The sequence below is a fragment of the Coccinella septempunctata genome, chromosome 7 (assembly GCF_907165205.1).
Source record: "Coccinella septempunctata chromosome 7, icCocSept1.1, whole genome shotgun sequence".
NCBI lineage: Eukaryota > Metazoa > Arthropoda > Insecta > Coleoptera > Coccinellidae > Coccinella > Coccinella septempunctata.
The window spans coordinates 32,502,645-32,574,733 of record NC_058195.1 but is presented as its reverse complement, the minus strand read 5'-3'; the positions used below and the strand labels follow the sequence as shown (position 1 = coordinate 32,574,733).

At 36.4% G+C, this 72,089-nt stretch overlaps 2 protein-coding genes across 2 annotated transcripts in view; one reads left to right on the top strand and one right to left on the bottom strand.

The window, feature by feature from the left end:
* LOC123317004 overlaps positions 1–28 on the bottom strand; it is a 1,950-nt gene extending 1,922 nt beyond the window's left edge. The window contains exon 1 of the mRNA XM_044903339.1: positions 1–28. This exon is cut by the window's left edge and continues 468 nt beyond it. The gene's annotated coding sequence lies outside the window, so the exon portion shown is untranslated.
* A 38,956-nt stretch (positions 29–38,984) lies between these two features.
* Positions 38,985–44,048, top strand: LOC123317838. The gene is made up of 2 exons (XM_044904450.1): positions 38,985–39,327; positions 40,330–44,048. The coding sequence occupies exons 1-2, from the start codon at positions 38,985–38,987 to the stop codon at positions 44,046–44,048; spliced, it is 4,062 nt and encodes a 1,353-aa protein (XP_044760385.1).
* The last annotated feature ends 28,041 nt before the right edge of the window (positions 44,049–72,089 follow it).

The following is a 72,089-nucleotide window of genomic DNA, read 5'->3' as shown; positions in this document are numbered from 1 at the left end:
TTCTGGCCAGAACTGTGGATTATATAGATCATCTTTCCATCAGAGAGTCCGATTGACGGAGTAGCGACCTCAACGACTTCAAGACTATCGGTGAGCATTTCCTATTCCTTCCCAGTTTCCCTTATCTGGTAAAAAAATTAGTGAACTTGTATAGTTTTTTCTAGGTTTCTTTAAAAAACCGATTTTCAAAAGTTTTTTCTAGGTTTCTTTGAAAAAACCGATCACTAAAGAGTTTTTCCTAGGTTTCTTTATTAAGAAAAAACCTATTACTATTTTAATATTGATAATTTATCTTGATACCGTAATTACTTTATAATATTTAATATTTTTATATTTCACGATTACGTCGATAAAACATTTTTCGGGTTGTAAAAAGAAAATAAATAAGATGGCACAAGAGAGAATAGATTTGTCACTAGCTGAAAAATTTGGTATGCTCTTGTCTAAATTTTCTGGTATTGAAAATGAACCTCATTCTTTTATTAAGAGTTCCGAACAATATCTATTGATGTTTGCGGATGAAAATCAAATAGTAAAGAATTATTGTTATGCTGTCGTTAAATCAAAACTGACTGATAGAGCCCTAGTTGAGGTTTCTACATCTGATGTTCCTGATAATTGGGGATTACTAAAGAACTTTTTATATAGCATATTCGGTGATAATATTAATTTAGACGTTTTTATTCATAACCTACAATTTTTGACCAAAAAACCTCATGAAGATTTATTAGCTTTCATTGATAAAATTATTGCAATGAAAATCAGAATAAATTACAGAATTGATGCCGATTTAATGCCTGATACAGAGAAACAAATTTATAAATCTAATATTCATAAAATTTGTAAAACCGTGCTTATTTCGAATGCCCCTATAGAATTGAGAACCTATTTAATTACCAATAATGCACTTTCTTTCGACGAAACGGTCAATGCCGTGAAGGATTATCTGTGCAATATGGCACAATATGAATTATTAGATAAGAGCCGTCGCACCAAGAATATGCAAAAGTCGAATAAAGCATTCAATAATCAGTCGACGTACCGAAATAATTATTCGTTCAATCATCAGCCGAGAAATAATTTTAATAGATTTTATAATAATCAGCATAATTTTCCGTCTCAGCCGATTCAGATTCAACAGCGGCCAGTGAAAACTCATTATCCTTCATATCGTGAAACTTTCGAAAGATCAAATCCACAACGAAATCAAAATATTAATGTTTTCAAGCCTAACCCTAATTATAGAAATAATAGTCCGCCTGAAAGAATGTCTATACAGACTAGAAACTACCCGCAAAAACGAGCAAATTATTCCACGCAATATAATGTTAATCCACAAAGAAACTTCTATAATAATCGTAATGAAAATTATCCAAATGTTAATAATCATCGTAATGAAAATATTCCGAATTTTACATTCGAAGAATTAACTCACGCTGAAGAAGAAAAGCGAAAAGAGAATTTTTATAGCCAATCGAAACCTTCTACGTCAAAGATGCAACCCAATCAAAATTCTCGTCAATCAGTCGAAAAACTCGCGTTGACTTAAACCAAACGTTAGAATATCATAATCAATTACCCTTTATAGAATTCGAATATCCGAAGTGTAAATTATTGATTGATAGTGGATGTTCAGTTTGTCTAATTGATCCAAAATTCGCTTATAATAATTTTAAAGAAAATATTTTTAGAGAAGATACCACCCTTACTGCATGTTTCAGATCCCAAACGTCAAATGAAAAAGTTTTATTGCCTTTATTTTCCGAATTGAAAATGAATGATTGTCATCCCTTTGTTCTTTACAAATTTCATAAAAATTATGATGGATTAATAGGAGCAGATTTTCTCAATAAATACGATTTGAGAATTGATTTCAAAAATATGGTTTTAGAAAATGATTTTTGTCAAATCCCTTTTAAATATCAACAAGTTTGTCAAAATCCAACAAGAATTCCAATAGATTTGAGTGATTTAGAACCCAAAATAAAAAGTCAACTCATTAAAATCTTTCAAACTAATGATAAAGTCCTCCAATTGCCGGGTCAACCATTGAATTTTTCAAGTAAAATAAAACACAGAATTAGAACGATTGATGAAAATCCAGTTCACTCTAAAATTTATCGTTATCCAGAGATTCATCGTGAAGAGGTGAAAAACCAAATTGAAGATTTATTAAAAAAGAAAATAATCAGACCGAGTATATCTCCTTGGTCATTTCCCGTAGTAATTGTTCCTAAGAAACAGGACTTATCCGGAAAAACTAAATGGCGTATGGCCATTGTTTAATTTTCATCAAAACAGCGTGCGTGTTCATGTCATATTAGTTACTAGGGTGATTCGTTAATATAAAAAGACAGTCGAAAATACATCAGTCAATTCATCAGAAGCTTTTCAATTTTCTATCCTAAAATAATCAATTCTAAAAAGAATATTCGTTGAGTGACCAGGACCGACCTACAGTATTGTTCAATTCTTCGTTCCCTAATAAAAACCAGCAACACAAATATTTATGTGTTCGTCTTATTGAATGGATACATAAATTTGGTCCTTCGGGCCGGATTTGAGAGTGAAGGTTGATTTCAATTCCTATCCCGAGGAGTAGTGAAGAGGTTTGCTGTTTCATGGCTGGATTTTAATCACCCCCAGAAGACAGAGGAATCGGGTGACAGCTGGTTGTTTAATACTTCTACTGAGCGAGTTCATCGCTGGATTTTCGATAAGTAGCACTATCATCGTGCAAATTTCGTCTCATTTTTATTGAGCTTTGTTTTCTACTGTGCTTATAACAATTACAATGTCTGAAGATAATTCAAAATCGAGTGAAGTCGATGATGAAGTAAGAACTCTGATTAAAAACAGAGGTATAGTTAAAGCCAAGATGACTAGAATGGAAAATTGGTTCAAACAAGATAAACCTCTTGATATTGTTCAATGTAAATTACGTTTGGAACAACTAATGCAAATTTTCAAAGACTATGACAATTTTCAAACTGAATTAGATGTTATGGATTATGAATCACATCATCAAGACAGAGAAATTATGGAAGATAAATATTTTGATTTGATTTCTTTTGTAACTAAAATTGTTAATCAGTCTGAGGACACTCAACAATCCAATTCTTCAACTGATAATCGGTCTACAATATCTCATTCAAGTATAAAGTTACCTGAAATTTCTATTCCAAATTTCTCGGGCGATATCAAACACTGGCCAAGTTTCTTCGAACTATTTACTGCACTGATAACAAATAATCAAAAATTATCTAATGTTCAAAAATTAATGTATCTGAAATCTGCTCTAACAGGGGAGCCATTACAACTCATAGAAAATTTGGAAGTGATCGGGTTGAACTTTCCCATAGCTATTAATACGTTGAGGGATAGATTCGATAATAAATACCTAATTGTTAACGCATATATAAGAAATTTACTGAATGTTCCATCCTTAACAAAAGGTAATGATAACAATCTGAGAAACTTTATTTCACAAATTAAAACAAGTTTGGCAGCTTTAAACACCTATAATTTATCAGAAAAACTTACTGACTTGATCCTTATTCAAATTTTCACACAGAAGCTAGATTTTGGTTTAAGAAAAGAATTTGAAGGGGAAAGAAATGTTCGCGATTTTCCAACGCTCCCAGAATTTATACAATTTTTAGAAAGAAAATATAAGGTTCTCGAAAATTTGAGTGAGTCAACTCAAAATTCAAAATTAAATTCTTCGCACAAAAATAATAATACTTCTCGTAGTTCTTATCATGTTGATACTTCAGATAAAACTAAATTCTTCAAATGTTTCATCTGTGGTACCGATGAGCACAGAATATATTCCTGTAAAAGGTTCCTGATTTTATCTCCAAACGATCGTCATGCTGCTGCTAAAGCAAAAAATGCCTGTTTGAATTGTCTTTCATTAGGCCATACTGTTCAGTCATGTTCTAGTCAACGCAAATGTTCCAATTGTCAAAGGTCTCATCATAGTTTATTGCATTTCAATAAGAATTCATCTCGAAATTCATTTTACCATTCCAGATCTCATGATGAACCATCCAGATCAACTAGTTCGACGCAAGCATCTTCTCATTTATCCACTAGTGCTCAACCATACATTCCAGTGCGAGAAGAGGTTGATTCTTCTGCTCAAAATTTGTCTTCTCTTTCAGTACAGTCCTCTAATAATGAAGTGCTTCTAGCTACGGCATGTGTCAAATTGTATAATTCTCACAACCAGACAATTATAGCTCGTTGTTTGACAGACTCAGCAAGTCAAACATCATTTGTAACTGAAGATTTAGTTAGAAAACTCAATCTCAAAACTTATGACCAGAAAATTCAAATTTCCGGTATCTCTCAAAGTTGTTCTATGTCAAATAGAATGATTGATCTAAAAATTCACTCATTAGTACACACCGACCGAAAATTTAGTGTTTCTTGTGCTGTTCTTAAAACTATAACTTGTAAACAACCACAGTTACCAATTAGTTTGAGTTCTATTCCTATTCCAATGAACATTCAATTAGCAGATATCCATTTCAACACTCCATCTAATGTTGATATACTTTTGGGTGCAGACATATACTTTGACATCATTACTGATGGTATAATTAAATTAGGTCCTGGATTGCCTGTTCTTCAAAATTCACATCTAGGATATTTAATTGCTGGAAATATTCCTCAGTCAGGATGCATGTCTCGTGCAACTCATTTAAATGCATCACAATATTTATTCGAATGTACAGAACCTACTGCCAATCCAGATGATATGTTGAATGATACTTTAACCAAATTTTGGGAAATTGAAGAAGTACAAATTCAATCTGAATCTATATTGACTCAAGCAGAGCAACAAGCTGAACAAATATTCAAAGACACAACCATTCGGTTGCCGTCTGGTAGATTTCAGGTTGACCTACCATTCAAAGGTCCAAATGAACCTTCCAAACTAGGTGATTCATTCTCTCAAGCAAAAAAGAGATTTTTAAATTTAGAAAAGAGACTTGAAAGTTTCCCTGAACGAAAGGCCCAATATTCAGAATTCATCAATGAATATTTATCCTTAGGACATGCAGCAATTGTACCTTTAACTCTAACCAATGAATTATCCCTTAACAAATATTTCGTACCTCATCATTGTGTCATTCGTGATCAAAGTATCACAACTAAGCTTCGTGTAGTATTTGATGGTTCTATGAAAACCTCAACTGGTTTTTCTCTTAATGATATTATGCTTAAAGGTTATACTGTACAACCAGACTTATTCGATATATTAATATGTTTTCGTACATTCAGGTACGTTCTTATTGCTGACATTGAAAAAATGTTTAGGCAAATTCAAATAAATCCTAATCACACATATTTATTGAACATCTTGTGGCGTGACAATCCTCAAGATAAACTGAAGTGTATAGAATTGAAAACAGTTACTTATGGCACAAATTCAGCCCCCTTCTTAAGTACAAGATGCTTAAAAGAACTAGCAATGCAAAATAGGGAGAAATTTCCTCTCGCAAGCGAAGCAATTCTGAACTCCTGTTATGTGGATGATTTTCTTTTTGGCTGTCATGATGTATCAACTTTGATTGAGGCTCACCATCAACTCACTAATTGCTTACAATCAGCTTGCATATCACTCCACAAGTGGGGTTCAAATTCTCAGGAATTCTTAAATTCTATTTCAAAAAATTCTCACAAGGAAAATTATACTTTAGATTCAGGAAAATCTTCAAACAAAATTTTAGGTATGCTATGGGATTCGCGTTCTGATAATTTTAGAATTGCATTGCCAAAATTTTCAATGAAAGAATCTTATAGTGAACGAGAAGTTCTCTCCACCATAGCATCCATTTATGATCCTCTAGGAATCATAAATCCTTTTGTTGTTAGTTTGAAAATTCTCTTGCAAAAAATTTGGATTTCAAAAATTGGATGGGATGAAAACATAAGTTCAGAACTTCTTTTTGATTGGAAGACTGCCTTAAAAGGTCTTTCAATGCTTTCCCAATTAAAAATTCCAAGAACTATTCTTCAATTTTAATCAAAAATTTTACGACATGAAATTCACGGATTTGCCGATGCCAGCTCTCAGGCATATGGAGCCTGTATATATTTAAGGACAGTCTATTTGAATAAATCTGTCTCTTCAAAGCTGATAACAGCTAAAAGTCGTGTTGCACCATTGAAAATCTTATCTATACCTAAACTAGAATTGATGGGAGTTGTACTCTTTTCAAAACTAATTTCAAAAATCTCTAATTCATTGTCATCCCACTTACAAAATATTGATTCCATTAATCTATGGTCTGATTCAGAAATAGTGTTAGCATGGATCCGATCTCATCCATCCCGTTGGTCTGTGTTTGTTTCTAATAGGGTAGTTCAAATCCAAGAAAATTCAAAAGGTGCCACATGGAGACATATAAGTTCCAAACTCAATCCTGCTGATTTACTCTCCATAGGTACATTGCCAGCACAATTGATAGTCTCAGATTTGTGGTGGCACGGTCCCAGTTTCTTTTTTCAACCAGACCTTGATTTAACCCTATTCAATGTCAAGGAATCCTTTGGTAATCTTCCAGAGCAAAAGAAACCTGTTCATTTCGTTCAAAACACTTTGGATATTTATGATGTTTTCACACAGTATTCTGATTTATTTCACTTAAAAGGGGTAATGGCCTATTGCCTCAGATTCGTTCATAATTGCAGAAGACCATTCAAAAAATTGATTGATTCGTTATCTGTTACTGAACTCAACTCAGCAGAGATCAAAATTGTTGAAGTTACTCAACGACGGTATTTTTCCTGTGAAATAGGAAATATAAAGAACGAAAAGATATTGAAAAACAAAGTTATTCAAAAACTCAATCCATTTATCGATTCCATAGGTATTCTGAGAGTTGGAGGTAGACTCTCAAATGCTATTCTTCCCTTCAATCAAAGATTTCCCATATTACTTCCTTCTAAAAATCATATTTCAACACTTTTGTTGAAATCAGAACATTTGAGACTATTGCATGCAGGCCCTCAAAACACGCTTTCGAGTATCAGACTTAAATATTGGCCACTAGATGGACTGAGAGAAATAAAGCGTATCATTAATAAATGTCATACTTGTTATAAATTCAAACCACAATTGTGTTCACAATTAATGGGAGATCTTCCGAAGGAAAGGCTTCAAGTATCACGCCCTTTCACAAACACCTCTGTTGACTTTGGTGGTCCTTATTTAATAAAATCTTCTCCGTTGAGAAGGTCTCCACTTATGAAATGCTATATGGCAGTGTTTGTTTGTATGACAACTCGTGCAGTTCACATCGAATTAGTTTCAGGGTTAATACAGAGTCATTTCTACTCACTCTAAAAAGATTCATAGCTAGACGTGGAAATCCTTCTATAATATTCTCTGACAATGCCACTAATTTCCTGGGCGCAAAAAACCAGTTGAAGGAATTAAATGAATTCTTCAAAAAACCTGGAACTTCTGAAATATTGCAAAGGTATGCTGTTCAAAACAATATTCAGTGGAAATTTATTCCCCCTCGTTCACCTCATCATGGTGGCCTGTGGGAGGCAGCCATTAAGAGCGCAAAATATCATCTCATAAGAATTATGAAAAATTATATTTTCACTTTCGAGGAATTTAGTACTGTACAAGCCCAAATTGAGACAGTACTCAATTCACGCCCCATCTGTGGCATTTCCAATGACCCTTCAGATTTTAACGTTTTAACACCAGGACATTTTTTGATAGGGACTAGTTTGACAACTTATCCAGAGAAAGATATCACTTGTTCTCCAATGAATAGATTATCGCTTTGGCAGAAATGCGGCCAAATTCAACAGCATTTCTGGGCACGTTGGAAAACCGACTACTTGAATAGATTACAAAATAGACCTAAATGGTTCATTCCTTATAATAATATTCATGTAAATGATATTGTATTATTGAAGGATGAAGCAACACCTCCACTCAAATGGCCACTAGCACGTGTTATTGAATTGATTAAGGGCAAAGACTCACGCGTTCGTATTGTCAAAGTTAAAACTCAAGGAGGAACATTCACTAGATCAATCACTAAAATATGCCCTCTTCCATATTGCGATAACAATATTGAATCTTAATATGAAGTGTTAAAATATATCGTAATTTTAGAACTCTTTATTTTCAATTCTTAACCTCAACGGTTCAGCCCGGGGAGTATGTTTAATTTTCATTAAAACAGCGTGCGTGTTCATGTCATATTAATTACTAGGGTGATTCGTTAATATAAAAAGACAGTCGAAAATACATCAGTCAATTCATCAGAAGCTTTTCAATTTTCTATCCTAAAATAATCAATTCTAAAAAGAATATTCGTTGAGTGACCAGGACCGACCTACAGTATTGTTCAATTCTTCGTTCCCTAATAAAAACCAGCAACACAAATATTTATGTGTTCATCTTATTGAATGGATACAGCCATAGATTATAGAAAGTTAAATGAAAAAACTATTGACGATAAGTATCCATTACCCCAAATTGACTCTATCTTAGACAAACTCGGTAACAAAAAATATTTCACAACCTTAGATTTAGCATCCGGATTTCATCAAATAGAGTTAGATGAAAATTCGATTGAAAAAACTGCTTTTACTGTCGAAAACGGACATTATGAGTTTTTAAGAATGCCTTTCGGTCTAAAGAATGCGCCAGCAACTTTTCAGAGATTAATGAACGAAGTTTTGAAAAATTTTATTGGAAAGATATGCTATATTTATATGGATGATATAATTATATTTTCATAAACTATTGAACAGCATTTAGCTGATATCCATAATATTCTAGAAACACTTGCATCAGAAAATCTGAAAATTCAGTTAGATAAATGTCATTTCTTTAAAACAGAAATTGAATTTTTTGGTCATGTGATTACTCCTGAAGGAATCAAACCAAATCCAAATAAATTAGAAGCTATTCAAAATTATCCTATTCCTAAAACACAGAAGGAAATTAAATCTTTCCTTGGTCTTATAGGATACTACAGAAAATTCATTCCCAATTTTGCAAAAATTACTAAACCATTGACAATGTGTTTGAAGAAGAATGCGAAGATTAATATTGATAATTCTGATTACATTGAATCCTTCGAATTATGCAAAAATAATTTATTAAATCACCCAATTCTCCGATATCCCGATTTTAATGCGCCCTTTGTTTTGACAACTGATGCGTCAGGTTTTGCGATAGGTTCAGTTTTATCTCAAGCAGAACCACCTGATGATCTTCCGATCGCCTACGCAAGTCGTACTCTAAATCCCGCTGAAACTCGATATAGCACAATTGAAAAAGAATTATTATCAATTGTTTGGTCATGTAAGCATTTTCGACCATACCTCTACGGAAGGAAATTCACGATCTATACAGATCATAAACCATTAATTTGGCTATTTTCGTTAAAAGAACCGAATTCAAGATTAATGCGCTGGAGAATCAAGTTAGAAGAACTTTTAACTCAGAGAATTAGAGAAAAAAGAGGATTGATTAATGTTGGAGGCAAAATATCAAAGATATTATTTGGAACATTAGATTCTGATGACGAAGAGCTTTACCAAAGTTATTTTGAGAGTACAAAGAAAAACGAAGAGACACTTATGAAGAATCAAAAACAAATTGCTACTATTGTAAATGACTTGAAAAATAAGTACATTAATAAATTTCAGAAACTAACTGAAAATTTCAAATTGCTTCGAACTGTACCTCAATTAGAACGTATTGAACAAATGCATCTCATGACTTTTGAAATTAAAGACATCAAAAATATTTTAGATGAGATTCAGACAGCAGTGAGTTTTGCAAGATTGCACATCCTGCATGAATCTGTATTCTCCCTTACACAAAATTTGCGGAAATTGTCAAAAACGATACTATTATTCCAATGCATCATTTAAAAGATTATTGTCAGATATGTCATACCAAAGTCATTTTTAAAGAAAAAACATTGTTATTTCTAATTTCAATTCCAACGGTTTATGAGGAAAAATATAATCTATACAAGTTTTACTATATCCCTCAACGGAATTTGTCCCTTCCTTTCACAAACCCCTATATGCTCACTCGAGACGAAGAACTAAGATGGTCCACGAAACAATGTCATCAAGTAGAAGAAGACTACCTCTGTGATCAAGATTTCCTCGACAGACCTCCAGAATGCATGAAAAATGTTTTGAAAACTCATTTAGAAAGCTGTCCCAGAAGAGAATCACCCTCAGCACCAAATTTAAAAACATTGGAAGATGGAAATATTTTATCGATCAATAATTTGGAAATTCAAGAAAAATGCCCAAAGCAGACAAAATATCATTTTACCCCGCCAATGGCTATTATCCAGTCCAAGTGTATCATTAGTAACAATCAAAAGGAAATTTACCCCATCCAAGTTAAAAACGAGGAAAAATACATCGTTCTACCAAAACCTACATTTTTTACTAATCACTCCAAGGAAGAAGAGAAAGAAGACTTCAACTTCAAGGATGAAGAGATTCCAGATATCCAGCTAGAAGAAATTGAAGACTGGAAATGGAATTCATCGTTATCAACATTTATGATTATTTTTATTCTTATAATAATTTGAACAATTATTTGGGTAATTTGTAAAGTTTTTCATAATTTTAAAGCGGTGATACCTTTATCCAAAGAGGGGAGGAATTATGTTATCGCACCCCATATTAATTCAATGTTACTTATCCAGATAAACCATAAGTATTGTATATGACTATGTTGCAGCCTGCAAAGTCAGCAGTGAACACCTGCAGTGCTGAGTCACATCCTATAGATAAGATATTTGTATAAAAGCATCTTCTTCCTTGCCTTCATCGAAGAGATAGATCTAGAGCCTTAGTCGATAGTCATAGTTTACACAGAATATTCAAATATTCTCTATTGTAAATAAAGTGTTTTTTAAAAACCAAGTCTTCATCCCAAAATTCATAATTATATATTATGATTTCTATGGTCTTGCCTGCAAAAAGAATGGCGGAGGGTGTGATTTTCTTGAATTTTCGAAAATCTCCAATATCTCAAAAATCAAGGGACTTTTACCAAACTTAAAATATATTTTTCTGAACCGTCATAAGGTCCTCTACCCGCAGGCACCATATTATCCATTCATTACGCCGCACCCTGTATACGTGGTGCCAGTGAGTTATATCTTCTTAACGTTTTGCCCTGAATGTTATCAATACTTCCCATCTTTTCCAGTTCTGCCACAATTTTATTACTCTTGTTCTGTAACGTCTGTGTTGGATCCCGTGTTATCTGTTTAAATCTGCTTGATGCTAATATATTATTCATCTTTTCCAAGTAGTATTCTTTTTCCATAATAACAGTCACTGAGCCTTTGTCACTGTTCAGCACTTTTAGATTGCTGTTTGTTTTTAGAAAATTTTTTGTTCTCTGAATTTCTGCAGATATTTGGTCACAATGCTAGTTGCCTTTACTCGTAGTAAGTCTTTTCTCTCTAAAGGTGTCCCATCCAATATATTCTCAATGTCAGCAACTAATCTATTTATGGAAATCTCCCTTGTGTTGGTGGAGATGTTGAATTTGGGACCCAACGATAACATGGTTTTGACTTCATCAGGAATGGTCATTGGTGTAAGGTTCTTGAACCATTTTTTCTGCGTTACATATTTATCCCTCTTTTGTGTTCTCAATCTGCTTATTTTTTCCCTGTTTTTCTGCTTTTCTTTGTGAAATTCCCTGTTAAATTTAATAACCTGTCTTCTGCAAAACTCAGTCAAAACTTCTTGTGACAATGAGGTTTTTAATTCCTCTAGTATATTGTTTTGCAGTCTTTCTAACCTCCTAAGTTTTAATATTGTGTCCCTCTACTTCGGAAACAAATAGCCCTGGGTGAGGATTGTTCGAACCCGTAAAAATCAACTTATTTTACTAAATATAAAAAGAAATTTAGTTATAATATTATTCTATTATGATAAATAACTCACTATCCTGGTTTTTATCGAGATAACCGTCAGAAGCTCATTGAGTTTATGGGATCCTGGAAAAACTATTTTTGTTCCAGGAAGGCTATCTTCTAACTCTACTTCAGGTGATGAAAATAAAGTCCCAGAAGAAATTGAATTCAACATTTACGAAACAATTTTTGTTTTTATTGAAACACAATGGAATTTTTCACGTACAACGAACGTAAAACCTCCACATTTAGGGAGTTTACATCGCAGACGTTTTTCCCTCCAAACAGCCAGTGTAAACTCTCGTCAACTCGTACTTCTTTAGAGGGAAGAATTACTTGAATCAAAAAATGCAAGGATATTTAATAATTTAATTAGAATGCTTATCTTCGTCATGATCTGAAAAACTGCTTTCGGAGGGAGATGGTTCTCAATCAGGTTCCATTTGTGAATTTGAAGTTGTAGCTCTCGAGTGATCCGCACTGATTTCTCCTCCCATTTCTGCGATATATTCTGCAACAATTGTTTCCTCATTGGAAAATAGTGGGCATTTATTGGTGGACGAAAAATCTTCAAGAAATGTTGATACCTTCTGTGCTATACTCCAAATATAAGTTGATAATACGTCTTAGCACACTTGATATGTGAATCTCAAAAACCATCACTATAACAACCAGAAAAACTCCAATCTCCTTCAGCCATATTCCTGCCGACCATAAAGACTTTGTCTATGCTGCTGACACGTTCCACTGCCACGGTCTTACTTCAGTCGCTACATTACCACACCTTCATAATATCGTCCCTTTTTTGTTGAAACATAATGAATATTATCAATTTTTTTTATCATGTTTCATGAAATCTTAAGATCTATTTTCTGATTAGACGTCAACATTATGGGATGCCGTTTCTGTTGCCAAATGTTGCCTCAGAAAGAAACCTGGTTCTCAGCAGTTCACTATTGGGAATTCCAGATTCCTCCTTATTAATTTGTGAGCCTAAAATTTTTTGTAAGAATGATATTGAGATGTTTCACAGAATATAAACGAGGATATATTGAAAACTTCTTAGCCTACTATAGAACCAAACAAAATTTCAATGTCGAAATATTTTACTACTCAACATATTCTCCTCTCAATGGGATACATTTATTAAAGCGCACCTGAAACGTCTCTAGACCTTTCAAAAAAAAAAATGTTTCTTCTTGCTCTGCAAACCAGACTTCCACATCTTCAGCCAATTCACGGTTTGGTCAAACAATCAATGAATACTCAATAATACCTCTATCGACAAATTTAGATTTGGACTTATAAACACGTTACCTCCGAGTTCCCGATATATTTTCATTGAAACCTGCAACATCATTGTACTGATTTTCTAACAAAGCTGATATAAACAAAATTAGTCATCCATGCATGTGTTCAATACCGACAAGTAGTCCTGTATGAATCGAAAAATAAGTTCTTTTACCGAATGGAATATGTTTATTTCTCATTTATACCAAATAAACAATTCGACTGACATAAGGTAGGCAAGTCTAGGCAACGTTCGAGTTGAAATAAACAAATGTCGCGCATTCGCTTTAACGACAACTGTCAAATTTTCGCCGCATTTCTTACTACTGGATTGGCATTCTACACTGAGAGAACGAAATAGTGAAATTACAGTGAAAATCTTGGGTTATTTGTGACCAACGATAATCACTGGAATTTCATAAGGAATATTCTGAAACGAAAACCTTGGGCCTGTTCCGATATTGCTGGTTCTACTGGCCAGCAATCGAATAACAATAGAACTCGAACGACTGGGCCAATAGGCATCGTCTCTGAAATACTGACAGTACTGTTCAGGAATATCGGAACAGACGGTATGTAAAATCACAGAAAATATAAATCACAAGTTGGTTGTGATTTCATATGAAATTTTTTATAATTATTTTTCTAAAAACTAAACCTGTGAGTACTCATTGTCAAATTACAATCGAATTTTATGGTATCAATTGTGAAATTATTCTGTGAATTCGCAAAGGATTATTACAGAAATAAATTGAAAATTAAAAAATTTTGTAAAATTACAGGATTCATTGTGGAATCACCTCTCGTTCTCGCGAAAATACGTCGTGAAATTTAGCATCAATTTGACCGTAAAATACTATAATGTTGTGAATAAACAGAGTAGATTCACAGAATTTAATTGTGAATTTCAAGTATTTGTTAAAATTCCAGAATGCATTGTAGAAATACCACACACCCTTTTAAAATTACTTCGTGAAATAACCATGAAAAGTACTGGATAATTGTCTTTATTTTGTTATTGTTCAAAGTAGTTGTACAGAACTAAATTGTGAATTTCAAAAATTCAACTAAATTTGGCACAATCACTGCCTAAATCAGGCATGGGCAAACATTTTGAGGAGAGGGCCAGATAAAATGAAAAAATACCCAGGCGGGCCAAAAAAAAAAATGGAAAATACACATTTTTACAAGTGATCAACTTTATTCAGATTTTTACATCAAACGTGACTTACATCCTAGAGTAGTAAAAAAAAAATACAAAAATTAATTGTTGTTCGGTAGGATACGAATGAGTATGTAAAAAATGAATCTGTGATTGAGCTTGTAAGAATTCTGGTAGAAATTGGCAGTGATGATGCTAAAAGCTGGTCACTATAGTGCCAACAGATTACTCTGACGTGACGTGGGCTCAAGTCGAAATGCGCATGATTCAAAAATCCTATGTTAGATTTTTGAATCATGCGCATTATGACATGGCCCATGTCACGTCAGAGTAATCTGTAGGCACCTCTATAGTCGGTTGCTTACGCTGCTATTCATAGTTTCATAGTGGAAAACACCTATTCACATAGCAAAATACAGTTGTTCCCGAGATATTATGATTATTCATTAAATATGCCTACGATGCCAGATTCCGCCCGTCATATTTGGTGCTCCTTCCTCCAGTAGTAATGTTGTAAATATTGGTCAAAGGTGCTTTGAAGGACGTGATTGTTTGAGTTTCTTGAGCCAGTGCTCACCCAAGCGGGGTTAGTTAGAAAGCGCATGAAGTGGACAACGTCCATGAATGAAACTATTGTGCGCATATATAACTCCATCACGGGACTAGGGCAGAACACGAACAACTATAGGAAAAGGCTTCATGAGGAATTCTGCAACGCCTACCCAAATCTCAATGTCACTGAACAACGAGTGGCAGACCAGTACCGCGTAATTCTGAGAAATGAACTAATACCAACGGCCCGAATCGACGCAATTAAACGAGAACTTCAGCATCCGCTTGCAAAAGAGAATAACACCAACACCTCTGATGAAATTCACATGCCTGGGCAACAACACCCAGAGGACATTGATACTGAAAGTCCATCTTGCAAAGCAAATGAGCCTGAACACCAGGACGATAGGGATGAGCTCCACCGACAAGTTGACTCTGAGATGAGGAGATACTTTGCCGAACTGGAAGGAACAGATCCTCTTCATCGAATAGCACCTCCCCGACTCAATACATCCAAGAAACTGTCACTCATAATCGACATCTTGAATAAGGACGTTTTACCTGAGTACCTACAGAATGGAAGTTCATTGGAATATCTTCATCTAGTTTTTTACTGTGCAGCGCTAACGACGGCTAAAATCATAGGGGCAAAAATTCGCCGAACGAACAACGATGGTCCAAAATTACACAAATTACATGCGCCACCATGGCAGAAACGTCTTCAACACAAAACAGAGAGACTAAGAAGAGACATTGTACGACTGACGGAGTACTTGAACGGGAACCGCGGAAGAAAGGTTGTGAAAGCTGCCAAAGAAATCATGGATAGAAACAGAACACACACAGAACGAGAGACGGAGAATGCTACAGCGCACCACTGCCTCGACAATCTGAAGCAAAAGTTAAGTCTGTATGCAGAACGCCTGAGGAGATATACAAGCAATTATAGCCTGTTAACGCGACAAAATTAATTAGTGGACTGTAATGATTGAAAGTTTAATAATAAATAATTTTGAAATCAAAAGAAATAAGTCACCAAAACGGTAATTCGACTCACCTTTCTACTTGCATCAACCATGCACTATATTCTCGATTATTTTTCGGAGTTTTCGAAATTTTCTCCTCGAAACAAACTCGACCGTCGAGAGAGAGGTACTTTCTTCATTTCTCCAGGATCAGTTTCGTCTTTTGCTGATTCACCGACGTTGTCAAATATACCAGTTCTGGTGTAAATTTAAGGCAAACATTTTCGAGCATTGGTCCATTCGCAAACAAAAAAAAAACATACATCCCGAATTCTTAACATTCCGCTCACCAAAACATGAAAATGTTTTCAACAACAAAAAAAAAATATTTAATTCTCCTTGAAAAGAGGTATTTCGAGTAGCTTAACCCAAAAAACAAAAAATAAAAAAAATTATGAATTGCATACATGTATGTCGTAATCCCAATATACATGTATGTTGATATCGGCTCTGATTAGTCCGATCTTGGAAGTGGACACAATTTGGTAAGTCCACGTTTATAATGACCATCAGTCGTTTTTACAGATGCCACACGAATAACCCCATCTTTTCCAGGATATAACTCCGTTATTCTACCGGTCTTCCATTTTAGTGGAGGAAGTTTTTCATCCTTAAGCAGAACCAAATCACCGACATTTATCCCAACAGTGTTGTCCGTCCATTTCAATCTCTGATTCAAAGTATGCAAATATTCATTGTGCCATCTTCTCCAAAAGTCCTGATGCAATCTAGTTAATAATTGCTACCTATCAAGACGTTTAATATTTAAAGGTGCCAAATCAGGATCTGGCAGAGACGACAGAGGCTCCATGGTTAAAAAATGACCCGGAGTCAGTACGGAAAGATCATTTGGATCCGCACTGAGTTCAGTCAAAGGTCGGGAATTAAGTACCGCTTCGATTTGGACCAATAACGTGTTGAACTCCTCGAAAGTGAGGATTTGTTCACCTATCACACGAAATAAATGAGTTTTTACCGATTTAATACCGCCTTCAGACAGGCCACCGAAATGAGGAGTGGCAGGAGGATTAAATGCCCATTCGATTTTTTCCGCTGCTGCAACATCTTTCATTATATTCTTGATATAATTGGCGGCGCCAACAAAATTAGTGCCGCCATCGGTGTGGACATACGATACTCGACCACGACGCCCGATGAAACGGCGAAAAGCCGCTAGAAAACAGTCAGTGCTAAGATCTGATGCTAATTCTAGGTGTAGGGGAGAGTTCCTTTGAATCGGACGGCCCATGAACCGGACGCTACAGTTTTCTACTACACTCGATGGTAATTTAGCACCCTTTACGTAAATCCCATTTTTGCAACAAGGCGCGAGCTACAGGGTCGGCCATTTTCCAAGAGATATCGATCGATGTTGCAAAAATAGGATTTACGTAAAGGGTGCTAAATTACCATCGAGTGTAGTAGAAAACTGTAGCGTCCGGTTCATGGGCCGTCCGATTCAAAGGAACTCTCCCCTAGTGCCTTTGTTGCACAGCAAACAAACAGGCATAAATAAGCCTTTTGAATTTTAGCACCCTTTAATCGGCTACTCTTAATGTAAAATGGTCCTCCAAAATCAATGCCAATGCACGAAAATGGCTTTACTTGGGAAATACGGAAGGAAGGCAGATTTCCCATCAAAGGTTGAAAAGTCCTAGGATTTGCTCTGAAACATTGAACACACTTCGAAATAACACCTCGAATCGCTCTTCTAGGTGAAAGAATCCAATATTGCTGCGAGATTAAATGTTGCAACGTTCGAGGACCAGGATGCATGTATTTTCGATGAAAACTTTCAATAAGCAATTTGGTCAATCTGTGTTGTCTGGGCAACAAAATCGGAAATTTTCGATCATAAGAAAATTTGGCGTTTATTAAACGACCACCAACTCTAAGCAAACCGGAATTACATATAAACGGTGTTAATTTGCGTAGTGTCTTCGAAAGTGGCAAATTCAGTTTCAGACGATTAATTTCCTCAGCAAACACAGTACCTTGGACACTTCGAATTATGACATTCAAGGCCATGTTCAGTTCCTTAATAGTGAGGAAACCATTTATCTTAGTTCGATTTTTCATCGCATTATGTGAGAATCTGTAGAGGTAGGCTACGATTGATTGTATCTTACTTAGAAAAGAATGTTTATCTAATAAGGACAATACGATATTATCTTCAAACTGAATATTGAAAGAGTGAAGTTTCTGTTCGCCAAAAAACTCGTCAGAGGAAAAGTCTCCAGCAATAACTTCCGGAACAGAAAAAACACCTTTCAAAAAAGAGGGCCCCGCCCACCATAACGAATTATTTATGAGCTCAGAGGGTAGACAACCTCGGGAAGCTATATCTGCTGGATTCTCAGAACCACTTATATGGTGCCAGCAGTTCGGACTTGTTTTTTCCTGAATAGAAGCTACTCTATTTCCTACGAAAGTCTTCCATCGCGTTGGTGGAGACTTAATCCAACATAACGCGACCTTTGAATCAGACCATGCGAACGTTCGAGTAATAGTAAATATTGATGAAAATATCGACTGAATGTAATCCAAAATATTACTTAACAACACGGCAGCGCACAACTCCAACCTCGGTATCGATACCTTCTTCAGAGGAGCAACTTTCGTTTTAGCAAGCACTAATGTTGATTCGAATTCACTATCTGAAATTTTGACTCTGAGGTATACAATGCCAGCAAAACCTTTCTCAGTAGCGTCACAAAATCCATGTAATTCGCATGATTCTCGTCTGATAATACCGAGAAACCTAGGGATTTCAAATGTTTCTAAACAATGTAATTCTGATTTATACTGATCCCAACGAGAAACAATAACCGGTGGGGGAACATCGTCCCAGTCCAATCCCAAAGTCCACAAAGTCTATGTCAAATATTCCGAAAAAAATGTTAAAGGCGCGAGAAAACCCAACGGGTCGAAGATCCTCGCCAATTCTGATATCATACTGCGTTTCGTACATTTCCTGGATAAGATATTCACACTATAACAAAAGGTATATTTAGCAGGATTCCACCTCAAACCCAAAACCTTAACTATGGAGTCATCGTCAAAGTCCAATGGAGTCAGTTTGGATTCATCCGGAAGAAAATCTAATAAAGCCGAACAGTTTGAAGCCCCTTTCCTTAGAGGAAAACCAGCTTTATTGAAAATATTTATCAATTGCTCAACAATTATACGAGAATTCTCCAAAGAGTCACTACCACTCAATATATCATCTATATAAATGTCGTCTTTTAAAATAGATACTACAAGCGGAAAATTACAACCCTCATCAACGGCGAGTTGTTTTATTGTTCTGTTAGCCAAGAATGGAGAACATGTAACTCCGAAAGTAACCGTATTCAAAGTATATTCCTTGACCGACTCATCTTTCGAATCACGCCAAAAAATGCGCTGATAATTTCTATACTTAGGTGAAACCAATATTTGTCTGAACATTTGTTTAATGTCAGCAACGAACGCAATAGGATTCGTTCGAAAACGAACTAACAGATTAACTAAATCATTCTGCAACTTGGGTCCTGCGTACAATAAGTCATTCAATGAGAATCCCGATGAGCATTTCTGAGATGCATCGAAGACTACTCTGAGTTTAGTTGTTGAGGAATCGAGTTTAAACACACAATGATGCGGTAAATAATAACATTCACTATAATCTATCGAGTCCGATGCGAGGGACATATGTCCCGAATTCAAATAATCATGCATGAATTCCCCATACTGCCTTCTCAGATCATCACTTTTATATAATCGATTTTCCAAACTGAAAAATCTGAGCGATCTCGCGAGAATCATTGAAAGAAGGTTTAAACTGCGCTATAAATGGCAAATCAACTATGTATCGACCATCGACATCCCTAGTTGTAGTTCCCGTGAATATTCTCTCGCAGACTCTATCTTCTTCGGATATGACATTATGCTCAGGTATCCGTTCTAATTCCCAAAATCTCTTTAAAGTATTCTCTAAAGATTCGTTATCAGCCGAATTCGATACCAAAAATGACGACAAATGAACACTATCGAGAACCGACGAATTTTCCGAACGAATTCTTCCCGTTAAAATCCAACCGAATAATGTATTAATAGCTATAGGCTCTTCGATATTATTTTCGACCTTACCCGGAACCAATATTCGCGCAAAAATATCCGCAGATAAGAGCATATCTATTGAACGGGAATAATGAAACTTAGGATCAGCCAACTTCAAACACGAAATATGGGGCCAATTGACTGAACGAAACTTAAAATTAGGCATATCCGAACATATTCTAGGTAAGACAAAGGCATCGACCTGAATTTCACAATTAGCATCGTAACATGAACCTATGGTACAAGTAACACAGCCCTTAGGATTCTTAGGAAGAACGGGCGGGGAGCTTCCTATGCCATGAATTGAAGTTGCTAAGGGGCTATATCTTAAACCTAATTTATTTAAACATTTCGTTGTTATGAAACTGGCCTGACTGGCATTATCAAGAAGTGCACGAATTTTCTGTTTATTCCCATATGAGTCTGTTACTAGAATTTCCGCTGTCGAAAGCAAAACGAAGGATTCTGAAGACTTTAGTGGAGATATTTTGTCGAAATTATTCGAAGTTTGCAGGGAAACCGGTTGACTCGAAATTAACTGCTCATTCTTTGAACTAGAATCACCAGATACACCACTATGAACACTACTAGAAGTTGAAGTAATTGATTTATTTTCCAAAGATCGATCATGCCCTGATTCGTTTACCGCTCGATCGAAATGTAGAAGTGAGTGATGTCTATTACTTCCACAGTATCTACACGATGTGTTATTTGAGCAACTACTACAGCGATGAGAAGATTGTAAACATCTTAAACATAATTGATGATTTTCGCCAGCAAAAATCGATCATAAGAAGAACGATTTTGAAAAATTGAACATTTCAAGTTTATGTGGTTCGATGACTTACAAAATACACACTGGTTTTTATCCATTGAATTCGTGTTTGCAACAAATGAAACCCTCGAACTATTTCTTCCACCTTTATGTGAACTGACCGAGGGACCTTTCTGGACAAGAGACTTATCGTTCGAAAATTCGACTGCCTCCAGGGCCTTGCAATGATTGGTCAAGAAATCCACCAATTCAGTATACTTAGGCAACTCTATCTTACTATGATCCAATTCAAATTTAGTTCTAGTTTTAGGATCAATTTTCTCTAAAAGAATATTGAAGAGTGGAAAATCCCACTCATCTACTGGAAAATCCAAATTGTCCAGAGCTGCTAAATTTTCCGAGAACACGCTCAACAACTTTCTCAAAACAATGAAGTTTTCTTTTTCCAGTTTTGGAAAACGAAAAATTTCATTCCAGTACGAAACCGCTAAAAGCCGCTTATTGTTATAGCGCTTAAGCAAACTATTGAAAGCAATAGGGTAATTTTCTCCCGACAATGTAATACCCTTAACTATTTCTAAAGCATCGTTGGATGTGCTACTCAACAGGTACTGAAATTTCTCAATGTTACTCAACGATGAATTTTTGTCCACTAAGGATACAAATAAATCTCTATAATTTGGCCACTCCTTAAGAATACCTCCAAATGTGGGTAAAGATATTTTTGGTAGCCTAACATGAGATACCGTTGGTGGAATAGTATCCTTATTGTTAAGATTAACCTTTTCTACTAAATTGTAATGAATGGCTTTTATAGTAAAATAATTCCTGTCGACCACAGAACGAATAGCTTCCTGTGCCTCCAAAACTTCTTCACCCTCAACCGCTCTAATATTGACTATTTTAGAATGACAACTCTCAAACTGCTTATAAATCGGCTCTAACCTATCTATTCTCATTATTAGTTCGGAAATTAAGGACGGATCACGCTGAGCACCTTTCGCCGCATCAAGAATTCCGAAATTCGATTCGAAGCAGTTGTACGATTTGCGGTATGAATAGCCAACGAAGCCGCCATATCAGATGGCATAATGAGCAAATGACTGTAGAAGAAACTTTAAGGATTTCAGTACAAACTATAGGAAATCCGACAACACTGCTGAGATGAATGCCGAGAAAGTATTCCAATTCGCAATTCAAACAATGAAATAATAATCTTTCTCTTTTTTTCGCGCAAAAAATATACGCACATACGGAGTTATCGAATTCAATAATATATCCTTATATGAGATATGTAACTATGGAAATATTCTCGATTATTTTTCGGAGTTTTCGGAATTTTCTCCTCGAAACAAACTCGACCGTCGCGTCGAGAGAGAGGTACTTTCTTCATTTCTCCAGGATCAGTTTCGTCTTTTGCTGATTCACCGACGTTGTCAAATATACCAGTTCTGGTGTAAATTTAAGGCAAACATTTTCGAGCATTGGTCCATTCGCAAAAAAAAAAAAAAAAAACATACATCCCGAATTCTTAACATAGCCGAAAAAGAGACAATAATTCATTCGAAAAGTCGGAAGAAACTTTCTACCGGTCACTCACATCGTCTGATGTAGAAAATGGAAAGTTGCCACCAAAGGAAGCCATAGAACAATTCTGGACCGAACAATTATCAACGAAACCTCAGTTCAATGGAGATACCGGATGGATTGAAGATGAAAAATCTGAAGCTATAAAATATGAGCCGATGCAGCATGACAAGATCACAATTGAAGAAGTAAAATCAGCTATCACAGGACTACACAACTGGAAAGCACCTGGACCTGATGGATTACAGAACTTCTGGATCAAGAAACTTTGGATCATGCATGACAAATTGACCTCCGCAATAAATGATGTCATTGAAAATCCTGAAAGAATGCCAATATTCCTTACACATGGCACAACCTACCTGTTACCTAAAGACCAAAGGAATACAGAAGACCCATCCAAATACCGACCAATCACATGTCTTCCAACGATGTACAAATTAATCACATCGTGCATTTCAAATCGAATTCACAACCATTGCGAAAGGAATAACATCATCGCCATGCAACAGAAAGGATGCACCAAAGACAGCCGAGGGTGCAAAGAACAGCTAATAATTGATTCAGTTATCTGCAATCAAGCGTTCTCCAAACGGAGGAATCTTTACGCTGCGTACATAGACTACAAAAAAGCATTCGATTCTATACCCCACGAATGGCTCTTGACGATCTTGAAGATTTACAAGGTGGATCCCAATATTGTTAAGTTCCTGAAAAACGCCATGTCAACCTGGCGTACTAGTCTTCAAATGAAAGCAGCAGATTGCTCCATTACAACAGCACCTATTCCAATAAGACGCGGAATTTTCCAAGGAGACTCGCTGAGCCCTTTGTGGTTCGGCTTGGCCCTGAATCCCTTGTCTCATAGATTGAATTTTACGGACTACGGATTTTCCATCAAGAGCGGCAGTAGAACTATGATGAAACTGAATCATCTACTTTACATGGACGATTTGAAACTCTTCGCATCTACCAAAAAACAAATGCAACAGATGCTGAAAATGGTGGAAAGATTTTCGGAAGACATCAAAATGAAGTTTGGATTAGAAAAATGTCGACTGCTGAACATAACGAGAGGGAAAATAGAAGATGGTACGTTCAAACTCAAGGAAGGTGCAGAAATTGAAGCATTGAAGGAAGGAGACACATACAAGTATCTAGGCATAAAACAGGCAAGAAAAATCAATCAGACCCAGATGAAGAAAGAATTAACGGAGGAGTTCACCCGAAGATTGAGAAGGATAATGAGAACTGGTCTTAACAGCAAGAATCTCATAAAAGCGATTAACAGCTACGCTTGCTCGGCGCTGAGCTATTCATTCGGTATCATCTCTTGGACGACCACCGATTTAGCAGCCTTACAGAGAAAAATAAGGACGATGCTGACTAAACACAATAAACATCACCCCAAAAGCTCAATAGAAAGGACAGAGCTGCCACGACATCTTGGGGGTAGAGGAATTGTTGATTTGTCCAACCGTATGTCCCAGGAAATTGAAGGACTTCGAAAATATTTCCTGAGCAAGGCTGCTTCGTCAGAACTCCATCGAGTAGTTTGTGTTGCTGATAGTTCTACACCGTTAAAGCTACAACAGGATCACTTGGTAACCGTCGAACACTCTGCAGAAAGTAAAATGCAAAAACTGATTGGCAAACCTTTGCATGGAAGGCACCAGAAAGAGGTCAACCATGATTACGTCGACATATCTGCGTCGAACTACTGGTTGACTTCCGGAAGGTTGTTTCCTGAGACAGAGGGCTTCAGCTTGCCATCCAGGATCAGGTGATTCCAACAAGAAATTATATGAAATATATCGCCAAGGATGCCTCAGTGGCGGACGATAGCTGTCGTTATGGCTGTGCGACAAATGAAACTATCCAGCACATCACCGGGGGATGTCAGAGGTTCGCGGGCACGGAGTACAAAAATAGACATGACGCTGTTGCCAAGATTCTTCACCAAGAATTGGCACTAAAACACCAACTTCTAAATTCGAAAAAGGTTCCTTATTACAATTACCATCCGGATGCTGTGTTGGAAAATGAACATCACAAGCTCTACTGGGATCGCTCGTTCCTGACAGACCGGAAAATAACCCACAATAGACCAGACCTTATATTGCTCAATAAGGATGAGGACAGAGCACTATTCATCGATGTGGCGATTCCAAATAATAACAATTTTCTAGATAGGCACACTGAAAAAATTTCAAAATACAGAGATCTCGAGGAACAAACCAGAAGACAGTGGAAGCTGAAAGATATCAACACCATCCCTATTGTAATTTCATCTACAGACCTGATACCGAAGAAACTACTGGAGAACTTGAGGAAACTTCAGCTGGACGAAAATATTTATAGAGTCATGCAGAAGGCGGTACTGCTCGGAACGGCGAGAACTGTACGCAAGTACATACTACATGGGGAATGCAGAGGAACACCGTCTGCTCCGACAGGAAGTGCGGGTGGAGCAGGAATCCAACCTACAGCAGGGAGGCGAGGAGCGACCCGGACCCGACCACCACCACGAGCCCGAAAACCTGGAAAATGCTCCAACAGACCTTAATCCTTTTGATATCTGAGATATCTGGGATAAGTGAATTTTCCTCTGGAGAGGAGTGTGAAAGCCGCAAGGCTAAAGTCATAATATTTATTTTCATAATCGAATTACATTACGAGAAGAAAATAGGTCAAACATGAGAAAAAAGAAATGACAAAAAAAAAATACTGCAATAGGATCTCATACACCCAGATAAGAATTGCATCCGAAATAGTCTGCTATGTTGTAAGGTTCCAAGTCAGTTAGGAGTTTCCGAGTTTCTCTCTTGAATTTACTAGTATCTGTTAGAATCTGGAGTTCTTTTGGAAGCTTATTGAAGAGTGAGAGGCACATATATTCTACATTTTTTTGAGACAGTGTGAGAGAGCATTTCGGAAGGTGAAATGAATTAACGCGCCTAGTCATGTTCACATTACGGTATTTCTCAAAGTAGATCTGGTTCTTATGTACGAATACTAGGCATCTGTGGATATATAATGCGGATATTGTGAGAATACCTTCCTTTTTAAATAATCCTCGACAGGTTGTTTTGGAGGATATGTGAAGCATGGTCCTTAATGTTCTCTTTTGAACAACAAATAATCTTCCAATAGCCGAACTGTTCCCCCACGCCAATATTCCATATCCCATCGTAGATTGAAAACTCGCAAAGTATACAGTTCTTAGCAACTCGTAATTGGCCAGCTGTGACAGTACCCGAATGGTGTAGAGAACCGAATTCAGTTTTTTCTGCAGTCTGTCAACATTATCAAACCAGTTTAAATGTTGATCCATCATAACTCCCAAAAAATTAGTACTCTGACTAAGTTTTAAACAGTGTCCCTGCAGGTCAATTGTATCAGGCGTGATGGTTTTTGTTTGAGAGGTTCCAAATATCACACATTCCGTTTTATTCAAATTTGGGGTAATTTGGTTAATTTGACACCATTCAGAGACTGTTGAGAATTTTTTCCGAGCTAGCTCAACCACCACAGACACTTTGGGAGCCTTATTTAAGATATTGGTATCATCTGCGTACATTACCACGTCCACATTCGTCTCATCATTGAGCCCCGCGGCCAGCATCACATCAGCGCAATCCATAGTCTCCTCGAACAGAATATGGTCAGGCAAGTCATTAACGTAAACCAAAAGAAAATAAGGGTGCAGCAATGCCACCTTGAGGGACACCTGCATTCAGTACTTCATCAAGTGAAGTGTAGACAACACCATCGATCTCAACGGAAACTCTCTGAACTCGACCTCTCAAATAGCTCCGCACCAGATTAAGCTGGTTATCCCTAATTCCCGTAGGTTCATAGTTTTTGACACAACCGATCATGATCGACGCAGTCGAAAGCCTTGGAGAAGTCAAGGAAGAGCCCCATAGGAATGAGATTGCTCTCCAGCGCCCGCAGAATCGATCTGGTCAGTTCAAATATCGCAGTTTCAGTGTTCCTTGACTTAAGAAATCCATGCTGAGAATTGGAGAAAACGTTAAATTTGTGAAAAAAGCTGAGGAGCCTATTCACCAGAATCTCTTCAAACAGTTTGGAGAACGAAGTGAGTATACTGATAGGTCGGTAGTTTCCGACATCGTCTTTGTTCCCTTTTTTGAAGACTGGTCGTACAATCGCAATTTTGAGGGGGTTTGGAAAAACCCCATCTCTGAATGCTATAAACATTATGTGGGCTAAAGGCTTCGAGATTATAGTGATGGACTTCTTGATCACCGTTAACGGTATTCCGTCATACCCAGAAGACCAATTATCTACAGTTACAGTTTGTTAGATTTTGCAGAAGTTGGTAAATTCTTTCCAATAATACATTAATATCACTTCTAGGATATGAATTAGGTCGATAAATAGAGATAATCACATATTTAACAGTATTAATGCATGTTTCTATCGCAGAGCACTCGAAGACATAAGGAATGCTATTCATAAGATCTAAACGCTCTTTATAAAATATTTCGTTCCTGCAGTAAATGACGCATCCACCATGGCAGCCAATCGGTCTACAATATTTAGACGCAAGTTTGAAACCACAGATATTCAATGCTTCGAGTTCCTCCGTACCTCGCCAGTGCTCTGTGACGCATAAGAAATGAGGGTTATGTTGACTTACAAATTGTTCTAACCTAAATATGCAATTATTGAGAGATTGTACATTCTGATGGAAAACTATGCACCTTTCTTTGGATCTAGTGATTTCCTGTTGTTGAGGCGGAATAAAAAATGGTTAATTTTGCTGCCTTCCGGCCACAGGTTAGGATTCTTCATTTCCTCGAACATCGAAGCTGGCACAGTCAACTTGAAGGACGAGTATTCGTTTGGTCTATTGGACTCTAATTTCTCACACATAACACCATTGAAACCATTTTCGCTGAGGTATTTTTCCAAGACTTCAGGCCTCAAGACTGGGTCAAGTTTGCAGACATGCAGATATCCGTATTTAGGGGCACCTTTTATTGACATTAGTTCCGGTTTGCCATTGCCAACAATACCTCGATCCATTCTTCTCGTTTTTTTGTTCTTCACGGGGATAAATTCATCTACCCCATTTTGTACCTTGTTGTCGTCCTTACAGGAATCAGTATCAGATTTGTGTTCGGATTCGATTGATTTAGAGGGAGTATTAACATCCTGTAGTCTTGTAGCTTCCTTACCCTTTGATGTACTCATGGGCTTGTTATCTTTGAGGTCAATATTTGGTTTCAGCGCTTCACTAAAGGTTTTAGCTTTCGTTTTCGACGGTACTCTAAGTTCAGAGCCGTTGATGTTTCTCAGTAGTTGTGCATTTTCAGCCCTGAGATTGGAGACCTCGTTTTTGAGGTTAGTTATTTCAAGCCTCAGTTCCTCAACTACGGGTAAAAATAATGATTGGAATGATTTGATAATTATATGCTCCATGCTCTGGAGGAGTGTATCAGTGGAGGATACTGCAATCGACGGTGTATTAGCCAATTCACCAGCTTTAGAGGTTATGTTTTTTGACGAACAGGCGTTGCATAGCCACTTTTTGGAAGTTCCTGTTTTTCTCATTGTTTCCAGATCCTCAACGGTTAGATCAACACACTGTATATGAAACATGTGAGAGCTATCACTGGTACAAGGTATAGAGTCGTCATAACGACTAATCGCCTTAGAGCACTTGCTACACGTAACAACCATGACAATATAAGTAGGTATGCGCTTATTTAGCGGTTCATATCATAAGAGTATAAAATTAAAATTCAAAAACAAAGTATACCTAGTGTTTTTCCAACAAAAAAGACACAATCTTCTGGAATAGATAAATTTATGAATTTGTTTTCTATAAAACTTGCTTTCGTCGTGCTTGACTTACTTCCAGAATCCGAATGAATGTTGAAATGCATCCTTCGGAACATCTCCATAGATTAAATTGAGGGCCTCCTTGAATACATAGGTTGTAAACACATATCGTTTTTCCATAAAGAATTCGAATCGGTGGTTTATTCGTGAAAAAAATAATCAAATAAGTAGGAATCCAATAAGCAATATTTCGATACAGAATAATTGAATAATAAGTTGTATGCATGCGGTGTTTTTTCTTATTAGTATCTGCCAAAGGAAAACCACAAATCGAAAAATAAACATCGCTTTCAAAAAATGTGAACTACACGACTCTACAAAAAAATTTTTGTTCTTTGTCCTAACGTTTATACTAGGATTTTCCGGTTAATTATGCACAAAAACGAAAAGAAAATAACTTTTTTTGGTATAAAGTTTGCTTTTGTGATAGTTATAGTATTAATAGTCGTTCTTCATTTTTTTTATAATTTTTAACAATTCAAAAATATCGTCCGATGAGAGTGGAGTGTTTACGTTTACAAGGTGCCGCTAGAGAGCACTCGAGTCAAAAACAATGATCAGGTGTTGTTTACTAGCCCAGACAAACTTCAAATATCGTCAAGAAAGTGTAAATACGATGCTGATACAATTTGTTTTATATGTGGTCAATTTATTATAATTTGTTACGTGAAATACGAATTAAAGATATCTCACGGACAAAGTAATCTGTATGGACTCTATGTTGTACTGATGGATCAAAATTAGAAAGAGGTACAGGCATTGGGGTTTGTGGACACAGATCAATATAAGGCAACAGTCCAAAATGAGGAGGGGAGGAAGCAATAAAAAAATCCTGTACACACACTCCTAGACATGCACAGAATAGTTATAACAACAAAAAAATTTGTCTTTCCTTCACCGATCGACACCCGAAAGCTCCTGGAGCTGCCACTAGATGAGCTCCTGAAAAGTCAGCTTCAGATGAGACTCTGTGTGTATCGGAAAAAGAACAGCACAATTTTGGCCTTCGTACGATCATCAGTTGGTTATTAAATTTCAAGCGGCATCTTTGGAACGCTCTAATGGAAACCGATTGATCTTTTTTTTTAATCTGTTTCCATATTCGAGAGAAATATTTTGACCATAATAGATTTCAACAATTTCGCGTAAGATTTTTCTCTTGCTGTAGACATGTAAATAAAAAGTGTTCGATCCTTGAAGGAAATTGTGCCGCGATATCATGTTGTACAATTATATTTTTTCGTGGTAATTTCACAACCGCCTTAATAACACATTGTATAAGCACATTTGTGAAGGAATTTTAAAATTAAAAGGGTTCTGCATTGTAATTCTACAACACAACATTTTTTTCTTGGAAAATTCACAAGAAAAATTCTCAAATCACAATAACTTTGTGAAATAACGTTGTGAAATCACATTTTCATGTGATAATTCACAAAATTATTGTGATTCAGAAAAAATTTAGATCATAATAATGTTGTGAAATCCCCTTTTATTTTTAAATTCACAAATTTATTGTAATATTGCATTGTAGTTGTAATTTTTCAGGTGAATATTACAACCCTTGTGATATCACAGAGAATTAACACATATTTTCGGTGAATTTCATATTCACTGGAAATATACATGATAGTTTCATATTTTTCATGAAATTTCGCAACACCCTTGTAGAAACATCCATCCAGATATTAGTTGTGAAAAAAATAATCCAGCTGTGTAACTGTAACCTGTCCAGCTAATATATGAGTAATTTCACATTGTAATCTCAAGATTTTTTTCAGTGTAGAGTAAGTTTATATATTATGATTTCTATGGTTGAAATAAACTAATGTCGCATTCGCATTCGCTTTAACGTCAACTGTCAATTTTTCGCCGCATTTTTTACTACTGGATTAGCATTCTAGAGTAAGTATACATATTATGATTTCTATGGAATTGACCGAAGATCAGCGCGCTTAATTGAATGACATGTTGAAGACGGTATATACAATAAAGATCCTTCAGAAATAGGCCTTACGAATTTCGTTGAGCATAGTATCAAACTAATTGACGATACTCCGATTAAACAAAGGTACTATCCAGTTTCACCCCCATTCAAAAGCAAATTAATGACTGTTAAAAAATCGAGGGTGTTATGATTTTTTAATTAAAGAGTAGTGGACTGTATTAAAAGATAATTGAGTTGGAGATGGTATAAAAACATTTATTAAGTATCTTTCACAACCATAAAATGAATATGTCACCTGCATGAAGCTAATACAGTAAAAAGCAACTGATATTAACCACATCTATAAACTCAGAGAGACAATATCCAATCAAAAACAAGAGATGGTCCAGAGCAGTTCAAATGAGAAGTCACTTGATGTCAGACTTAGACGTTGAGGAGTTCAATAAATCCAATATCAACACAACGGTTACACAGTGATAGGGCAATCAATTGAAAATTGATTGCTAGAGCCTCCTTTTTCTATCAGAAAACGCGAAGGTTAGAATACTGAATTTTAAAGAGAAGACGCGAGAGTACAGAGAAATAGGCCATAATAAGCAATATTATGAGCAGACAATGAATCAGTAATCATTTTTATTGAGATGGACTTGAGAAGTTTCAATCCTGGTGGGTATGTACCCATTTTCATGTGAGAAGATCTAGAGAAGTCTGAAAATCTATATAAATTATGAAATATAATAAAATATATAGGACATTTCAATTGAGCAGTGCTCGCAAGGATTCAGAATCTATTTCTAGATTCTGAATCTCTTGCACGTGGACTTAATTTCTTCAGAATGAAATGGTCATGAAAATGGTGTAATTTATGATGTTGAGCAGTCTGAGAGTACTTTACCTTATGAGATGAACAATTTAGCACCAGGATTGTGCGAGAAGACTTAAAAATTGAGAACAACTAAAAGAGGTGAACTTAAAAATGAGGTATTACAAAATCACATTGATAGCACCGCGAAGTTAATTCAACGAAGCTAACAAAGAGAATCTTAAGAAAAATGTGTAAATGTGTGGTTTTTCACTCCTGAAAAACACTGAAAGTGGGGCCGCTGCGTCGTTCAACCAGCGCACCGCCGAATCGGGGTACCATACGCGGCCACCGGAGCTGGTCAGGAGCGTAGACTAGAGAGAGGTCGGAGGAGGGCTTCGCTCAATTTTTAACAATGACGAATTTGATCGTATGCTTGAAGACGATATTGTTCAACCCTCGGATAGCCCGTGGTCATCACCGATCATTTTAGTCAAGAAATCAGACGGTACTTATAGATTTTGTGTCGACTATCGACGTTTGAATCGTGTCACTATGAAAGATGCTTATATCCTTCACCGAGAATAACCTCAATTTTAGATAAATTACGGGGAGCAAACTATTTATCGACTATAGATATTAAGAGTGCTTTTTGGAACATTTCATATTAAAAGACTTCCATTCGGACTTTGCAATAGCCCTGCTACATGGCAGCGTTTTATAAATAGGATTATAACCGGGGAACTCACGGAATTTGCATTTCCCTATCTTGACGATATTGTTTAGGTTTTACCTATAGTAAATATATCACGACCCACTTCTGTAAAGGAAATTCGTGGTTTTATGGGTATGGTCAGTTGGTACTGTCGGTTCGTACCAAATTTCGCTCATATTTCCGCCCCTCTGAATAGCTTTTTGAGGAAAAACCAGCCTTTGGCATGGAGTCAAGATTGCGAGAATGCTCTCAATAATATAAAGCAGGTTCTTATCTCTGCACCGATTCTATTTTGTCCAAATTTCGATATTCCTTTTGTTTTTAAATGTGATGCTTCGGGTTTCCGTTTGGGAGGAGTACTCACACAAAGATATTAGGGGATAAAGTTATGGCTTACGCTAGTAGGTCCCTGACGAGAAATGAGCGAGTTTATACCAAAACAGAACATGTTTGGCAGTTCTCTTTAGTGTCGAAAAATTTCGTCCATATATCGAAGGTACTAGAGTCACTGTTATAACAGACCATAGCACCCTTTTATGGTTACATAATTTGAAAGATCCTCGCGGTCGTCTAGCGAGATGGGCTGTGGCCTTAACACAATATGATTTTGACATTTTTCATCGCTCCGGGAGAGAAAATGTTGTACTGGACTTTTTGAGTAGGTCGGTGGATAAAGTTTGTGCCCAAACAACACACTTCCGTCTAAATGACATCTCATTTATGTCAAAAGGGATCTAAAATGATCTTGCTCTGAATTATGATCAAAATTAGATTATCTAAATAAGACGTTTTCTATGAATGATGTTTTTGAAATATCTTTTAGATGTCTAGTCTTATGCCTGGCAAAATTCTTATGTCCGTAAGATATCTGAAAATAGATTAGTTTTCAAATATACATCTGAAAAACGTTTATCATATATCTAATTGTATTAATCGCGAAAGAATCACTGGGCAGACAACTAATAGATATGATATACCATACCAATATTAGACATCAATATCTGACTTTATTAAGACATCTAGATTACATATGGAGAACATCTAACTAAAATGGTCGAAAACCAGTGACCAGATGAATATCTTTCAGATATATCATTTTGTATCGTCTATGAACATTAGAATTCAAATTGTACCAAATATGTCGATTAATATCTTCAAAGAAGATCATATATTGAAAAAACAATATGATTTTGACATTTTTCATCGCTCCGGGAGAGAAAATGTTGTACCGGACTTTTTGAGTAGGTCGGTGGATAAAGTTTGTGCCCAAACAACACACTTCCGTCTAAATGACATCTCATTTATGTCAAAAGGGATCTAAAATGATCTTGCTCTGAATTATGATCAAAATTAGATTATCTAAATAAGACGTTTTCTATGAATGATGTTTTTGAAATATCTTTTAGATGTCTAGTCTTATGCCTGGCAAAATTCTTATGTCCGTAAGATATCTGAAAATAGATTAGTTTTCAAATATACATCTGAAAAACGTTTATCATATATCTAATTGTATTAATCGCGAAAGAATCACTGGGCAGACAACTAATAGATATGATATACCATACCAATATTAGACATCAATATCTGACTTTATTAAGACATCTAGATTACATATGGAGAACATCTAACTAAAATGGTCGAAAACCAGTGACCAGATGAATATCTTTCAGATATATCATTTTGTATCGTCTATGAACATTAGAATTCAAATTGTACCAAATATGTCGATTAATATCTTCAAAGAAGATCATATATTGAAAAAACGTTTATTGGATATCTTAATTTTATAATCATGATGAAATTGATTTTCAGACGGGAAATAGATATCATATACTATATCGATATGACACATCAATATCTGACTTTGTTTAGACGCCTAGATTACATATATAAAACATCTAAGTAAAATGGTCGAAAAACAGTGAACAAATAAATTTCTTCTAGATTTGTCATTGCTAGATCGTCTTTAAACTTCACGATTCCAAGTGTTCCAAATAATAATAAGAAGTCAATGTCATCTATTGAAGTGACTTCCGAAATTAATTATTCATAAACCATATTTCTACGATAGTCAAAAAATTTTGGACTAATCAACATCTTCCTAGTGTATTTTTCAAATTCATATTGTGTTTTATCATCTAAGTATCAATGTTAAAAAGCACATGTAAGTATTCGTATTCTTACTGATGGGGATGTTTTTTTAGGAGACTTAGTATCAGGATATTGAAATTCGTGAAAATTTTCATATGATAAAACTGATTGGACAATTTTTTTGATATAAATCGAAAATCGAGTATGAATATTGGTACCTATTTCAAAAACAATAATGGTGAAGAATGATTGACTCCCAATTCAATATGTTAAATATGAATTTCGAACGAAATTATTGATTAACCCAAGATACTCTTGAGAGTCTTGAGGAAAAAGGATATTTTTCCGAGTTTGCAGAAAATAGGTGTTTGGTTGAAGGATCGAGAGATATGGGATGAGAAGGACTAGACACGAACTACGATCGGGTTGGATCGCTTGGTTGCGAACTGTTATCGCAATTCGCAAGAAGCCGCGAACCGGCCAATAGAGTTAAAGTTTATAGTGCATAGCCATTTGAACTTGAACATTCAACATTTCCGTTAGTATACAACTAATACAATATACAAATACATATATACATAAATAATACAACTATACAAAGATGTTAAGTGTTCCAAACTTCGATCAAACCGACCTGAAGAATATTCATCGTTCAAAGTGTCAGTGATGTCTGCAGACTTCGACAAGGTAAAAAATCCTGATTTATGGCCGGAGGGGACAAGAATAAACAATTTTTTATTACATCTAATCAAGAAACCACCCTCAAATTGATTCATATAAATCTTCAGTCCATCGGAAATAGTTGGAATCGATTAGAATATTTTGTAAACAAACAAAATTGTCACATCCTTGCTGTCACGGAGCACTGGAAATCAAACATTGAACTACCAGCATATTGTATCAGTAACTTTCAATTAATGTCATATTTCTGTCGAGGTAGTGGCAAGCATGGTGGTGCTGCTGTTTATGTCAGTGACTGTCTGGCAGGTTTTTCTAGGGAAATACCGGACTTTGTAAATATGAGCATACCGATTTCTTTCGAATGTTCTGCTGTAATGATAAATATCAACAATAAGCCGATCGCAGTTATTTCGATTTATAGATCATCGTCAGCATTCAGTGATGTGGACCTCTTTATCGAGAAATTCATTACAATGATGCAAGTCCTAATAAACAAAAACATCCCCTTCTTGATTGCTGGTGATTTTAATATTCATTTTGAGGAAACTTCCCGGGATGTGAATAAGAGAACCCTGACCTCAATCATCGAATCTTTTAATTCACGATTGATAGATGAGCCAACACGTAAAGAAGCATGTATTGATAACGTGATTACTTATATTGTTTGCGCTTCGGGTCATTGCGAAAATCCTCATCTTTCTGATCATTCAGCCCAAGTGGTTCTATTCAAACATTCGACCAAATACGATAAAACGCAAACGATGACAACTCGTCCCATCGATGAAACAAAAATTTCAGAATTTTGTAACAAATTATCAGATCACGATTGGAAGGAGTTATTCGAACTGCCATTAGAAGATGTTAACTCACAGTGGATATTGTTTTTCCGTATTTATAAAAAAGAGTTCGAAGAATGTTTTCCAGTAAAGATAATAAAAAAAGTCATAAAACTATTATCCCATATAATTCTAAGGTAGAAAATATCAAAAAACAACTTGATCTAGTTTTTACTGTGGCCAGTGCAAATCCATCATTTCTTGATTCATACAAAAAACTGAAAAACTTATACGATATTGCACTTAGAAAGAGTAAGCAGAATTTCTATCGTCAAAAATATGAAAATTCAACAAACAAATCGAAAACAATTTGGAACATTATCAATGAGAAAACAGGTAGAGCACAAGGAAAACCTAAATTTGGCAATATTAACGAGCCCCAGCAACTAGTAGAGGATTTTGGCTTTCTATTTGGAAACTCGGCAAACCAACATCAACACTGCAATGTGTCACAGACATTGAATGCTGTTACTCGGCTGGATCATTCTTTTTTTATGTTCGACGTAACTGATAGAGAAATCGAACATGTAGTCAATAACTTGGCGAATAAAAAAAGCGTCGGTTATGATGGTTTACCTACGAGAGTAATAAAAAGAAGTATCTCTTGCATTACTCAACCATTACGACATATCCTGAATAACAGTTTTCAGTACGGAGTATTTCCGGATATGCTCAAAATAGCTGTGATAAAACCTGTTTACAAGAAGAATGACCTCTGACGAGGTCAAATAAGACCGAAACCATGGTCAGCATCTACTCTTGTCGACGAAATGAAAATTCTGGTAATACTTCGAGCGATGGTAGTTTGTTAGTTCGATTTAGATCGTAACATTCGTTGATTTAATTATCTGCGGATGTTATGCATCTGAATTATTTCCAATATACAGAGTTTGAAATTTTCGAGGAAATGTATAGATGTTTTTTAGATAATTTAGGAATTCGAATATTTTTTCGTATTTCGATGTTCGAATTGAAAATTTTGTATCAATTAATCCATAGGAGTTCATTATACAGCAGCGTTTTCTATTTCTATGTAAAATTTACTTGGTGAAGACTGTTATCTGAAAAAGTCTATTAATAGACATCTTCTAGACATCGATTCAGAAGTGAATTTTGAATCACTTCACTCAGGAAACTCTTGCTGAATAATGTAACCCTTATTATAAGTACTAACAAGACAGGATTCAGTCTGAAATTTGACGAATAATTGAATATACGGAGTTTGAAATCTTCGAGAAAATGTTTAGATGTTTTTTAGATCATTTAAGAATTCGGATGTTTTTTCGTATTTCGATGTTCGAATTGAAAATTTTGTATCAATTAATCCATAGGAGTTCATTACCGCAGCGTTTTCTATTTCTATGTAGAATTTACTTGGTGAAGAGGGTTATTTGAAAAAGTCTATTGATAGACATCTTCAGACATCGATTCAGAAGTGAATTTTGAATCACTTCACTGAACACTTGCTGAATAATGTAACCCTTATTATTATAAGTAGTTACTTACAAAACAGGATTCAATCTGAAATTTGACGAATAATTGAATATACGGAGTTTGAAATCTTCGAGGAAATGTTCAGATGTTTTTCAGATCATTTAAGAATTCGAATGTTTTTTCGTATTTCGATGTTCGAATTGAAAATTCTGTATCAATTAATCCATAGAAGTTCATTACCGCAGCGTTTTCTATTTCTATGTAGAATTTACTTGGTGAAGAGGGTTATCTGAAAAAGTCTATTGATAGACATCTTCAGACAACGATTCAGAAGTGAATTTTTTATTTCTAAAAAATACTCAGGGTATCTAAAGAGTACGGAAATTGAATCCTATTGATTTATAATTTGTATCTCCAGGTTTTGGTTCATCGCTTTCTTTTCTTCAAAAGAATATTTTTTTGCATATTTTCTCAACTTGTAATTGATATTCAATCAAAAAACATTAAGCCATTTGTAATTTATGTTGCTTCCAGAGGCTGTATATGTTCTCTTCGAAAGTGAAACGCCAGCAGTTTCAAATGATGCTGTCATAAAACGGGCCATTCAAGACTGGTTACGACTAGCCAATCAACGGTACGAATATGAGAGGAATAAAAACAAATAGACAATAATCTCATCTATTTACATTATGTTTTTTTCCAATGTTATGAATTTGTGTTATGTTTTTGATTTATATTTATTTTTGTTTTTTTTTTATTATAAATATATTTATTCATCAGAACCTGTTTTTTTCTCTTCCAACTCCCATACGAACTGTCAACCATTCCGTATAAATATGAACTCGCCCATCACTAATCTGTAGATTTTCAAGTGGTCAGATTTTATGGATATGATTCGAAGATGTGGATCTTGAATCTACGGAACGTCCATTTTCTTTCACATGGACCCTTCTTCGAAACATATCTTGTGAAATAAATATGTCTAGTTAAGAGGTCATTAATATCATGTTTTTTAAATTATCCTAATAAAATTCCAAAGTTGACAACAATTAGAGGACAAAAACTGTATATACAATACAAGGTCATTCTAGAAATATTTAACAAACGTTCATTTTTGATCATCTAAAATAGGTGAATACTAACACCATCTTTTTCAATAAATAATCTTTCCTCTAATAGACATCCTATTTCTTCAACGATAAAGACAATGCTCCAAAGTCTAAAGAAGATCTTTGGTGCTACATGATTTAGATGTCCTGATGGCCATGTTTTTCAGATCATCTATATATTATCAGATTGTTGATCGAAGAAAAATGTCAAAAATCTAATTGTTTCGTCCCGACACTGAGGAGATCACTTTCAGCCCATCCTTTATTTTATATTGGTTTTTGATTCCTCTGCAAGTTTGAAAAAAACTGGACACATGAGGCTGAACAGATGTCACCGTATCATTATTGAGATAAACTCGCTTCGCAAACGATCTCGTTAGAAATTGGCTCGTTAAACCCCAAACTATCTCGCTTATTGAACCCCAAAACTCAATACAAACTCTCCAGATATTACTTCCAAATTTAAGTTTAGTGTTAAGTGCTCGCCGAAGTCTAAGACGAACATTTTCGGACGATAAGTGATAGTGGCCAGGACCTACATCAGAAACCATTCCCGAGGTGCAAGTGACCGTGAGGGTCGGTAAGTTCAGCCTCTCAACAAAAAATACAGTCCACTAACATCGAACATAAATTTGATCCTTGCAGAGCCGGATATAATTGTGTTAATTTGCCGATGTTCATTAATTTACTTTCATTTTGCGGAAATTGGTTTCCTCAGTGTTCGCCATTTTTGCTAACGTCATCATTTCCATTTCGGAAAACTCGCGCATTGTATAGATACACCTCTCTTTCTTTTGCTCTCTCTTTCATAATTTGAATTATTTCATTTCGAAAAGGCCCCACTCAAAAACAACTCGATTACGCTTAGTGGCATCTCACTCTGGCTTTGATACCTCTCTCTCACGCTCTGATACCTCTCTCTCACGCTCTGATACCTCTCTCTCACGCTCATTGCATATAGTTTAAATTTTCGTTCAGGTTTTCTGTTCGAACAATTATTATTTGCTTACATTTCTCTCAGTGAAATTTTCAACTTCTAATTCTCGAAATGGGAGATCGCAAACTAAAGAACCTTCTAGCACAAAGGGATTTAGAATGTACAAAATTAGAAGATCTAAAAAGGATCGCAGATTATGCATTATCAGATATAGAGGTACATCGAAATTTTAAATGCAGGTACAAACATATCGAAGATATTTTGAAAAGTTTTGAGACATTTAACACTGCTATAGTTTCAATTGTTTCGGGAACTGAAGGTGGGGATCTCAAGCCGCATTATGATGCTTTGTCTACATTTAGGGATAAATATTACAGAGTTCAGGCTATTTACTCTCAATTATTCGAAGATAAATTGGAAACTTCCAAATCAGAGGAAGAAAATTCATCACATAGTAAGGTTAGATTGCCAAAGTTGGAGTTGCCGACGTTTGATGGCGATATAAGAAATTGGCAAACGTTTTGTGACGTTTTCGAATCTTTAATTCATAACAACCCAACCCTATCAAATGTTGATAAGTACAGCTATTTGCCATCTTGTCTAAAGGGAAATGCGCTTTCAGTTGTGAAATGTACCCCCTTAACTGGTAATAATTATATTATCGCCTTTAACGCTCTCAAAAAACGTTATGAAAATAAGAGATTGATAGCAACGGCTCATTGGCACACTATTACCAAATCTAAACCTGTTAATGTAAGTGAAAATTCTCGCGCACTACGAAATTTAATTGACACTTTTTCTGAAAATTTGAAGGCTTTGGAAAATCTCAAGTTTCTCGTCAAGGAGTGGGATTTTGTAATGTTTAATATGCTCATTGAACGTATAGATTCCACGACGCAAACAAAATTTGAATTAGAATGTGGTTCGAACATAATTGTTCATAATTATTACCAAACCTTGTTTACCTTTTTGGAAAATCAGTGTAACGCTTTGAATAATGTCGCCTTGTGTAGTTCACATCCTAACAAGTCATTTACTCATATCCCTAAGGCTCCTAAAACAGGAACTAGCTCCAGTTTTCTTGTGAATTCCTCATTTTCACTGAGTTGTAATCTATGCTCAAAACCTCATCGTATATATACGTGTCCCGATTTTCTTGCACTTTCGGCTAGGGAAAGATATGCCCTAGTTCGAGATAAAAAGTGGTGTATAAATTGTTTGGGTTCTAAGCACTTAGCTTCGAATTGTAACTCGAAATCGGTTTGTAAAAGGTGTTCTCGATCACATCACTCTTTGCTTCATTTTGATGAATCCAATCCATCTAAGAGCGTTGCTAATAAAATTCACCCAACTAAAACAGAATCGAATCATTCTGAAAATACGATTAGTTCACCCATTATTGATGCCTCTACAAATTTATTAGCAAATTCTAAAGGTACTGTTCTCTTGTCAACAGCAATTGTTGATATTTTGGATTTTTCTGGTGAATGTAGGCCCGTACGTGTTTTGCTCGACAGCGCTAGCCAGTCTTCGTTTATCACCAAGAAATGTTGTGATAGATTGGGACTGCCTGCATTTTCCCTCTCTATAAATATAAAGGGCGTGGGTCAAACAAGTGCCTCAGCAGATCAGGGTGTTTCGTGTACTTTGAAACCTCGTGGTTTGGACACTCCCATATTAAATGTTGATTTAATTGTTATTCCTCAAATTTGCTCGAACATGCAATGCTCAACAATTCCCATAGAGAAATTCACAAAATTTTGTAACCTCAAATTAGCTGATCCTGAATTTAATGTGTCGGGTCCAGTAGATTTGTTGTTAGGTGCAGATACTTTCGCTCATATTGTAAGAGGTACAACGATTAAAGGTTCGCTCAATGAACCAGTTGCTCTCGATACCATTTTTGGGTTCGTCATAATGGGCAAACTTGATTTTCCTCTTCCAACGCTCAACTCATTCGTCAGTTATACAGATAATTCTCTTGAAGATTTCGTAAGGAAATTTTGGGAACTCGAACAAATTCCACCTCGCATCGTCTCCTCTCCCGAAGATTTGTTAACAGAAAAAATGTTTTGTGATACTCTTACTCGCAGTCCCTCCGGTCGATTCATTGTGTCCCTGCCTTTCCAAAACCTCGACCCTATATTCGAAAACTCCCGTGACATAGCTCTTCGGCGTTTTTTATGTTTGGAAAAACGCCTTCTTCTGAATCCAACCCTTTATCAGCAGTACCGGGACTTTATGCAGGATTATGTGGATCAAAATCATATGGAAGTAATCTCGGACCCCCCCACTCCTTCGACGTATTTTATACCTCATCATTGTGTGTTGAAACCTGAAAACGTTACTACCAAATTACGTGTTGTATTTGACGCATCTCAGAAGGCGTCAAATGGTTTTTGTCTCAATGACACTCTGCTTCGAGGTCCTAAGCTTCATCAGGATGTCTCTTGTGTACTTTCCCGTTTTCGCCTCCATTCTGTTTGCTTCACTGCCGACATTCGTCAAATGTTCAGGCAAGTACTCGTGGCCCGTGAGCATCAGGATTTTCAACGCATATTATGGCGCTTTTCTCCTTCTGAGCCCATAAAAGAATTTCGTTTGAGAACTTTGGTGTTTGGTATCAAGAGTAGTCCCTTCCTGGCCATGCGTTGTATCCGACAATTGGCTGAAGAGCACAGTCACGAATTCCCTGAGGCCTGTGCTGTCCTCCAGGATGATATTTTCGTGGATGACATAGTATCAGGTAGTGATTCGCTTTCAGGTGCTATTCAGCTGCAGACGCAGCTCACTGAAGTTTTAAGCAGAGCAGGCTTTGAACTTCGTAAGTGGAGCAGTAACAATGCTGATATGCTTCAGCACCTCACAGCTTCTGTTTCTAATTCGCAACCCCTCACTCTTGATTTGGAGCCTGACTCTGTTATAAAGATATTGGGACTTCAGTGGAATCCTTCGACTGATGCATTTTCTTATAGCGTGCAGCCTATCAGTAAAACTTGCACAAAACGCAATATTCTCTCTGAATTGGCCCGTATTTATGATCCCCTCGGATTTCTAACACCATTTGTTCTGTATTTGAAGCATCTTATCCAGAGGTTGTGGACTTTAGGTTTGGACTGGGATGATGCCCCTCCCAAGGATTTGGTGCAGATGTGGTCGTTGCTAAAGTCTGAAATGTGTCATTTGACTGGCATTGCAATTCCCCGATTAATCATTTCAGCTAAGATGCGCTCGTGTCAACTACATGGCTTTTGTGATGCGAGTAATGTTGGCTATGCGGCGGTTGCGTATGTTCGCGTTGTAGATGAGCTGGGTCACATCGCCACCCACCTACTCTGTGCAAAATCGAGGGTTGCACCACTGAAGAGGGTGTCAATACCTCGATTGGAACTTTGTGCAGCTCTTTTACTCGCTGAGCTGCTGGACAGAGTCCAAGTTGTATTTGGGACGAAGCTACTTTTCGATAAGGTGTTTGCATATTCAGACTCCAACGTTGCGCTCTCGTGGATACGCAGCAGCCCCTATAAGTGGACTTGTTTTGTTTCTAATCGAGTCACTCTCATTCAGGAAAAGGTACCACCATCTGTATGGAATCACGTGACTTCTGGTGATAACCCCGCTGACCCTGCCTTCAGAGGAGTCACTCCAGTCGCTCTTTTGAAACTCTCTCTATGGTGGGCGGGACCTTCTTGGTTGCAGTGGCCCGAGTGTAATTGGCCTACGAACCACAATATTTCGTTTGAAACAGACGAGGAGAGGAGGCAATCGGTGTTCGCTACCATTATTGATGAGGAGAAAGATTTTTTGCAGAACCTTCTTGATAATGTGTCCTCGTTCCCCAAGGTTCAGAGAGTCGTCGCTTATGTGAAAAGGTTTGTTTTCAACTGTAGAAACCCTAACGGTGCTCTCAAGGGCACTGTTACTTCCATGGAGTTGGAGTCAGCTCTAACGGACCTCATAAGGTCAACGCAGATTTCTGCCTTCTCAAGAGAGATGCTCCTCTTGAAAAAGGGGAATTCTCTTCCAAAATGTTGGAGGAAATTAACCCCGTTCCTTGATAAGCTGGGTATCTTGAGGGTGGGCGGAAGATTGGTGAACTCTCGCCTAGGCTACGATCAGGTTCACCATATTCTCTCACCAAGTCGCCACAGGTTCACCGAATTGATGATTGAGTATACCCACAGAAAATACTTACATGCTGGTTTGCAAACGCTGAACAATTTGATAATTCAACGCTACTGGATCTTCTCGGCTAAAAGAACTATTCGTAGAATATTGGCTAAGTGTAACCGGTGTTTTCGAGTAAGACCCTTATCCTCACAACCCCTAATGGGTGATCTTCCGGCTGTTCGTGTTACCCAAGTTAAACCTTTTTTGAACGTCGGTGTAGATTATGGCGGACCCTTTTTCATAATCATGAATCGTGTTAGAGGTACTAAGACTTTGAAAGCATATATTTGCCTTTTTGTTTGCATGGTAACCAAAGCCATTCATCTAGAATTGGCGTCGGATCTCTCTGCCGACACTTTTCTCGCTGCCTTACGAAGGTTCATATCGAGAAGAGGACAATGTCTTCACATATATAGTGATCAGGGTACTGCCTTTCGTGGAGCTGCTAATCAGCTCAGGAAGTTGATGAAGGAAGCCGGCATAAAGTCGGTAAAAACGCATTTAATTCGCGTAGTAGGAGATCAACGTCTTACGTACGAAGAGTTTAACACCGTTTTAGCCCAAATTGAAGCAGTGTTGAATTCACGCCCTATATCGCCTTTAAGCACGGATCCGAACGATCTGAATCCTCTCACACCCGGTCATTTTTTGACGTTAGCCCCTTTAAATTCGTTGCCTGAGAAAGACTTGCTAGATTGCAATATGAACAAATTGTCACGATGGCAGCTGGTGCAAAAAATAAGCCAAGAATTTTGGTCTCGATGGCATAAAGAGTACCTGCATACGCTACTGCAACGCTCTAAATGGACCAATCCCTCTGTACCCATTGAGCTTAATACTTTGGTCTTACTAAAAGACGAATTGTCTCCTCCTCTCAAGTGGCATTTGGGCAGAGTGATTGAACTCCATAGTGGCGCAGACAAGGTGACACGAGTGGTCACTGTTAAAACTCTAAAGGGGAATTTTAGACGCCCTGTAAGTAAGGTGTGCCCCTTACCCAGTTAGTAATCATTACCGAGGCCAAAGAAGGAGAGTTGTATATATAACTTTTTCTTTCATTTTTTTCTCGCTCCCCCTTTTGTATTTTTCCCTTTTTTTTTGTAAAATTATTTTGTAATTTTAAGTGGGCGGTATGTTTCGTCCCGACACTGAGGAGATCACTTTCAGCCCATCCTTTATTTTATATTGGTTTTTGATTCCTCTGCAAGTTTGAAAATAACTGGACACATGAGGCTGAACAGATGTCACCGTATCATTATTGAGATAAACTCGCTTCGCAAACGATCTCGTTAGAAATTGGCTCGTTAAACCCCATACTATCTCGCTTATTAAACCCCAAAACTCAATACAAACTCTCCAGATATTACTTCCAAATTTAAGTTTAGTGTTAAGTGCTCGCCGAAGTCTAAGACGAACATTTTCGGACGATAAGTGATAGTGGCCAGGACCTACATCAGAAACCATTCCCGAGGTGCAAGTGACCGTGAGGGTCGGTAAGTTCAGCCTCTCAACAAAAAATACAGTCCACTAACATCGAACACTAATGATATATAAACGATATCGAATGATTTTAATAAAGTACATCCTGAAACGTCTATTATATATCAAACAAAATACCAAATCAGGATAATCTCTAGAATATCAGAAATCGTACTTGTTATAGAGATAATTAGAATTACGTCGAATAGACGTCTAAAGAAGTGATACTTTTCAACGTATATCTCGCGGATATTTTTCCGTCGAATCTAGGTTAAAGGTTCGATACTTTCTGATGTTTTATAGATCATCTAAAAGTCTATGAGCTATGGTCTATAAAATGTTTTAAAGATATGTGTGTGTTGTTTCGGTGTAGTAGATGATGAAGCGGATAATTCGCGTTCAGTCGATAAGTGGTACGCAGGAATGGTATCTAGGGTTTAAAGTGGTCCTGAAAAGTATAGCAATTGGAAGGTTGTCAACAATCTTCTTTATAAGTACTGTAAATTAGAATATCCTGACTTGGTTTATGACGATCAAGAATATTGGAAGAAAGTTGTTCCAAAACCGGATAGGAAAAAAATTATTTCCTCCTATCAAGATGATGTCGAATCTAGTCATCTTGAAATAAATGAAACAGGGAGCAAAATTTTGAAAAATTTATACTGGCCTAAGATGAAGGCTGATGTTGCTTTCTACCACGAGATCTTCTCGTGGTTACAAATTCATTTTCGTAGTTTGCGATTATTTCTCAAAATTTCCCTTACTTTACCTTCAAGATCTACCATTTCGGATAAGATTATTGAATGTTTGGAGGACCATGTATTCATGATGTTTGGTGTTCGGAAATTTTTAGTGTTGGATAATGGTCCACAATTCAGAAGTAATAGGTTTTGTCAATTCGCATCTTCATATGGCGTTGAAATAAAGTTCACCGCGCATTATCACCCCCAGGCCAATCACACTGAAAGTGAATAAAGTTATAGTCCCCAGGAACAAAATTGAAGAAAATCTAGAAGTATTTAACCTATTTCAGCAAAACATTGTATTCACTTTAGAGAAAGAAACAAATTTCAGCATTTCTTTTTTAGACATAGTTGTAATCAGAGATAAAAATAAACTCAAAACCAACTGGTACATAAGACCCATAAATTCAAATAGGTGTATTAACTACTCATCCAACCACAGTGCCACACAGAAGAAAAACATTTCAATGAGATTAATAAATAGGGGAGTTTTATTAAGTAATGAGGAATATCATTTTGAAAATCTTCAGAAGGTCACAAATATACTGATAAGTAATAACTATCCAACACATTATGTAAAAACATGCATCAATAACTATCGTAGGGCAAAACAATCAAGTACTACATCTAGTACTGGCACTCAAGATAATACAGTCAGACCACATCAACAAGCAGCATCATCACAGACATTGAAAAAGTTCTCTAGGTTAGTATTCTATCCAATCTTGTCATATAAAATTAATGAAATTTTCAGAGAACACAGTTGTACAGCTGCGTTCTATAACATAATGGACAATAAAAAATTGTTTTACACCAAATTAAAGGATAAAACACCTCTTTTGAAACAATCAGAACTGGTCTATAAGATTGAATGCTTTAATTGCCAAAAATGCTACATAGGACAGACGAAGCAACTTCTTCAAGAACAGATCAGACAACACATTAATGACTCAAGAAAACTTGACAGTGCACAAAAAACAGCACTGATGGCACTCACTTACACAGAGGGACATAAATTTGACTTTAACGGGGTTACAATAGGTGCTTTCTTTTTGGTGCTTCATGCACCGGTACAGCCCCGAGCTTCTCGCCCCTGAGCTGTTCCCAAATAAAACGGTTATTAGTGCATATTGAACTCTAAAGGTAAGCGTCCACTGGAGACGGGCCGGGCCGCAACGTGGCGGTGAGCATTATTGCGTACTGCGTCCACTGAAGAACGTTGGACGGGTCACATCGACGGATTTTTGCTACCAGTTGTGGCTGGGACAATCCTATTTTCATAAATAATCCGTCAATGCGTTGCTCTTGTCCCGCGTCTACTGGGACGGTACGGGCGTGAGAGCATCGCATCGGCGGAGAAATACGCTCGCCGGGCAATCCGTTGGCGGATTCCGTTGCGACCCGGCCCGATGCGGCTCTAGTGGACGCAGTTCAATTCAAATGTTAACAGGCGGATTTATCCGTTGCGATGCGACCCGACCCGGCCCGCCTAGTGGACGCTTACCTTAAAACAACTTTTTTTTTTTTTTTTTTTTTTTTTTTTATAGCAGGGGGAATCTGCGACCGTGAAAACACGGGGCTCTATCTCTCGCCCAGAGGAACCCATTTCTAGGGAACACTGTGGGGTTACTCACTCTCCTGAGTTCGCGACCCACTAAACCTAACCTGCTTTTTGTTGGTTCCGGGCATTCGCCTATAAACCATTTATCCTTTAATCGGTTGATTTCTTCTTGCACATTGTCGTGCTAGGGTTTTCATGTTCGTCCATTTCGGATATCTCTTCTTAGTATAGTTTTAATAAGTTGTCGTACTCATTTTAATCTCTCCTCAATTGATCTCTCGGTCTCCTTTTGTAAATTCTCATTCTTCTTCTGTCTTCCTCCGGATCGTAGTCCACTAGTCTCCTGAGTTCTTCGTTTGGATGTTCCTTCGCTGTTTCGAATAACTTTTCAGCTTTCCTCTTCATAAATTCGGTGATGGTTTCCCACTTCAAATCTCGATATATCTGTTTGTTCCTGACAAACCAAGGCGCATCTATGGCACATCGTAGTAGCTTGTTTTCTGTTGCCTGAATTCTTTGTATATGGCTCTTTGCCGCGAATCCCCAAGCACCTGATCCATAAGTCAGTTGCGGTCTAGCAACGGCTTTGATTATTTTCAATTTTGTCTCATTTGACATATGGCTCTTTCTACCTATCAGCGGGTAGAGCATATTCATCGCTGCCTTGGTTTTGTCAACGGCTTGTTTGATATGGCTTCTCCATGTTAGACCTTTGTCTAGGGTGATACCTAAATATTTTGCTTCGTTTTTCCATTCGATTTCTTCTCCATCTACCTCTAGATTTGTTGTAGTTCTTAGTCTCCTCTTCTGCAGTAATATCGCTTGGCTCTTTTGTCCGTTGAGTTTTATTTTCCATTTAATACACCAGTCATTTATTTCATCTATAGCTTCTTGTAACATTCCTTCTATAATTTCTGGCTTGCGATGTCGCATTGCGATTCCTGTGTCGTCGGCATAGAGTGTCAGCATAGTCCTTGGAGATTTTGGTATATCGTGAATATATATGTTATACAGTAACGGCCCAAGTACTGACCCTTGAGGCACCCCTGCTTCCATATATCTGGTTGTGGAGTTTTCTCCTTCCACTTTCACGTAGAATCTTCTGTTCCTCAAATAATTCCTAATCAACTTGCACAGTTTCATTGAATATCCAGCATATCTCATTTTGTAAATCAATCCTTCATGCCATACTCTGTCGAATGCTCTGGCGACATCTAGTAGTACGAGACCGGTTGCTTGTTTATTTTGGAATCCTTCTGTTATGTATTCTGTGAGTCTCAGTAATTGCTGTTCAGTTGAGTGGTCTCTTCTGAATCCGAATTGCTCTGCTGGAATGAGATTCAGATTTTCAGTTTCTTCTGTAAGCCTCCTAGCGATTACCCTTTCTACTACTTTTCCTAGGGCGGACAATAAACTTATCGGCCTGTAGTTTTGGGGGAATTTCTTATCTTTGCCTGGTTTGTTGAACACTATGACTTCTGCAGTTTTCCACTTTTCCGGATAGTGTTCAGTCCTCATTATACAGTTTGCAATATTTGTGAGAGCAGCTATACCTTTTCTAGGTAATTTCTTCAACATAGCATTCGTTATTTTATCACTTCCGGGAGCTTTTCTATTTTTCAAGCTTCTGATTATCTCTTTTATTTCAAATGGAGAAGTTGGTTTTTCTATTTTGTCGTCTACTGGTGGTTCGTCCATTTCTTCTTCGTTGTTCTCTACAAGATCTTCCAGCTCGTCATTATCGTCATCAGGTCTGTAATTTATTCTCGATTCTCTTTCTATCGAGTCCGCCAGTGCTTCTGCTTTATCGATATTCGTATATGCCATTCCTCTTTCTCCGTGGAGAGGTGGTATTTTAGTCTTTTCTCTTCTCAGACATTTTTGCATTTTCCATGCAGAATGATCGATAGTATTTAATTCTTGAACTCTTTTGTTCCATCTATTTGTTCTCATGTCGTTCAGGGCATTTTTCAGAACTTGGCTGTGTCGGTTTAGATTTCTCTTATTTATATCTGTTTTGTTGAGCCTGTATGTTTTTCTTAGTCTCCGATTTTCCCTGATGAGATCTTTGATTTCTCTGGGTGTATCACCGTGTGGATGTATCGGTGCTGGTCTCGTTATTTTAAAAACAACTTAAAACAACTGGAACTGCATCTCCATGCAGGCCAACTGAGAAAGACTGAAAGGGAAGAGTAGAGCAATCTATCTCTCTCTGCGCTCTGTCAATTGGTTTATAACGATGTAAACAAAAACAACCCGGGGCGTTGAAGTGGGACGACTGCTAGTCCGACGTCTGATGCGGTTATTCGATTGGTTGCCGAACCATTAGAAAGACATGGGTTGCTCTACATCTTCCGTCTCAGTTGGACACACTTTTCGTCGTATTTAGTTACCTAAGAGGCCATTCCAGTTCTTTTAGAGTTCAATGTTAGTGCACCAACTCCGCGCAGCGGAGCTGTTGAGCAAAATGACAAGAGACAAGTCAGGATTCGCGGTTGTTTGGATTATTTGCTTTCAGTTTGACGTTAAAGTCGTTGATTATTAATAGGTTTCACTATTTTTTCGAAAGCTATTGCCATATATTTGGTTGAAAAACTTGATTTACCGGGTAAACTTTACCGTTTCTTTGCAATGGAGAGTACAAATATACAAAATACTGGATGTCTGTAGATATAAAACTTGAAAAAATTATCTAACAATGATTTCATCTGTTAATGCTTCGTTAATAATCCTCTTTGGTAAAAGTAGATGAAGAGTGTTGCATTCAAGTACGTGAAATATCAATTTATTTGAAATGAAATGCTACATTTTCACTGATGGGCGCTACTAAACTGAAGCTTATCGTTTATTCATTTGATCGATCTCTAAAAATTATGCATTCATGACAAAAATGCTTAGTTCACTCTTCAAACCTGCAAGAACGAATCCTATCTTCATTCAAAATCATTCAGCTCTAATTCCATCTAACATTGATTCTTTATTCAATTAAAAACTAACTGACAGTTTCAATTGACGAAAAAATCAATCTTAGGTGGTCCATAAGGGGTATGATAGCCTTTTTATAGTATTAATCCACAAATTTCAACAATACACGTCTTCTAATTATTGTTGACATATGTAAACATAACCAAAAAGTTTGTTTACGGGCTTCAAGACCTCGACGTGCACCAGCATTTCGGTTGGTGCAAGTGGGGGCAGGAGAAGGGAACGCGAGCTGCTACGGTGCTTCACGCCCCAATCAAAAAGAACGCGTCGGTGCTCGAGCGAGATGCACCGGAGCTGCCCAGGAGCTGCTCAAACGGTCAAAAATAAAGCGTAAAATGTGTCAACACGTCTGCAATACCGAGATTAACCATCTGTATGAAAATCCGACCGCTGTGACCTTGCGTCACGTCCGAATTGTCAGTCTTTTGAAAAGTAGCTTCCTTTGGGTTCAATTAACATATCCTTTAAAAATCTGACACGCTCGAATTTTTTTTTGTCATTTTCAACTCTTTCAAACGACCAGCCCTACCAGGCAAGCTGATACACGTAGGGCATATACAGTGTCTTAATCTGACACGCTCTAGTGTGTACACCTAACGATTTTTTTTATAGCTTTGAAAACCTGCAGACGCTTTCTCCACTGCTGAAAGTGCATACATCATAGAACCTTTTTTTCACCATCTAATCCTCAAAATCCACTAGGTTTCCACGACGCTCGAGTAAATCCCGATTTAGCATCGTCGGCTTCCCAACTACGGTAGTCTTCAAAGATATTTTTTATAATTATCATGTGCGACTTCCGAGAGGAACGTTCATTTGCAGATGTCGAGCATTAATCAGACTCTGAGGCAGAGTATTTAATAGGCTGTGACTAGTGTCCCGACTCGGGACTCGTGTCCAGTCCCGAGTGACGTCATTAAACACGGTATTGATATTCGATCCCGTATTCAACGATGCACTGGTGCTTTGAAATTATTAAGCAGTGAAAGGAGTAGCGAAAAACTCAATTTTCAGTACAAATCCTAAGCCTATATACCCAGTCAAATAGAAACAATGATTCATATTTCAATCGTGCATGTAGATATGAGTTGTTTAAGATAAATATGATGCTAAAGCATATTTTATTTTTGAATCATCACATTTATAAAGAGAAAAAAGATCAATCTTGAAATGAAACATCTCAGGTGAACATTTTTTTTTAACACAACCACTACCGTTACCTTTTAAGCAAAATTTTCATACACTTCAAATGAAAATACATTTTATTTAGGTGTCGCAGAATTGTATCCTTATTTCATATAAAATACCATACATTTCACAAATATATTTGGCAGCTTCCTTTTTCAATCACATTTTTTTAGTCAAGAATGGCCGTAAGGAAGAGGTTCACTTCTGAATTAAAAATTACGTCTGGCAATTCCTCTGGATCAATTTACACTAAGCAATTCTCAACTTTCTCACCTGTTTTTTCAATCTTGATTTAGAAAAAGGACACACTATTTTTTGATAAGGAATCACTCCTTGAATTTTGTCACAACTTTTCATGAATAATATTATACGATTCACGAACATAACCTTAAAACCCTTTTACAATGTCGGGACTGAACAAGGATCCCGAGTAATGCCATTAAGAGACTTGTTTGGTAATTGAGTCATTTGATTTCGACAGTCGTGACTGGACACAGATCCTGAGTCGGGACTCTGGTCACAGCCTATTTAAAATAGTAATGTACTAATGTACACAATTATTTACTGAAAATATTTTCAAAAAAACTAAAGTAAATGATAATAAATCTAATAAATTTGAACTCTAATTTACTGGGTGAGAGGAATAACTTAAGTTTCATTACTGCTCCATATTGCTTCCTTAAGGCCTCAACAATTCAAGGAAAGAGATTATTGAATACCTAATATTTCTTAACGTAACACAGAGGAAGATGGAGAGATCCATGCTTGGAATGACCTTGAGGTAACAAATAAGAAACAAGAATTTGTGCGGAAGAACGGGTGTCAGCGATGTCATTGAAGCTATTGTAAAGCTTAATAGCAACTTGCACAGATCAGGATGATCGATAGGAAAAGAGGCGCAGCGTTGCCTGTTCGCAACGCTGCGTCAATCTAAAACCAGCATTTGACGTACTTGCTGGGCTATATGGATCTCTGGGAAGTGGGAAGCCGCTGATAGTTTAGTAGAAAATGCAGGACTCACTGGTAAGTGCAACATTTTAATTCAATTTGATTCTATCGAAATCATGAAAGCGTAAATTGAGTTTTCAACTAATACAAAATTCAATTTAAGAATTCTTCATTCATTTGGATAGAACCTGCAGACCATTAACGATAAACAGTTCAATTCGACATTTGGTGTGGTATTGTAAGATGGGCATTGAGCTGGCCCAGGAAAAAATGCAAGGAAAGAACCGAAAAGAGAACGTTCAATAATGGATTAATTAATTATGGCTAATAACCAGATCTTTCGATTCTGAAATTTACATAAAAAACTCACTGGTAAGTGAATGGAAATCATAAAAGAGTTTATTGAATTTTCAACTTATAAACAATTCACTCTCACAAGCCTCCGTTTAGAAAGGACCTGCAGACCTTCAAAAAAAAAAACAGCTCAATTCGATATTTGAAGACGTATTGAAAGATTGGCCTTGTGCTAGGCAATAGAGTAATGCAAGAAAATAAATTATCAATCAGATTAATTACTTATGGCTGATAACCTGAGTAGATGAAAGCGAAACTTTCATTGGAGAAAAAAAGGATTAAACTGAGAAGCCTAGGAAAAAGAAGTAAGATAAGATAAGATAAGATATTTCTTCATTTCAGATAAATTCGAATTACATGAAGAGTTACAATAAATCCAAAATTAAATGAAATGACGTCACAAAAATTTTTAGTTCACTCAGTAGCTTCAAAATAGTCCCTGAGGTTGTATGGTTCCAATGCAATCAGTAGATTTTTAACTTTATCTCTGAACGATTTATAGTTATTTATGCGTTTTATATCATTTGGTAACTTATTGAAAGCTCTGATGCTCATATAAGCAGCGCTCTTCTCAGTTAATGTTAATCTATGGGTTGGAAACATTATATTTAAATTTCTTGTGTTGTAACTATTTATATCCTCAGATATGAAACTACTCCTATTTTTATGTAAGAACATAAGGCATTCAAACAAATACAGGCCATAAACAGTGAAAATTCCTCTAAATCTAAAAGTTCCTCTACATGATTCCCTAAATTTCATTTTGTAAATTATTCGAATTGCTCTCTTCTGAATTAGGAATATTTTCTCTAAGTTTTCATTTGTTCCCCAGAAAATTATTCCATATTTGTAGGTGGATTCAAAGTTTCCAAAATATACTGTTCTTAAGGTTTTCTCATTCATAGGGTAATGTCAGACGCGGCGGTTTTGTCCGAGACGTTTCTCGAGAGTAGAACCGTATCGGAGAGTCGTCAATGGGTTTCAAATGGACCATGTCAGACGTAGCGGTATGAATCGCCAGGCGATTTTAAAACCGACTCGAAGGGTCGTCGGGACCACTATCCGCCTCGGTTTTTATGAGTCTTTCGTACAGTCATGAGTGGTATGTATATGGAACATGTCAGACGCGGCGGTTTTATCGTTCTATTCACGACCTCACACCGCCTTGTATTTTGGATATAAACCGACGCGATTAAATCGACGCGTGTGACATCGAACAGGCGATCGCTAGCGGGAACCGTCTCGGTCAAAACCGCCGCGTCTGACATTACCCATATATTGGGTTATTGATCTTAGTGCATAGCATGTTTTACTCAACTTCACTGAAATGATTTCTGTGTGTTGACGCCAATTGAGGAATTAATCAATGTAGACTCCCAGAAATCTGACGTAGTTCGATAGTTGGTAGTTACAGTTGGATAAGGTTACTGAATCTGATTTTTCCTTGTTTGACCTACTTGTGTCAAAAAGAATGATTTTTGATTTGTCCTCATTTAGAACTAGGTTATTTTGGTTGAACCATGTTTTTGATTTCAAGAAGATGTGGTTTGCTTGTCTCGAGAGCTCTTCAAAATCCTCGGCACTGGTTAATAGATTTGTGTCGTCGACAAAATTCACCATGTTTCCTTCATCTTGCAGTACTATGTGGCCTAGATCGTTCAGGTATACTAAGAATAAGAGTGTGCCGATGACGCTTCCTTTGTCGATTCCTATTTTTCTAATCAATATTTTTGACTTTGATTGATTTTTATTTTGTGTGATGCTAACTCTTTGTTTTCTGTTAGTCATGAATGAATCAAGCCATTTAATTGTGTTTCCTCTCACTCCATAAAACTCTAATTTCTGAAGAAGATATTCTTTGTTTAATGAGTCATAGGATTCAGAGAGGTCTAGGAAAATACCCAGAGCCATCTTTCTGTCCTCAAGTGACTCCAAAATGTACTGCAAGAATTCAAAGATAGCTGTCTGTGTTGAGCGTCCATGTAGAAATCCATGTTGGGTATGTGAAAAAAGGTTATTTTCTTTAAAGTATTCAGTTAATCTTGTCGAGACTAGTAGTTCAAAAATTCTGGAGAATGCTGGTAGTAAACTTATGGGTCTGTAGTTGTTGAGAAGTTCTGGGTTGCCTGTTTTGAATATTGGTTTTATGAGTGCTAGTTTCAAGGAATCTGGAAATATACCATGTTTGAAAGAATTATTTATGATGTATGATAGTATTTCGCTGAATGCTGGTAATGATAACTTGACTATCATAATAGGAATCTCCGCTGCTGAATTTGTTTTTGATGGTTTTTGTTAAGTTCTCTATTTCGGAAGGTGTTGTTGGTCTCAGGTAGAAGGACTTCTCTATACGCTTCATGTGAGAATAATCTATAGGTGTTGTAGATATGTTATTTAGGAGGGTGTTTACTGTGTTGTTGAAGTGATCGTTGAAATTTTCTGCTATTTCTTCTGGAGTCCCTTCCAATTGCCAATCTTCAGTAGATCTTGTTGTGCCAGTGATCTCTTTGCATATTTGCCACATAGTTTTACCTTTATTGTCTGACTTGATTATTCTTTCCTCATATGTTTTGGTTCTCTGGTTTTTCAATGCATTGTCATATTCTTTTTTTGTTTTTTGGTAAAGATCAAGATGTTCTGGGCTCACGTTACTTAATACTAAGAGGATGTCTAATTCGTTTTCAATTTTTTCAATTTCAGGTGTTTTGTGAATATAGGCTCGCTTTTTGTTTAGAGATTGTTTTTTGGGAAAATTCTCTTTGAATATATTTATGAATTCAGACATAAAAACATCCCATTGTCTATTCACTTCGGATCTATCTATCTCTCGCACAAGGTTCCAGTTTTGGTTAAATAATTTTTCCAAAAATGCATCTTTTTCTTGCTGGCCATAAAATATTCGGAAATAGATGTTATTTATCTTTACTTCTTCTGTAGCAAAAATAATTTTTTGTGCTGTGTGATCTGACATATGTATATTAATGACCGAACTTTCCCAATGTTGGATATTTGTGAAGATGTTGTCGATAGATGAGCTTGTTTTATTCGTAATTCTAGTATCTTGATTTATGACATGTTTGAGGTTGAAAGATCTCATAAGGTTTATCAGTTCTATTCCATCTCTATTTGTTTTTCGTAATTCTATGTTGAAATCACCAGCTACTATTATTTGTTTGTGTTCAGGTATTATTTTGTTTAATGTTTGTTCTAATTTTGAGAAGAAGGTATGGATGTTGCCGCCGGAAGGTCTATATATTGACAAAATGATTATATTTCCTCTCTTTCTGATCCATTCACCTGCAGCGCATTCAAACTCTCCAATTTGAGAAAACTTTTGTAATTTGGTTCTTGTAATACTTGTAATACTGTTTTGTGAAAATATAGTGCTGAACCTCCATGTTTTCCTTCAGGTCTGCAGAAGCTTCCTACTATATTGAAATTTCGTATAGGGAATGTGGGTAGTTGTTCGTATGATTTCCAGTGTTCTGTTATGCATAATATTTTGCACTCTTTATGTTCATTCAGTCCATATTCTAATTTATTCAAAGCATTTCCTATAGATTGGATATTTTGGTGGATAAGGCTTATTTTAGTGGTTTTTGGTTCATTTTTTGTTGTTTTGTCTGGTTGATGTTCATTATTTCTGTTTACTACTCAAAAAAATTTCCGGCGTGAGTTCTTTTATGGATTTCGAAATTAAACCTTCTTATTCCAACGTTTGGGGGCCAAAAAGATGGATCATACATAGGGTCTTTTCTAGTTGGGGGGCTGTTACACAGAAACATTTCAGTTGTCCTGGTTTTGTTTGTAGTTCGGTTACTGTTATATTCTCATTTTGGAAGCCAGGTTGTTTTTTGATATGCTTTTGAACCATTTCACTTGTCACATGATTGTTTACTCTATATATATTAAGCCAAACTTTTCTTTCAGGGCCTGCGAAACCAGATTTAATAACTTCGTCGGAGGCTTCTCCCGTTCCTAACCTTTTTTTTGTGTGACGTCTCCTTTTATGTACTTCTATGAAGTCTGATTCATGTTGTGTATTTGTTTGTCTATTAGATTCGGATATTTCCTCATTGTGATGTTTAGGTAGTGTATTAGATGGATTCTTCTCTTGTTGTGGTTTAATTTTCAGGTCATCATTGTTTTGGTTAGATTTGTCGGGGGTATGGGATCTTTGAACAACTATCTTTGGGACTATTGTTTCTTGGTTGACGTTGCTTCTTTGAGTTCTTGTTTTGACGATGTCAGAGTATTGTGTTTCAATTATTTTATCACTGTTGTTCAATTGTTGTTTTAGTAATTTATTATTTTCTTTAAGAATTAAGTTATATTCTTTGAGGATTTCGTTCTTTTCCTGTGTTTCTGTGAGTAACTTAGTTAAGTATTCAATTTTGAGGGCCATAATTTCCTCTTTATTTGTTTTTTTTGGTTTTTCAATATCACAACATTTTATATATCTCCCATTGATTACCTTGATATTTTTCTTTTTGGCACATGATCCATGGTATAGTCCATCACAATTTATGCATATTTGGATTGTGCATACTTTCATATTACAGCATTTGTAGTTGTTTTCTCGTAGGTTTGATATTTTATCACTTTTAACACTTTCGCCGTCGCTATGTTCGTCTTCACTTGACGCCATCTTGACACCATTCTAGGACATTTGGAATAATTTACATATAATTGTAAACATAATTTCAAATTAATGTCAATTTAAATATCTTGTTTGAACTAAGTTGTATGAACTAGCTCGAAAATATATAAGAAGTATTCATGATTATTCTTTTTACATATATGCAAGTTATGTGTTCCAATAATGTGTGTATATATTTTATAATTAATTGATTTCAAATTATTGAATTTCCTTCACATGTATTTTCAAAATACAATAATATCAAATATAAAACATTGTCAGAATTATTTTTGTTTTTCTTGTTAATCAATGTATTATCGTCTCGTTATTTTCATAGGAGAGTATTTGTGAGATATTTCACAACCAAATCACTACATATTATAAAAGAAAGTCGCTTCCTGCTGTCTGTCACTATAGAGGGTGTTTTACGAGTAACCGGACAAACGAAAACTCTGAATAGAGGACATTGAGCTGAGTTCAAAAATATCTCATATATGTGTCTTAGGTACTCCATTTTGGAAATGCAGGGAGTTTTCTTGAAGTTCTCAAAATTTCGTTTGACTATATCTCCTGATGTTTTTGGTCGATTCGACAGAAAATTTATTCTCAGGTTTAAGTTTCAATGAAACAAATCATCCAAATTTGAAAAAACTCAGGTCCGGACTCATTAGGCGCTTTCTTTTTGGTGCTTCATGCACCGGTACAGCTCCGAGCTTCTCGCCCCTGAGCTGTTCCCAAATAAAACGGTTATTAGTGCACCAACTTCGGGCAGCGAGTTGGACGATCAGCTGGTGAGCAAAATGACAAGAGACAAGTCCGGATTCGCGGTTCTTTGGATTATTTGTTTTCAGTTTGACGTTGAAGTCGTTTATTATTAATAAGTTTCACTATTTTTTCGAAAGCTATTGCCATATATTTGGTTGAAAAACTTGTTTTACCGGGTGAACTTTACCCTCCCTTTGCTGTGAAGAGTACAAATATACAAAACACTGGATATGTCTGTAGATATAAAACTTGAAAAAATTATTCAACAATTATTTCATCTGTTGAAGCTTCGTTAATAATCCTCTTTGGTAAAAGTAGGTAAGGAGTGTTCTGATTTCACAAAAATTCAATTCAAATACGTGAAATATCAACTTATTTGAAATGAAATGCTACATTTTCACTGATGGGCGCTACCAAACTGAAGCTTATCGTTTATTTTTTTTTTCAAGATGGCTGTTACGTGCAGTAGGTGTTTAAAATCGATAAGTCGTTATGACGATTCAATACAATGCTCTAATAATAGTTCTCATCTTTTTCATACACAGTGTGTTAATATAACAGTGGACAAACTGGAGGAATTGAAAAAATCCGGAACAATTAAGTCTTGGTTCTGTGGAGAATGTTTACCAACCGACATAACCTCTCAAGTGGATTCCGTTGAAGAGAATTGTTCAGAAGTGGGACCATTATCGGCTGAATCTGTCCATTGCATTAGGGAGATCATTGCCAAATCAATCAGTGATCTGTTTACGCCTGTAATGGAGAATCTAAAACTTGAGATTTCTAATCTTCGCCGTGAAGTCTCGAGCTTAAGAGAACAAAATACAAAATTGATCAAATACATCGAAAATGCTGAAAATAAAGCATCATATACTGAAGTCAAAAAGATTTCTGAACTGGAAAAAATAAACCTACAAGTGGAGGTGATATCTAATAAATCTTCTGAAGGACGCGAAAGAACAAGATCTGTTAAGAATTCCGAAGAAATTAGAAAAGAAACTCGGGAAGTAACTGCTACTGCTAATCCCAAACCTAAAAGTAATAAAACAACAGCTATCAATGGATTTGCCGTGGGTCGGCCTATGTTGGAAGAATCTCAAGCTGTCACGGCCTTGACCACTGATGGTTGCAATGATGGTTTCACTGTAGTTCAAAAGGGGAGAAAATCTAACCGATCCAACAGAGGAATATTGGGTACATGTAAGAGTGATCAAATAGGTACCTATTAAGTCTGCTCCTAAATTGAAACACCTGCATATCTGTAATCTACATCCCACCTTGGCAGAAAATTCAATTGTTGAATACCTGAATAACTGTGGTATATCTGATATCAAGTGTTTTAAACTGAAGTCAAACAGGCCGGAGGAATATTCTTCCTTTAAGATATCGGTTCCTGAATCTGACTTCCTAGCGCTGAAGAATCCAGAAATATGGCCAGAGGGGGTTCGTTTGAATAATTTTTTATTTCGTCTAGAGAGGAAGGAAAAAACAACTTAAGTAAAAATATATACACCTTGATACACCAAAATTTGCAATCCATAGGAAATTCCTTCAACAAATTGGAAATGTTTGCAAACAGTGTTGACGCTTCGTTTGTGACAGTTACGGAACATTGGAGGAGTGAAGAAGAACTACCGCATTATAGGCTACTAATATCGGCGTTCAATCGTGTGAGTGGTGCTCATGGAGGATGTGCGATCTTCAGTAGGAAAGGTATTAATTGCAAGGTGCGCGCTGGGCTTGTCGATTCTGTCCCATATGTATTCGAGTGTAGCGCGATTGAAGCATTTTTTGACAGTTTCAAGGTTGTTATTGTTTGCATATATCGCCCATGTACTGGTAGAGCATCTGACGTTGAAATTTTCTTCGAGAATTTGCACAACATACTTGATAAACTCACAAGAGAATCGACTAAATACATAATTTCAGGTGATTTCAACATCAATGTTCTCTCACAAAATAATTTTTCTGACAAGTTTATATCTATTCTTGAAAGTTTCGGTGCTGGGTTAATGATTCATGAACCAACAAGGGTGACTTCTTCGTCTGCGACTTGCCTTGATAACATAATAACAAATATAACGGATGACACTACGGCGTGTGTGAAAAATGAATTTCTTTCTGACCATAGGGCTCAGGTATTTACTTTCTCTCCATTGTCAAAAAATACGGGTATAAGAAGAAAAATTCGATTGATTAACGAGTCAACTATTTTAGCATTCGTGTTATCTTTATCAAGGATGGATTTCAGTTTCATTGTGAGCGATTTTTCCACTAGTGTTGATTCATTATGGGACACATTTCATGAAGTTTATAGGAACATTTTCGATGAAGTTTTTCCGTTTAAGTTTATTCGAGAAAATAAAAGGCACAAAACTCCTATAACACCCGAAGTTCAGAAAATTAAACAGCATTTGGATGCTTTGTTCACTATATCGTCTCATAATTCTAAATATGTGAAGGAGTATAAAAGAATCAAATATTTATATGATAAGAAACTACGAGAAATGAATCAAAACTACTTCAGAACATTAATCAATAATAGTAACAATAAAAGTAAAACCACTTGGAGCATTCTCAATAGATTGACTGGAAGAGGTAATTCTGGTAAGAATATTTTCGAAAAAACTAAAGATCTTGAGAACTTGGCAAATACTTTCAGTGAATTCTTTGGGAATGCAAACCTTATACGAGATAGAGAAAAAACAAATCGTAATCAAATTGTGAATGATGTGAATAGCAATTCATTTTATATTATATATTTCCTATTACTGAGACAGAGCTCATCAACATCGTAAGGAAAATGAAAAACACCAACTCTTGTGGGTATGATGTACCAATAACAGTAATAAAAAAAACTATACATGTGATAGCGAAGCCCTTGGCTCATATTATGTACCGTTCATTTACTGAAGGAGTGTTTCCATCTGCACTCAAAATCGCCCTAATCAAACCCCTGCATAAGAAAGGGAATATACAAGACGTCAAAAATTTTCGCCCAATTAGTTTACTCAGTTCATTCGCTAAAATATTCGAAAGACTTTTGGTCGAGAGGCTTTGTTCTTTCATGTATAAGTTTAAAATATTCTCTAACAGACAACATGGTTACCTGAAGAACAAGAGTACTACTACAGCGATGTTTGAACTTGTCACTGATATTGTTGACGCTCTGGAAAATGAAGTCCCTATTGGGCTTTTTCTAGATTTGTCAAAGGCATTTGACAGCGTTAATCATGAACGACTTCTAACGAAGCTCTCTTTTTGTGGTATACGCGACTGTCAATTAGAATTGTTCAGGAGCTACTTGACTGATAGAATTCAGAGAGTTTGCATTGACAACGGAGAACAAGTTTTCATGTCACGGGATAAAATTGTCAATGTAGGAGTCTGTCAGGGAAGTAATCTGGGACCCTTTTTATTCCTGATTTACGTCAATGATCTTGATGTTTGTTGATGATGCGAATGCTTTATTACGCAGTAAAAATATGAATTCGTGTGTTGAACAAGTTCAGTCGGTTTTCAATTCGGTGCAGCTGTGGTGCACTGAGAATGAATTAACGCTCAATGTCAGTAAAACTGAGTGCGTGATTTTTAGGACGATGCAGTCAAAGAAAATCTATCCTCAGATGACAACTTTGGATCACACCTCAGTTAAATTTCTGACTTCTACAAAATTTCTTGGAGTTTCGTTAGACTGTCATCTGAGGTGGTATGATCATGTGAATCAGGTCAGCAAAAAATTAAATAAAGTGCTGTACATGATCAGAGTATTGTCTCTTAGAGTGGACGTGGAACTACTGAAGGTTGTTTACTACTCAAATTTTATTTCAGTTCCTAGGTACGGACTGGTTATATGGGGTGGAAGAGCGAGTTGAATAGATTGTTTATATTACAAAAATACGCCTTAAGGGCAATACTAGGTTTAAAATATAGGGAATCTTGTAGAGGTCATTTCAGAGACAATTCTATGCTCACTCTTCCAGGTCTGTATATACTGGAATGTCTACTATTTGTAAAAAAACATCCTGAATATTTTGAAGATTTCTTAAATAAAAACAATACAAGGCGCATAGATCCATATCACTTTCCGAGGCATTCCTTGGCACTTACTGAAAAAAACACAAAATATATGTGCATAAGGATTTTCAATATAAGGGGTGATTTCTCGAATTTGTATTCTTGACGCTTTCTCTCTTCCTTTGTTTTTGTACACTGATTATGAGAATAAAGTTATGTTTATGTTTATGTTTATGTTTATTCATTTGATCGATCTCTAAAAATTATGCATTTATGACAAAAATGATTAGTTCACTCTTCAAACCTGAAAGAACAAATCCTATCTGCATTCAAAATCATTCAGTTCTAAGTCCATTTAACATTCATTCAATAAAAAAAACTAACTGACAGCTTCAATTTACGGAAAAATCAATCTTAGGTGGTCCATAAGGTGTATTACAGCCTTTTTATAGTATTAATCCACAAATTTCAACAATACACTTCTTCTAATATTTGATTACATATGTAAACATAACCAAAAAGTTTGTTCACGGGCTTCAAACCCTCGACGTGCACCAGCTTTTCGGTTGGTGCAAGAGGGGGCAGGGGAAGGTAACGCGAGCTGCTCCGTTCCTTCACGCCCCAATCAAAAATAACGCGTCGGTGCTTGAGCGAGATGCACCGGAGCTGCCCAGGAGCTGCTCAAAGGGTCAAAAAGAAAGCATATAATATTAGATATAGAGCAGCATTACAACAGAAGGTGGTAGAACTTAGAGTAATGGCTAATAAATAATTTAACTATATTTCATCAAAAATACATTTTAAAACTAATATCAATTAAATTGATAGGGTAATCAGTTAGGACAAATGTACTCATTTTAGGGGATGATTGTCTCTGTGGTGGCACTTGATGGTTTTTTGAGAGAGGGGATTTTTGGAGTGTTTGAAAGACTCTTTTGTAGTTTTCAATTCTTGAAGATGTATCGAATATGAATTTGTTTGTATTGATTGCCAAATTCATTGTTCAGTGTATAATTTTGATCTGTGAATTTTCAAACTTGTTCGACTCTATATGACCTATTATTTCATGTAATGCAGATGGCGCTTGGACGGGCGGGTTCAGATGCCTACCCAGATCACGGATCTTGAACAAAGAAAAAGTACTAAACAATATTCTGTACTCTAACCTAACTTTTTTGTTCAACGCATTCACGTACTTCTGAAAGAGAGGAAAAAGGATTTTCCTTGTGACATTGAAAAATTTCAAAATGATAGATCTTCCAAAAAATGCTTGTTAGATTGGGGTAAATTCGAGGTGGGTACTTGTTCTTGCTAGCCTGAGCAAACTCTGCAAATTTTTAACTATACTTTGTTACCTTTTTTAGACATGATAAAGGATCAAATTGAATCTGAAACGTTGGTGAAGATTTAAAGAAATTCAACAAAAAAAACATTAAAGTCCAAATTCCTGAAAAAATTTGTCATATTGTTGTAACATGGACGAAAATCCAGATACAGAGTTATAAAGAATATTATATCTTGCTATGTGAATGAAAATCATAGAGATTGGGATAGATATCTCCAAAAGGCTGCGTGTGCTATTCGCTCATCACCGCATGATACTATTAAGCATTCTCCCACTTTGTTAATTTTGGCTCAGAAATGCACTTAAGCGGGGAAAGTCATTGTGTCACCTCTGAGTCTGGTGAAACTCCCGATGTTAGAATTCCCGGAATGTTACCGTCCAGGGTCGAAGGATTCCGTGAATTGTATCGGGATATAATAAGTTATATGGATAGGGCTCATTTTCATCAGCTCATTATAATCTGAGAAGACGTGACGTCACTTATTCTGTAGGTCAATACGTCTACCGGAAGAATTATGTGCTGTCGGACGCTTCACAGTATTACACAGCTAAATTTGCGCCCAAATATCTTGATGGTCCGTGCAAGATCAGAAAAATAATTTCTCCGTGGACTTATGAATTGTGCGATTCAGATGATGGATATCAGGGTATTGGAATGCTAAAGATCTTAAACCGGCTGTTGAGGCTTTTGAGGATACGTAAATGCCTCTCTCAAAAATTTTTTTTAATTGTGTTTTGTTCTCTCTTCAAAGATTTAAGAATTTCCACTGAAATTTTTTTTTTCAGCCAAAGGGGGTTTGTAACGTTTGAATTCTCGCGGTGATTTTTATTTGAACGTCGGAGTTCGAACGCATTCAATGTTGCGCCGTATGCGCGAATTTTTTGTTGATTCTCCTTTCCATACTTTGCTTAAACCGGATTCAATCTGAATTTGGTGACTGAGAGAGAAATATCGTAGCGTTGAAGCTTACCGTGAAGGGATTTTGAAATTGTTACTCTCGTAATTATTCAAGTTTTTTTGTTTTGTATAACTTGATTAAAACTCTTTAGAAGAGGATTTTAAGTCATTCAAATATATCAAACCCCGCTAAGATCAAGGGTAAATTAAAGTTCTTTAGAAAAGAGAGTCGACAAGAATTTCTATTATTTCAGGGTTTTTTATTTTGTATACTAGTACATTACTCTAGGAACTCCATATCTATATTGTAGGCTGATACTGGGTGGATAAACTGAACCCTGTTCATTCCTCTGGTCTACATTATACGTAAATTTCCATCTGATTGGAGAGGATAAGTACCCCAAGTGGGATCACTTGCATATATAATATTTCGTAAATTGTGTAGAATTTGATTGCTACATCAACGCACGTAATTAAGATTTAGACTCAGAGTTAAGTTATAGAGTCAGGTAGTTTAAGATAAGAATATGGATTAATAAATTTAGCTGATAGGTAGTGAAGATAGGCTGTGAATATAAAAATTTGTAACATAGGGTTAGCTAATTCTTCTACTTATAATTGTTTCCTAGTTGGTTCACATCTTCAAAGAAGAGAAAGAAGCTCAATATCGTTTTGGTAATTTTTTCAATTATTGAGTGATCTGGCATTTTAATTACCTGGCGCCCCTTATTTCAATTAAAAATTAATTTCACTTTGCGGGTGAAAAACCTACCCCTTGTGAGCTAGCTGGTCACCCTTTTGCTGAGGGGCATTTTTTTCTCTTCATATTCTTCAATATACCCGTTACACGCAGTTTATCCAGAATCCCAGAAATGTACGGCAACGGGTATGCATCCTTCACAGACACTTGGTTGACAGCACGAAAGTCGATACAAAAATGGTATTTTCCGTCTTTTCCTGACCAATACCACCGGAGAACTCCATAGTGACTTGGAGGGTTCAATCATTCCCTCAGTCAGCATACGGTCCACTTCCTGATTGAAGATCTCCTGCATTTTCGGGTTTAGGGGTCGATATCGTTGTTTGATCGGCTCGGCTGACATAGCCGATCACCCTTTCCTCTCCATCCAGAACTTGGGTCAGGGCTCCTCCAAGGCCTACGTCACTGGCGTCTGTTTACAGGACGAACGGTTGATTGAAATCCAGACAGGCCAGTATCGGTGATTCATTCAGTTTTTGTTTCAGGAGGTCGAACGCTTTTTGTTGTTCCTCACCCCACTTCCAAAGTGGTTTCTTCTTCAACAGGTGAGAATATTCTAAATTGAAAAAGAAATAGAGGGCCTCCCTGAATGCATTGGTTGTAAACAAATATTCCATGGAGAAGTCGTTTGGGCGGTCTATTTCTGAAAAAAAAAAAATTAAATGAGTAGGAATCCAATAAGCAATATTTCGATACAGAAGAATTGAATATGGATGAAGTGTTCAATTTTTTTCATAAGTATCTGCCGAACGAAAACCATAAATCGGACAAATAAACAACGCTTTCAAAATATATGAACTATCTACACTGCGCAAAAAATTAACGCACATTCTGAAAATCTCAATTTTAATGAAAGTTAACTCTACATTGACTTTATAACTCATTTTAAATGTTCTTTCGAGAAGGTTTTGAACGAAACAAGACACATTAAATGAAAGAAAAATTCAGGATTTCACCGAATATTATGTGAAAGAAGAGAAATTAACAATTTTCAAAATACTGAAATGCTGATAAGTGATTTAATACTTGGGTTTTCCATCCCTTGCGTTAATCACAGCTCGGCAACGACCGACGGTTCATACTCAAAATGAGTGATCTTAAAATGTTCTGTCTGATCTAATCCTTCCCAGATTTCTCCGAGTTGGATTCCTAAGTCATTAAGAGTAGCTGGATGATTTTCTGAACTACTCAGCTTTCTATTGAGGTTATCCCAAACCTGCTCAATCGGATTGAGATCTGGGCTTTTTGCTGGCCATTCCATTCGAGAGACTTCAACCTCTTCGAGGTACTCCTGAACGATGCGCGCACGATGGGATTATCGTCTATAAATATGAAATTTTCACCAATGTATGGGGCAAATGTCACTACATGCTCTTCAAGAATGTTCCTTATATACTTATCAGCATTCATAGCTCCATTATCAACGACCACTAGGTCTGTGCGAGCAGTCAAAGATATTCCACCCCATACCATAATCGATCCTCCCCCGAAACCAGTAGTATTCAGGAAATTGCACTGAGCATATTTTTTATATGGACGTCTGTATACAAGGGAACGTCGATCACAATGGTGGAGGCAGAATCTAGACTCATCTGTGAAGAGAACTCTTTCCCAATCGGCCTCTTCCCAATGGATATGCTCTCTCGCAAAATTCAAACGCGCCCTTCGATGGGCTGGGGTAAGAGCTGGGCCTCTTGCCGCGACACGAGGCCTTAAATCATATTCTCTGAGGCAATTTCTTATTGTCTGAGTGCTAATTTGCACCCCATGAGTTTGCTGAATTTGAAGGAGGCGATCGGTTGCAAACCGTTGTCTCAACGAAGAAACTCTCAAGTTACGTTCTTGAATGGCAGTTGTTACCCGTGGTCTACCCTGTCCTGGTTTTCGGATATTCATACCTGTCTCCCTGAATCGCTGCAACATTCTGGACACACTTGTATGGGAAACTCCAAATCTTTCTGCAATTCTTGTGTATGTCCACCCTTCTTCTCGCAAAACTACCGCTTAGGCACATTCCTCTTGGGTCAAATTGCGTGTTTCGCGTTGCTTAGCGATCGAGTGTAGAAAATCAAACGAAAGAAAAACATTTGATCACTAGAATTGATCGAGAACAACTGATTTTAGAATGGAGCCAATACATTCAAAATCTGATAATATCATCTTTTTTTATTCCTGCTAGGAAAAAACATCTGTATTGAAGAAAACCGTTGGAAGTGGATAACATATGCATGCATAATCCTGATACAAATAATTATCATTGGGAACACCTTCAGTTGTAGAATAAATTTGAGATTTCAATCATGTGCGTTAATTTTTTTGCGCAGTGTACTTACCAGTATATATTTCTTTTGGCACAAACTTTTGAAACATTTAAGGAACTTGGAAGGAAGAAATACTTGGAACTAAATCATAAGAAACAAAGATCTGAACCATACATGTCGCAAAACTAGTGAATCAAACGTCATACCACGATAGAGTAGATCAAATACTATCGAATGACACCAACATTAGTTGAGCGAAAATGTACCGTTTCTGAAAAACCTAACCTAAAGTTGCCGATTTTCGAACAATTTTTTCAATCACAAGGCCAATTTGTGATTAAGGATAGCGTTTTTCTCCCATTGTATCACCCCTATGGAGAGGGTTTATTCTGAGTAATAAAAATCGTGTAGGAAAAACAATTGTTTTCATTTACATTTACTTAGGTTATCGATTAACTACTGAAAATAATTTCAATTAGGGGAGATAAAACAATAATCTCAGTTCAATATCATTCAAAATCGATATCTTTTTTCATAAACTGGCGCTGTGATTAAGAAAAATATTTCGAAAATCGGAACAAAAAATTGGATTTAGGATTCAAGCCCCAGGTAACCGAGGAGAATTTATTTGAGTAAGGCCCGGTACTTTCACCTTCGAATAAATTTTATTCACTGTCAATAAGTATCTGTCAAATAATTTCCTATCTGAAGGATACCTTATTTCGGTGCTTTCAGATGAAATTATTTGTCGAATAACAATTCTATGAAAACACGGTATACTAATTTTCACTGATTAATGTAAAATAAGACACCGCATTGTAGAAATTGTCATCATTCCAGCTAGAAAGCAAATATTTCGTGAAAATCACACAAAGAATAACCATACATCCAGAATCTAAAATATTCTATCAATAATGACGTACCGACATTCGATCTATGACAAATAAAATCTTATTAACGAGTTTCCATGACAGATTTATTCGATAAATAACACTATCTGAAACTGAAGAGACTGCATTTTTACTTCTCCTAAGAATAAGACTTATCTATCGAATAAATTTAGTTATTCGCACGTGAAAGTACCAGGCCTCAGAAAGAAAGATTATTCATTTCATCTTCCATCTATTTTAAATTCCCTCAACATTTTCTCAGGTGTCTGGATATATTTGATGAAAGGCGATTAGCTTAATTATCTAGGATAGGATTTGAGCCCCAAGGGAGATTGTATTTGGGTAAGAAAGAGCTTATTTTATTTTCCTTCCATCAATTGTCGACAATCTAAACATGTCGGGAACTACTGCAGTGTCATATCCCGGAAATAGAACATATTCCTGCAAATATCCATCTTGTCAAAATGCTTTTTATTTCCATGTGCCAGCAGGATATATCCAGAAAAAATTTTTTCGATTTCCCAAAGATAACTGCAGATTGAAACTCTGGAAAAAAATTTGTAATTTATGCCCAAGCATGAATTGTTTGCATTTTCGGATCTGCGAAGATCATTTTTCATTGTCTGATTTCAATAACCCTAAAGATCCCCGCCGATTAAATTGGAAAGCTGTTCCTCGGTCACCAGTGATAGCTGATAATCATGATGAGCACTGCTATGCCAACAAACTTCAGGATGAAGTTGTTCCTTCTGATATTGCTTCTTCCAACTGTCCTACAAGTATTCCTACATCTGACCAATATTCAAATGATTTCCCAAAGGAATCTATGTTATGCCCCTCCATTTCTGTCAATCATCTTTCGTCTGATTTTACTGGATATGACACTGCCGTAGAACCTAACATGTTTACAAGTACCGATTTGGAGAACCCCGTATCAGATTCAGTAGGAAGTTCTAGATATTCTAAAACAGCTACTGATTACACAGATAAATATTCATTTTTGACGGAAAATAAAACAGGAATTTTGAGTAAGTCTGGGCTGAGTAGATCAGAGTTAACTCCTGAACAGGATAGTATTTATAAAAGTCATAGAAATATTCAATCAAAATTATGTCGCCTGCAAAATTTATTGAAAAATGAACGTGCTCAATTAAATTCTTTGAAAGATCTATATAATCAGGGTAGATTTAAATTCATTGAGGAAAATTTGAATGATTTCACCAAAAGCTTCTTTAACAGTCAAATCCAAAATATGAATAGACTCCCTACTGGTCGCAGGTGGACAGTGAAGGATAAAGCTTTCGCTCTCTCAATATACAAAAGAAGCCCCAGGCTACGCGCTTTTTTTCAGTTACCATCCCCTCGTACCCTTCAAACCCTCCTGTCGCATATTCCTTTTGAATGTGGAGTTTTGGTTCCTGTTTTAGAGTACTTAAAACTTCAAACGGAAGAAATGGCGGAGCTAGAACGTGCGCCCTAATCTTTGATGAAATATCTCTCCTTAGTGGCTTCTCTTATGAGAGCCATAAACAGAGGATTTCTGGTTTTGAAGATTTGGGTCAATAGGTAGAACATCAAACCAAGCAAATCATGCTCTAGTCTTCATGATACGGGGGATTAAAAAAAATTTCAAAATACCAGTAGCGTACTATTTTGTTAAGGATACTGTAAAATCGACAGATTTGAAGAACATAATAATATTAGTAATAGAAAAATTGCAAATGGTGGGTATAAAGATTTGTGCCACAGTTTGTGATCAAGGCAGTACCAATAGAGGTGCTCTAAGTTCCTTGGTTGCAGACTGCACACATGAGAAACCTTCGCCCTATCATTTTGTTGTGAATGGGCAAACTATCTTTACAATTTTTGATGTTCCCCACATTTTAAAGAATACTAGGAATGCACTAATCAAGTGCAAAATAGAATTTCGACAAGGACAGTTTGCGAGTATGGAACACATCGAGCAAGCTTTCCTTTCAGACAAGATGAGCCGGACCTATAAATTATTGAATAAATTAAATGACAATCATTTAAATTTTAATGACGCATACATGAAAATGAAGGTGAATGTGGCTGCCCGACAACTAAGCCACACAATGGCAGCAGCCATTGAGACTTTTCATGCGTGTGGGGAGTTGAAGCCTGATGCATTGGGAACTGCAGAATTTTGCCACATTGTTTATAATTTATTTGATTCTCTCAATAGTTCTCAATTCCATAATTTCGAAGGAAAGAAGTTTAGGTCTGCATTATCTGTTAATTCACCTCATTTAAAGTTTTGGTCTGAAATTTTGCCACAAATCAGTAACTGGAAAGTTTTGGAAAATGGGATATATTAAAATAATTTTAAATTCATTGAGGGTTGGCAAACAACTATAATGTCGGTGATGGCGAAATTTGCGTGCGGAAGGGCTGCTATTTCTAAATCTTAGAAATCTCAATCAAGATCCCATAGAAAATTTTTCGGTCAAATAAGGCAACATGGTTTTTCGAACACTAACCCAACATGTTCACAATTTGTTGCAGCCCTTAAAACGGTTATTGTTAATAATTTGAGCACACCTGTTTCAAAAACTTATAATTGCGAAGATGATTTCTGTGAAGCGTTGGGTAATTTTGGAGATTTTATAGAAAAATTCACTAGAAACGAAGTAGCAGGTGAAGATGATATTGATCTTTCCAGTAATATCATCACAGATGATGCAGATGATGACGATGACTTAGATAATTTTGCTGAGCAGAATTACGCCACTTCTAATGTAGCAGGCTACATCTTGAAGAAATTGAAATTAGATTGTCCTGAATGTAGGGCTAACTTATTTTCAGAGCCTTCATTAAATGTCCATTTATTCGTAAGTTTCAAAGAGTATGACGAAAAGCAGCGATTAAATTATGCAAGCGAGCGGTTGATTCAATTTTTAGACGATATTCATTCAAAATTATTTTAGATCACCACGGTTTTTTTAACAATTTAGAAGATAAATTTATTGAATCATTCAGTGAAAGAATGTGAAAAGTTTAGTTTTTGTAGTGTTCACAAAATTTCGAGAGATATCCTAAAAATCAATTTTAACAATTTATAAATATTTAAGAGAAAGGAATATCAAAAACAAATTGATTAGTTCTAGCCATTCCAAAAAAATTAAAATTTTTTCTTCAAGTAGAGTTCCATAATTAAGATGATACTGTTCCTTTTTTTTCATGCATTGGAACATATCGAGACCAACCAAAGAAGTAACTGTGATGCAGCAGCCTAGTCCTACACCTTTACTACCAATTGTGACACTACCTACTGTGATATTGATTAGTGCAATTTGTATATTTTTTCGTTTTCTTATTATTATCATGGACACTATTTTTGACACCTAACCTAACCGATTGTGACTCTGAGTGTGTTGCAGCAGGCCATTCTCTGCACCATTCAAACCAGAATATGATATAATAGTGTCATATGTCATTTTGATTAGTGAAATTGTGTTCAGTTTCTAAGGATATTATTTAAGTTTTTATATATTTTTAATATGAAATTTTATTCAATGTTCTGTTTTTCTTTATATTGTTACGAGACCGTTTCCCACAAGAAACACGGAATCGCATCGGAACCCGAAACCCAGGATTCCTGGAAGACGACACAAGGCGTGACCACCGATTGTGACTCTTTTCCGTTTTCATAATTTGAATAGTAGTTAGTTGATGTCTAGTTGATGTTAGATATATTCACTTGCTTGTTCTTTGTACAAATAAAAACGATATCCTTTCTATCGAGTTGTCCTTTAATTATCATTGGCAACCAAAAGAAAAAAAAACTAAAATCAGTTTCCATAAGTGAATACGGACTTGTCCGGCCAGGCTGTTCGAAGAGTGTTCGAGGAACTCCCGGTGACTACCAAGTCTTTGTGCGGTTTCACCAAGAAACCACATCGAACCAGCAGAGAATCAATTCTACCCACTTCATCCAGAAGGAAGACCATCAACTCGATCCACTTCGATTAAGAAGAAGGAACTACACACCCTAGGATGCATATCTTGGTGATGTAAGTCCATCAATCTCTTTCCTTAAACCCAGAATCCCAAAGTCCAATGACAGATACCGATTCTTCAAGCGTACTAGAAGTTATAGCCGAAGATTCAGAATTATTAGAATTAGGAACAAACTTTTTGAATAACCAGTTATGTAGGTTCAGAACTATTAGAATAAGGAACAAATATGACA

Coding starts and splice junctions, on each gene's coding strand:
- LOC123317838 (XM_044904450.1), top strand. CDS start 38,985: ATGGGAGATCGCAAACTAAAGAACCTTCTAGCACAAAGGGATTTAGAA. Junction 39,328..40,329: donor GGAAGAAAATTCATCACATA/GTAAGGTTAGAT, acceptor TCTTGTCAACAG/CAATTGTTGATATTTTGGAT.